The 72,089-nt window shown below is 46.0% G+C and overlaps 1 protein-coding gene across 2 annotated transcripts; it reads left to right on the plus strand.

Moving 5' to 3' along the window:
* Nucleotides 1-13,991: 13,991 nt before the first annotated feature.
* Nucleotides 13,992-57,360, plus strand: LOC120994248 (gastrula zinc finger protein XlCGF17.1-like). Of its 2 annotated transcripts, XM_040422692.1 has the most exons (6): nucleotides 13,992-14,099; nucleotides 43,162-43,253; nucleotides 43,722-43,842; nucleotides 54,726-55,214; nucleotides 55,299-55,636; nucleotides 57,234-57,360. In XM_040422692.1, the coding sequence occupies exons 1-5, from the start codon at nucleotides 14,015-14,017 to the stop codon at nucleotides 55,604-55,606; spliced, it is 1,095 nt and encodes a 364-aa protein (XP_040278626.1). In that variant the 5' UTR covers nucleotides 13,992-14,014; the 3' UTR covers nucleotides 55,607-55,636; nucleotides 57,234-57,360. The 2 variants fall into 2 exon arrangements, with proteins under 2 accessions (XP_040278626.1, XP_040278627.1); XM_040422693.1 differs by lacking the exons at nucleotides 54,726-55,214; nucleotides 55,299-55,636; nucleotides 57,234-57,360 and adding an exon at nucleotides 43,333-43,411 and having other exon boundaries at nucleotides 43,514-43,760.
* Nucleotides 57,361-72,089: the final 14,729 nt, after the last annotated feature.

Consider the following 72,089-nt stretch of genomic DNA (forward strand, 5'->3'; position numbering starts at 1 on the left):
AGTGCTGGTGGGTGCCTTTCAGACTGCTGACTGGAGAGGTGAGTGCTGGTGGGTGCGTGTCAGGCTGCTGACTGGAGAGGTGAGTGCTGGTGGGTGCGTGTCAGGCTGCTGACTGGAGAGGTGAGTGCTGGTGGGTGCGTGTCAGGCTGCTGACTGGAGAGGTGAGTGCTGGTGGGTGCGTGTCAGGCTGCTGACTGGAGAGGTGAGTGCTGGTGGGTGCGTGTCAGGCTGCTGACTGGAGAGGTGAGTGCTGGTGGGTGCGTGTCAGACTGCTGACTGGAGAGGTGAGTGCTGGTGGGTGCGTGTCAGACTGCTGACTGGAGAGGTGAGTGCTGGTAGGTGCGTGTCAGACTGCTGACTGGAGAGGTGAGTGCTGGAGGGTGCGTGTCAGACTGCTGACTGGAGAGGTGAGTGCTGGTAGGTGCGTGTCAGGCTGCTGGCTGGAGAGGTGAGTGCTGGTAGGTGCGTGTCAGACTGCTGGCTGGAGAGGTGAGTGCATGTCAGACTGCTGGCTGGAAAGGTGAGCGCTGGTGGGTGCGTGTCAGGCTGCTGACTGGAGAGGTGTGTGCTGGTGGGTGCCTTTCAGACTGCTGACTGGAGAGGTGAGTGCTGGTGGGTGCGTGTCAGGCTGCTGACTGGAGAGGTGAGTGCTGGTGGGTGCGTGTCAGGCTGCTGACTGGAGAGGTGAGTGCTGGTAGGTGCGTGTCAGACTGCTGACTGGAGAGGTGAGTGCTGGTGGGTGCATGTCAGGCTGCTGACTGGAGAGGTGAGTGCTGGTGGGTGCGTATCAGGCTGCTGACTGGAGAGGTGAGTGCTGGTAGGTGCGTGTCAGACTGCTGACTGGAGAGGTGTGTGCTGGTGGGTGCATGTCAGACTGCTGACTGGAGAGGTGAGTGCTGGTAGGTGCGTGTCAGACTGCTGATTGGAGAGGTGAGTGCTGGTAGGTGCGTGTCAGACTGCTGACTGGAGAGGTGAGTGCTGGTGGGTGCGTGTCAGGCTGCTGACTGGAGAGGTGAGTGCTGGTGGGTGCGTGTCAGGCTGCTGACTGGAGAGGTGAGTGCTGGTGGGTGCGTGTCAGACTGCTGACTGGAGAGGTGAGTGCTGGTAGGTGCGTGTCAGACTGCTGACTGGAGAGGTGAGTGCTGGAGGGTGCGTGTCAGACTGCTGACTGGAGAGGTGAGTGCTGGTAGGTGCGTGTCAGGCTGCTGGCTGGAGAGGTGAGTGCTGGTAGGTGCGTGTCAGACTGCTGGCTGGAGAGGTGAGTGCTGGTGGGTGCCTTTCAGACTGCTGACTGGAGAGGTGAGTGCTGGTGGGTGCGTGTCAGGCTGCTGACTGGAGAGGTGTGTGCTGGTGGGTGCCTTTCAGACTGCTGACTGGAGAGGTGAGTGCTGGTGGGTGCGTGTCAGGCTGCTGACTGGAGAGGTGAGTGCTGGTGGGTGCGTGTCAGGCTGCTGACTGGAGAGGTGAGTGCTGGTGGGTGCCTTTCAGACTGCTGACTGGAGAGGTGAGTGCTGGTGGGTGCGTGTCAGGCTGCTGACTGGAGAGGTGAGTGCTGGTGGGTGCGTGTCAGGCTGCTGACTGGAGAGGTGAGTGCTGGTGGGTGCGTGTCAGGCTGCTGACTGGAGAGGTGAGTGCTGGTGGGTGCGTGTCAGGCTGCTGACTGGAGAGGTGAGTGCTGGTGGGTGCGTGTCAGGCTGCTGACTGGAGAGGTGAGTGCTGGTGGGTGCGTGTCAGACTGCTGACTGGAGAGGTGAGTGCTGGTAGGTGCGTGTCAGACTGCTGACTGGAGAGGTGAGTGCTGGTAGGTGCGTGTCAGACTGCTGGCTTTATCCACATGTATGAAGGCAGTTTTAGGGCCGTCATGAGAGCACAGGTTTATTGAGAGCCAAAAGGATAATTATGTGCATGGGGGTCGATCCTTAATGGGGGTCTGAAAAATCAGACCCCCATTCAGGGCGTGCTCCAGGTTCATGAGGGCCCTTGGGCGATAAATCTCAGAGGGCCCCCTTGTGGCATTTCTTTTCATTTACATGTCCCCCTGTGGCTCCCACACTGTATAATGCCACCCCAGTGCCCCCTAGAAAATATAGTGGCCCCCATATAGAAACCTAGAATGTGTCGGCAGATAAGAACCATTTGGCCCATCTAGTCTGCCCAATATACTGAATACTATGGATAGCCCCCGGCCCTATCTTATATGAAGGATGGCCTTATGCCTATCCCATGCATGCTTAAAGGGAGTCTGTCATCAGCATTTCACGTTTGTAACCCTTCCCATAGGATTCAAGCATGCTTACAGTTAATAAAAACTTTACCTTTAGCATCAATCCTGGACTTATAAAACCGTCAAAAAACATCTTTGTAGCATATGCAAATGAGGGCTTCCACGTGCCCAGGGGCGGCGTTACCCTAGTAGGTGCCCTGCTAGCTCAGCCTTTTCTTCGCTTCTCCCCGCCCCTTCCTTCCCTCCGCCCGCCCATCCTTTACCTCTGACCGCCTATCTACTAACTTATTGTTTCGCCGAGATCCCCCGCCTGCACACTCAGTCCGTTGGACGGCGCATGCGCACTGCGATGCCCATTCCTTGTACGGCATCACAGTAATTAAGGCGCATGTGCCGTCCGACGGACTGATGCTAAAGGTAAAGTTTTTATTAACTGTAAGGCTGCTAGAATCCTATGGGAAGGGTTACAAACGTGAAATGCTGATGACAGACTCCCTTTAAGCATGCATGGGATAGGCATAAGGCCATCCTTCATATAAGATAGGGCCGGGGGCTATCCATAGTACTCAGTATATTGGGCAGACTGGATGGGCCAGATGGTTCTTATCTGCCGACACATGCCAGTGCTGAGGAGCTGATGTAGGAGGTGTCAGTGCTGTTAGCTGTAGCCTTTGAAATTTACAAATTGCATTAAAAATAAAAGAAAATCTGCACAAATACATAAACGTCGTGTGGCCAAAGAGAGCAAAACAACCCTAATGCTAACCGCTTATGCACACAACCGTATGTATTTTGCAGTCCGCAAAAAATACAGATAATGTCCATGAGTATTCTGTATTTTGCGGAAAGGAAATACGGACATATGGAGTATCTTCAGTTTTTTTGCAGACCCATTGAAATGAACGGTTCCACATCTGCAAAAAAAACAGAACGGACACGGAAAGAAAATACGTTCGTGTGCATGAGGCCTAACCAAAAATTCTTTAAATAGATTGTTTTACAGTGAGTTCTGGGGATAACGAGAAACAAGGAATGCAACGCCTAATAGTTACCTAGGAGTTGTGTCTTACGTATGTTCAAAAAGGTAGCGAACCCTAACCCAGTATGTCAGGAAAAGGCAGAGCTACTAAATGTTTTTTTAACTGTGTATGTAGAAGAGAAAGGAGCTGATATGGTGCCAATGCTGAGGAGCTGATAATGGTGGTGCCAGTGCTGAGGTTCTGATGTCTCTGGTGCCAGTGCTGAGGAGCTGATGTAGGAGGTGTCAGTGCTGAGGAGATGATAATGGTGGTGCCAGTGCTGAGGAGATGATGATGATCAGTGGTCGGTGTAGAACACTGTGCCTGTATAGTGGTGTAGAACACTGTGCCTGTATAGTGGTGTAGAACACTGTGCCTGTATAGTGGTGTAGAGCACTGTGCCTGTATAGGGGTGTAGAACACTGTGCCTGTATAGTGGTGTAGAACACTGTGCCTGTATAGTGGTGTAGAACACTGTGCCTGTATAGTGGTGTAGAACACTGTGCCTGTATAGCGGTGTAGAACACTGTGCCTGTATAGCGGTGTAGAGCACTGTGCCTGTATAGCGGTGTAGAACACTGTGCCTGTATAGCGGTGTAGAACACTGTGCCTTGCAGTAACACACATAGGGAGTCTGCTGTGGTAGTGAGATAATACTGTGAGTCCGTATGACAGGCAGATGACAGGCGTCGTTCTTACAATCACTGCACACCTCACTTATTGGGGCAGTCACGGGGCCAAAACTGACCAAATAACTCCAGTGTGAACTCAGCCTTACAGGTCGATGTTAGCGCCAAGAAGAAGCGCGCTCCTTTTATACCGTCGTCAGCTGATTCCACATAGATGTCTACAGAACCTGTTCTATTAACCCCTTATACAAGTAGAGCCCCCGACAGAGTGGAGAGGGGGTCAGCAGTAAGGTTGTGGTGATGTCACTGATTATTTTGCCCTTCCTCTGATCCGTCAGAACAATAACCCCCAAAAAACGGATCCTGTCTGTTCCGCCTCCGCCTTCACTCGGTCAGCATTTGGTCAGTAATCCATCAGTATTGCTAATGCCAGAAAAACAGGAGTGGATCCAAAACAGAGATGACACGTGAATGGAATATGTCCATGTCTTCTGTGTTTTGTACCCACTCCTGCTTTTGTCTAGCAAATCACAAGCCAATTCTGATGGAACCACACAGGCCTTACAGCTGCTACACCAGATTGAACACATGTGCCATGCAGGGCGCATGACTCGGCCCTCCTTGACGCAGCGCCGACATAATGTTCTTCCCGTTGTTAGTCACCATGGTTCCGATTTTCAGTTGTCGCAGAGAAAGCCAGGATCCGATTTCTTGTTGAAGGACACGGAGCAGTTCCTCCCCCGTGTGACTCAGTTCGCCCAGGCAAACGAGGTGCAGAACAGCGTGACACCACCATGCCCTGCACATGTGGTATGCTGGAGGGGCACTGTGAATTGTCCCTGCAGTGGAGGCTGAGGACATGGTGGAGGATGAGGAGGCAGAGGTGGACATTGTCGTTGGACCAACGGCGTGGCAACATGGAGGCAAAAGCGGCATCACCTGGCCAAGTTGCTGGTGTAGCTGTGCAGGAACCACATTCACCCAGTGAGCCGTAAAGGACATGTATTGTCCCTGACCGTAGTTACAGCTCCACGCGTCGGTGCTGCCGTGCCGACAGGCTCAAGGACTGGCCCACCATCTGTTCTACATACGTGTGCAGGGCTGGTACTTCCTTTTGGCAAAGAAATGACAGCTTGGGACTCTCCACCTTGACTCTGCACAAGCCATCAGTTCTCTGAAAGGTGCAGGGTCCACCACTTGGAAAGGGAGAGACTGCAGCACCAGCAACCTGGACAGAAGCACGTTCAGCTTCTGCGCCGTTGGATGAGTGCACGCTTACTGCTGTCTCTTGGCAGTCGCTTCGGTGATCGATTGCTGATGGAATGACTGACGAGTAGGAGGAGCATCTGGACCAGCAGAAGATGGGAAGGACAGACAGGTCCCTTCGGCTGAGGTGGTGGAGCCCTGACTGCCTGAAACCGGGTGCGTGCCACTGGGTGATTCAGCGGTTGCTGCAGCAGGCTGGACCACCACATCAGAGCCATGGTTCTCCCAGGCCACTTTATGGCGATGCTGCATATGTGGCACGCTTTACCTTCTGCCCACAGATTCTACATATGGCCATGTTCACCTCCTCCGGCGGCTTTAAAAAAAACTGCCACACTGCCGAGTAGTTGATTTTACCCCCAATAATACGAACTGACTGCTACTGCTGCTGCCTCCTTGAACCCCTGCACCGCTACTTCCCAGGAAGTTAGGCTCCCGTGAAGTGGGTGGTCCATTCCGGGCACGTTTGGCTACCGGCCTCCCACCGTTGCCACCCTGCTGACTTCCGCCCATGCTAGCGACTTGCTGACTCAGCCGCTGCCTCACAGGCAAGCTGCCACCCTCTTCTCCCGATGATGATGAAGCCCTTTAGTCACCCGGCTCCCAAGTGTGATCAGCTGCATCATCATCATCATCATCATCATCATCGAGTAGTGTCTGCATGTCACTGATGTCCTCCTCAACCGTCTCTGGGTCAGGAGCCTGAGCGCTCACAACACCAGCTCCCAGGCCACTCTCCTCATCACTACTTGCCTGCCTAGCCGAGAAAGCGGCGGATGTCTCCTCCACATCTTGGCTGGGCAGGAGCTGCTGACTGCCCTCTAGTAGCTCTTCCTCGCTGAAAAGTGGAGCAGAGCCTACGGCATAGAATACTTCTCGCGGTGAGGGAACTGAAAATGACAGAGGAAGGTTCAAGACAGGTGGGGGCACAGGGCCTGCTCCCGGGCCATGCCAACTAAGCGTTGTGTCAGAGGAACCCACCGACTCTTGGCTGGGGGTGTCTGATGTCACTTGGGATTAAGTGGATGACCGAGTTAACCATTCAAGAACCGCTGGGTTGCTGCTCAAGACACAACCGCAAGATGACACTGGGAGCTCAGGCCTCTCGCTGCGAGCCCTGCTTCCACGCCCCTTACTCTGCTACGACCTCTGCCTGCGCCAGAAATATTTAGGCCTCTGCCCCTCCCCTGTGCAGGGCCGGGCACTTCTCTGTCTGACATACTGTTAGATCAAATAACCAAATGTTAGATCAAATATTTTTTATTTTGCCACTAGTACAGGGCTGTAGAATATATCACTGCACCACTGAACGGCAATTAGGCCCTAATTTTTTTCTACTTATACGTTGAAAAGCCTTTTGTGTTGTGTAAAAGTGCAACGCTGGACGACGAATATATTTATATTTCGCCACTAATACACTGCAAACAGGGCTGTAGAATATATCACTGCACAGCTGAACTGCAATTAGGCCCTAATTTTTTTCTACTTTTACACAACACAAAAGGCTTTTCAACATATAAGTGTAACGCTGGACGACGAATATATTTATATTTCGCCACTTATACATGGCAAAAAGGGCTTAACATATAACTGCACCGCACAAGGGTAAATAAGACATACTGTAGAAATATTTCATTGTAATAAACCCTGTTAATGCCAGTATCACACAGAACTTGCACCCTAATAAGACGGTTTGCTGGAATTACAGAGCTGTATAATGGCGGGTTCCCAGTCAGTGCAGCAAGGTGTAATAGGATTGTTCCTATTACCCAGGCTGTAACCTCCTGTTCTGTCTTCATACACGCTCACACAGTGTGCAGTCTGAAATTCAGCATAAACCATTCCTGTCTTCCAAATAAGAGGACTGTTTTCTGTAGTCTAACTTGTTTATTGGTCAACAGGATTGTGAATTGGTAAAACTACAAGAATACAAATGGCTTGTATAAGTATAACATATAGAATAGCATGTACAGTAATACATTGACAGAGAAAGCAGATGTCCAAAATGACTGCCTATACATAGATTGCGTGTCTAGCTAACAGAAATAGCTCGCTGAGTGACACTTATACCTAGCTAAACAGCTCTGCAAAACATAATGTCCCTGAAACAAGGTAGATCTCACTCACCAGATATCACAAAGATGGTGGAGTTTAAGAAGGAGAACTGCATGGAACAGCTTTGCTGATATCCAGTAGTCTGTACATAGACTGAAGACTGGGGCTTCTCCTTCCCAGAATGCCTTGCACTACCCACAATGCGTAGCACCTCCCACAAGCAATAATCTTTATTAACAAGAAAACAAGGTGCAATACATTTTTACTACCGCTAGATGGTGCGGTTACCTAACTAATAAATACAGGAATACAGAAATTGCAGCAGAATGAATTAGAGATGAAATAGACGTGAACTGAAATGAATCTCTCTCTGCTGGAGGCAGAACATCTCCCCTACTGAACCCTGTTTTACACAAATGCTGTGGAACAATTCCTCTCTATCCTTTTCCTGCACTTATAAACCGTTTTTTCACCACAATCAAGTCTTTCCTCGCACTGTCCCTAGCGCTTGCAGATGTCTCTCCCTGCACTAAGTACACTGGTAAATGGCAGAATCCAAGATGGCTGAGGCTATTTATAGGGCTGTGACATCACAGGGCTGGCTGGCTCCTGATTGGCTGCATGCATGGCATTATGGGTGATCCCACCTTCCCAGAGTTCCTTTCTCCATGTCCTCACATGTGCAGCAGCCATTTTAGGAAAAAATGTGATTCGTTACCACGAAGCGCGAGGAAATTTAGCTTCGGTGCGTATAACATTTTTCATCCACACCCCCATCCTCTCCTCTGCAGCGGTCTCACCATGAGCACCATTCCTACAGAGATTCAGCTGAAGATCTTAGCAGCTATATTGAGGATCACAATCCCTGACAAGCAGAGCAGAGAGGGGAATGAGGCAGCTCTTCAGCTTAGTGTTATGAAGTATTTTGTCCTGTCATGTGATTAGGACAGGTTCTGTGTGTACTAATAGGACGGCGGCCATTTTATTTCCTTTTATGATTGCTCCCCAGAGAAAATGAGCCATTATAACTAATGAAAGATATTAAGGAAAATACGTATAATAAAGTAATATTTTCAGCAATTTTATTTCATTAATTCCCGAAGAACCCCTTTAAGGGACAGAGCTGCACACAAGACATAGAACCGGACTAGTAGATGTCTGTTCTCCATGTGGAATTAGTCCATGGGTGAACAGACAGAGCTGCACACAAGACATAGAACCGGACTAGTAGATGTCTGTTCTCCATGTGGAATTAGTCCATGGGTGAACAGACAGAGCTGCACACAAGACCTAGAACCAGACTAGCAGATACCTGTTCTCCATGTGGAATTAGTCCATGGGTGAACAGACAGAGCTGCACACAAGACCTAGAACCAGACTAGCAGATGTCTGTTCTCCATGTGGAGTTAGTCCATGGGTGAACAGACAGAGCTGCACACAAGACCTAGAACCAGACTAGCAGATGTCTGTTCTCCATGTGGAGTTAGTCCATGGGTGAACAGACAGAGCTGCACACAAGACCTAGAACCAGACTAGTAGATGCCTGTTCTCCATGTGGAGTAAGTCCATGGGTGAACAGACAGAGCTGCACACAAGACATAGAACCGGACTAGCAGATGCCTGTTCTCCATGTGGAGTTAATCCATGGGTGAACAGACAGAGCTGCACACAAGACCTAGAACCAGACTAGTAGATGCCTGTTCTCCATGTGGAGTTAATCCATGGGTGAACAGACAGAGCTGCACACAAGACCTAGAACCAGACTAGCAGATGCCTGTTCTCCATGTGGAGTTAGTCCATGGGTGAACAGACAGATCTGCACACAAGACCTAGAACCAGACTAGCAGATGCCTGTTCTCCATGTGGAGTTAGTCCATGGGTGAACAGACAGAGCTGCACACAAGACCTAGAACCAGACTAGCAGATGCCTGTTCTCCATGTGGAGTTAGTCCATGGCTGAACAGACATATCTGCACCACAAGACACAGAACCGGACAAAGTGACCTTGATGTCTCACTAGGTGACCTCACAGACGGGGCAAATGAAATAATCCCAGCAAAGACCCTGCACCCAGCAAAGCTGGAGACAGACTGACCCCAAACCCACACCTCACAGGTATATAAAGAGCAGGATAACGAGGTCATCTGACACCTAGCAGACACACCCAAACCAGACTATTAACCCCATCAGAACTGAGACAAAAGGGAATGGGGCATGCATACACAGGTTGCAGCAACTACATATAGGGCATAGCAACCAGCCTACACGGAATCCACGGCAGCCAGCACGCCAGAGAGCCACTAAAGCGAGTATGTTCGCCAACCTGTAACACAGTGACCTACACTGTGACAGTTAGAGTCTTGGTAATTCTGTAGCTTTGTATTCTGCATGTGCCAGTTTTTTACTTGGAAAATGCTTGATTGGCAACAAATCTGGTGACTGGGCAGGAAGTGTTGCAGTCTGGTATAGACATTCCTAGGAGATCCTTGTGTGAGAACAATAGCAGTTGTCAGCCCTGCCCTGAGAGACAACACATGTCCACAAATGCACCCGTTCCAGAATAGTGATGAGCGGCATAGGCAATATTCGTTTTCGCGATATTTCTCAAATTTATGGCCTAATATTCGCAATAAATTAGCGAATTGTAGAATTCACGATCTCTAGTCATTATTTTCTTGATAGCAAAAATCGGCAATGTAATTTGGGGGCGTATTGCGCAGGCAATGCAGGCATGGCTCACTTTTGCTACATTTGTGAAGCTGCTAGAAGTTTCCTGAGACTGGAGAAAATGGTTTCATGACTGTGAGGAAGAACTCCTGATAGAGTGTTCCAATATATTCGTGATTGCACAAATCGGCACTAATGATGTGCATATCTGAGTAGATATTACTGATTGGTGCACTAAGTATTGTTGTGACATCACAGCACTATGTCTGTATGGACAGGAGAGAAACAGTAATCCCTATCACACTACCTAACACCCTGCACTGCAACCTATCAGCTCCACTATATCACTATCTAACCTACACTGACTATCTCCCACTAACTATCTATATATTATATATATCAGCTAACTAACTAACTGTCTAATGTAATTGGATAAGGAATAGGATCCAGATGAAAGCACAGAGCGCAGCAATGTCACCGCTCTCTCTCAGAACTGCAAAAAAACTGCAGAAAATGGCTGCTGGGGAGGTTCTTATATAGTAAAGGGGTAGGCAACTGTGGCAGACCTCTCTGCCTTTGGATTACTATATAAAACCTGATTCGTCTGTTTGTTCAGCGGTTGCTGGTTGTTCGCCCCGATCAGAGCTGTCCAGGGATGTGTAGTTTATGGGGATATGGGGGGGGGGGGGGGGGGGGGTTTCTGTGTTTTGGGAAAGGTGATTAAATTAGCCCATTGTGTTTGTTAATTGTATCACAGACAGAGCCCATTGTGTTTGTTAATTGTATCACAGACAGAGCCCATTGTGTTTGTTAATTGTGTCACAGGCAGAGCCCATTGTGTTTGTTAATTGTGTCACAGGCAGAGCCCATTGTGTTTGTTAATTGTGTCACAGACAGAGCCCATTGTGTTTGTTAATTGTGTCACAGGCAGAGGAGGGGTTTGTGTACATTTGTTGGAAGACCTGCATAAAAGGCTGACATGTAGCTCCATTAAACAGTTCCTGCTTTACCCTCAATACAGAGCCTCGTCTCGTACTTGGGGGGGGGGGGGGGGGGATAATTCGTATGATTCCTGTTCGGCGCCTAGGAGTGTTCGGTAGCTGAGTTCATATTCGGGAAAAATAACAGCTTTGGCGGCGTTAACCCCTTTACCTACTCGAGGTGCTGTAACAGCAACTTTCCTATTGGTTGCTAGGGATGTTGCTAAGCTCTGACAAAGATATTGCAGCCTTCTCATTGGCTCACAAGCAAGAAGGGAGGTTACTGATGAAAAGAAAACTAGAATATTCGCAATTACGAATATATAGAACTATATTCTAGATTTTCGCGGATTCTTGAAGTGCCGATATTCACAATAAAAATTTGCGATTAGAATATTCGCGCTCAACACTATACCAGAAGTGAATCTCGGGACGCCCCTGACGAAGCGGAGCGAAACCCGGGTCAGGCAGTGATAAAGTGCGACTATTTTTATCTGTACGCGGAGCGCACTATGTATGCATCTTTTGTTAAGGCTGCAGTGCTGGAATAATGGGCAGAAACGATCCTTGCGGTACCTGCATTCAGCACTGAAGTATATCATCATAACAAGAGATGTGTGAACACCCGTGGACTAAGACAGCACGCAGACTTTGTTAGTTGTGTTGAGCATATACTTTTCATTGTTTCACCTTAATTTGTGCAGATCCGCTAACTTTTTTCTTTTACATGTCCGCAGGATGTCCTGCACATACCACTGAGCTGTTAGTGTCCCTTGTATCACTACTAGGGGTGACCAACTGTTGTATGCAATGGCTTCCCCGATCATCACACCAGCAGTTGTCAGCCCTGCCATGAGAAGAACATAGGTGGCCACAGGATGTCCTGCCCATATATCACTGAGCTGTCAGTGTCCCTTGTATCACTACTAGGGGTGACCAACTGTTGTATGCAATGGCTTCCCCGATCATCACACCAGCAGTTGTCAGCCCTGCCATGAGAAGAACATAGGTGGCCACAGGATGTCCTGCCCATATATCACTGAGCTGTCAGTGTCCATTGTATCACTACTAGGGGTGACCAACTGTTGTATGCGATGGCTTCCCCGATCATCACACCAGCAGTTGTCAGCCCTGCCATGAGAAGAACACAGATGTGGTGGCAGGATGTCCTTCACATATAGCTCCCCAGATCATAACACCAGCAGTTGTCAGCCCTGCCATGAGAAGAACATAGGTGGCCACAGGATGTCCTGCCCATATATCACTGAGCTGTTAGTGTCCCTTGTATCACTACTAGGGGTGACCAACTGTCACATGTGATGGCTCCCCAGATCATAACACCAGCAGTTGTCAGCCCTGCCACGACAGGAACACATGTGGTGGCCACAGGATGTACTTCACATATAGCTCCCCAGATCATCACACCAGCAGTTGTCAGCCCTGCCATGACAGGAACACATGTGGTGGCAGGATGTCCTGTACATATAGCTCCCCAGATCATCACACCAGAAGTTGTCTGCCCTGCCATGACAGGAACACATGTGGTGGCAGGATGTCCTTCACATATAGCTCCCCCGATCAGCACACCAGCAGTTGTCAGCCCTGCCACGACAGGAACACATGTGGTGGCCACAGGATGTACTTCACATATAGCTCCCCAGATCATCACACCAGCAGTTGTCAGCCCTGCCATGACAGGAACACATGTGGTGTCAGGATGTCCTGTACATATAGCTCCCCAGATCATCACACCAGAAGTTGTCTGCCCTGCCATGACAGGAACACATGTGGTGGCAGGATGTCCTTCACATATAGCTCCCCCGATCAGCACACCAGCAGTTGTCAGCCCTGCCACGACAGGAACACATGTGGTGGCCACAGGATGTACTTCACATATAGCTCCCCAGATCATCACACCAGCAGTTGTCAGCCCTGCCATGACAGGAACACATGTGGTGTCAGGATGTCCTGTACATATAGCTCCCCAGATCATCACACCAGCAGTTGTCAGCCCTGCCATGACAGGAACACATGTGGTGGCAGGATGTCCTTCGCATATAGCTCCCCAGATCATCACACCAGCAGTTGTCTGCCCTGCCATGACAGGAACACATGTGGTGGCAGGATGTCCTTCACATATAGCTCCCCAGATCATCACACCAGCAGTTGTCAGCCCTGCCATGACAGGAACACATGTGGTGGCAGGATGTCCTTCACATATAGCTCCCCAGATCATCACACCAGCAGTTGTCAGCCCTGCCATGACAGGAACACATGTGGTGGCAGGATGTCCTTCACATATAGCTCCCCCGATCATCACACCAGCAGTTGTCTGCCCTGCCATGACAGGAACACATGTGGTGTCAGGATGTCCTTCACATATAGCTCCCCAGATCATCACACCAGCATTTGAGGCAGTAAATTGTGCCACAGCAAAGACAGGATTGAAGTGCTCATTTTGAAGCCTCCATCCAAACCTTACAGTCACTGAATCCCAAACAAAAGCTGGATCATTAAACACAACGCGCTTCCAGTCCATAGCAGTTCAGCTTTCTCATTCACAACACCACTGCAGATGAAGGTGACAGTGGTTGGCTGTCAATGGTAGGACATATACCATAACTCCAAATTTTCTACTGATAAGTCAGGGCAAAGACGGTGTGTAATGAAGGTGCCGCCTGGGTCTGGATGATGGACCACAAAACTGTGTTAGCTGCTCATGCTTGCTGGCTGAACAAACAATCCTCTCTATGAGTGGTCTCTCTCGGCCGTCTGGAGCCTGTTCCCCATATGTGCATGTTCTTATGGGACACTTCTCCTAACACTTCCTAACAGCTAGGTCAGAATTACCTAGATGGTGGGAAATTAATTGAAATGACCATCCTGATTCTCTCAGTTCAATGACGCGTCTCTCTCAAAATCTGTCCATTGGGCAAAATGTCTTCAAGAGTGTTATAGAGGCGTGTTGAGCAGTCAATGATCCGTCACCCAAAAGTGGTGTCTGATAGCCTTTTTGTAGGGCAGTGGGGGAAGCTGTTTTTTGCCATCTCATCCATGAACCTGCTAGATTATGGCTGAACGGAGGCCAGGATAGTTCAGGAAGTCCATAATCGACTCTTTTATTTTATTTATCAGGTTTCTATAAGGTGTCAGGATGTCGCTGTCTATTTCTCCATGGATGAGTGGGAGTATTTAGAAGGACATGAGGATCTGTACAAGGATGCCATGATGGAGGACCACTGGCCTCTCACATTGCAAGGTAAGAAGAGACATATACAGTATATTGGATGTGCGGACAGGTTGGTACTGGCAGACATGGGAACAGTATTCAGATGTATAGTGACATGAAATGTAGGAGCTCCACAATTTTCACTTCAAATGGCATTAGGACCCTGGTATCTGTCAGGATGATTTAGTATTCCGAAAAAGTGGGATACATTGGCGTGTTCTATCAGAAGTCTTTGTTGGGAAAGCCACCTGATAGATATGTCCAATGGAAGGGTGCATGGTATGCCAGGGAAGGGAGATAGACATAACTCCCCACAGAAACCACATAACCGCACCATGTTTGGACTCTATGTATATATACTGTATATATATATAGGGGCACACTGCAAGTGGGAGTACTAAATCCACCAAGTGGATGTAATTTATTAAAACGTACAAATTTAAAATACTAACACATATAAAATGCTATACATGGCAACATAGTCTGCACCATAAACCCCCAGCACACAGCACACAGCAATGCTATACTGGCTGTATCATCCTCTCCTTTATCCAATACACAAATGCTCCTAGGATCGTCCAGCTTAGGCAAATGTCAATCAACTCGTGAATTCAACCTGCCGATGTACTAAGTGCAGGTGGCTATAACACTGTGGAGGACTGTATCATCATAGCATGCAAAATCCAGGCATAGTCCAGGACGTACTTCTATTAAATCAATAGGCAGTCACTGATAACTTCGGAGCAGCCAACAAACCACAGGCACCCTCCTAACAGGAGCTGGGTCTTACCTTCTTCACTGCGTTGTGGCAGCGCTGGTTCCAGGCGGCCGCACACCAGCGGCGTCCCACGTGGTGTGCTGAACCCCTACATGGCGTCCCACGTGACCTGGTAGCTCCGGAAATCGAATGGAACTGAAGTGACGTCACTGGTAAGCGACGATTTTTCCAGGATTCAAATGTCTCCGAATTTTTTGATATTCTCGATTTTTTCAGTTTTTTTAGATTTTTTTCTTTAGATGGTGATATTGTCTCTCCTTGATCAATAAGGCATACGCCCACTCCTTATGCCAGACGCGTTTCGAGGTGCTGTACCTCTTCCTCAGTGGCCAACTGAGTGAGCACTTCCACATTCTTTTAAAGGGGCTGGTGTTCCCATAATGCTCTACTTTACTAAGCAATGTTAAAACTCTGGGATGGAGTGTGCCTATATATATATATATATATATATATATATATACACACACACACACATACACTGTTCACGTTCCTTTGGGCCTATGGGTGGGCCTTTTTAGGTGAGCACCTCATCCATTTAAGGTGAGAGGTTGAGCCGCTGGTGTTTGTTCATTCATGTTTGGACTCTAGTTGTAGCCGGAACCCAGGTGGATCAATTAGGCCCGGAAGCACCTTCCTACGACATTCTGGTCTAGAGCTATGAACCCTAAAGGGTTTTGTGGGTCACTTAATGTCAGCCCAGAAGAGGTGGGAGTGGACCCTTCCCAGAGGAGGGACCGGCTACAGTTTAAAAGGCTTGTGCCAGCAAGCGGGCGTTTCTTTTACTGAAAGGGTGTCACATCGTGCCATGTGTTTGGAGAGACCTGGAAACCAGCTGACATCACTGCCCTCCATGTGAATACAGCAAAGGAACATTCATCTACCCGGTAACTGACTTGTACTCTGTGTAATCCTGTTTGTACCATACCACCTGTATCTGTAACCTCAGACCACTGTATATATTCTGTGTGTATAGTGTTATATCTAGTGAGCCCTTAAGGTGATCAAATATATCATTTAATCTTGTGCTGTCTTGTATCTCTATCATGAATCCCCACGTCCGTGTTTCGGCCTAGTTATAAGCTACTGCGGGTTGGTTTCTCACCCTATATAATCCCGTTAGTGGACCAGGCTTATATTAAACGAGAAGCTGGTGGCAGATACCCGGGCTGAGAACACGCTGTTTCACTGCGGCAGTGACCAGGCTCCCTCAGCTTGTTGCCTCTCTGTGCCCGCGTGGACAGGAGGTGTCTGTGTAAACTGTACCAAGCTGACCTCATCTGCTCCTCTGGAGGGCGTAACGTCACGCCTTAGTAACGAGGGACTATACTGCGTCTCGTGAGCTCGATGTAAGTGACTAAGCGGGCACGAGACGTGGTATTCGTCACATTCTCCATCTTCAAACATGCCTTAAAAACACACCTTTTCAGGCAGGCTTATCAAGCTACCTAAAATGACTTTTCCCAGACTAAACCTCCCCCACCAACTCCTCCGGCCTAAACTCGATCCTCTAGTAGTCCCAAACCTGAAGCAGATCGGCCGGCACCCCTCCTGTCAGTTCAATAATGGCTCAAATCCTGCTTATCACAGTCAACTATTGATGTCACCCCCAATTCCTCATAGATTGTAAGCTCTTGTGAGCAGGGCCCTGACTCCTAGGGTTTCAGTTGCATATTAGCTGGTTAGTTTTGTTTTGTACATGAACCCTATGAATTTGTAAAGCTCTGCGGAGTATGGTGGCGCTATATAAATACATATTATTATATTATATATATATATATATATATACACACACACACACACACACACACACTATATAGTATATACTATATACTTTAGATATATATACTACACTATATACTTTAGATATATATATATACTACCGAGAACAGTGTACTGTGTATATATGATACAGAGGACAGTATACTGTATATACAGAGGACAATATACCTTATATACACACTCACCTAAAGAATTATTAGGAACACCTGTTCTATTTCTCATTATTGCGATTATCTAGCCAACCAATCACATGGCAGTTGCTTCGATGCATTTAGGGGGGAGCTCCTGGTCAAAACAATCTCCTGAACTCCAAACTGAATGTCAGAATGGGAAAGAAAGGTGATTTAAGCAATTTTGAGCGTGGCATGGTTGTTGGTGCCAGACAGGCCGGTCTGAGTATTTCACAATCTGCTCAGTTACTGGGATTTTCACGCACAACCATTTGTAGGGTTTACAAAGAATGGTGTGAAAAGGGAAAAACATCCAGTATGCGGCCATCCTGTGGGCGAAAATGCCTTGTGGATGCTGGAGGTCAGAGGAGAATGGGCCGACTGATTCAAGCTGATAGAAGAGCAACGTTGACTGAAATAACCACTCGTTACAACCGAGGTCTGCAGCAAAGCATTTGTGAAGCCACAACACGCACAACCTTGAGGTGGATGGGCTACAACAGCAGAAGACCCCACCGGGTACCACTCATCTCCACTACAAATAGGAAAAAGAGGCTACAATTTGCACGAGCTCACCAAAATTGGACTGTTGAAGACTGGAAAAATGTTGCCTGGTCTGATGAGTCTCGATTTCTGTTGAGACAATCAAATGGTAGAGTCCGAATTTGGGGTAAACAGAATGAGAACATGTATCCATCCTCTGATGGCTACTTCCAGCAGGATAATGCACCATGTCACAAAGCTCCAATCATTTCACATTGGTTTCTTGAACATGACAATGAGTTCACTGGACTAACATGGCCCCACAGTCACCAGATCTCAACCCAATAGAGCATCTTTGGGATGTGGTGGAACGGGAGCTTCGTGCCCTGGATGTGCATCCCTCAAATCTCCATCAACTGCAAGATGCTATCCTATCAATATGGGCCAACATTTCTAAAGAATGCTATCAGAACCTTGTGGAATCAATGCCACGTAGAATTAAGGCAGTTCTGAAGGCAAAAGGGGGTCCAACACCGTATTAGTATGGGGGCACTAATAATTCTTTAGGTGAGTGTATATACTACAGAGGACAGTATACTGTATATATACTACAGAGGACAGTATAGTGTATATATACTACAGAGGACAGTATAGTGTATATATACTACAGAGGACAGTATACTGTATATATACTACAGAGGACAGTATACATACTACAGAGGACAGTATACTGTATATATACTACAGAGGACAGTATACCGTATATATACTACAGAGGACAGTATACCGTATATATACACTACAGAGGACAGTATACCGTATATATACTACAGAGGACAGTATACCGTATATATACTACAGAGGACAGTATTGTTGCAATCCTACAGGCTCACCTGAGTCAGAGGACAGCTGGCTGGAGGTGGGAGCCCAGTGGCAAGGACCGCAGGCAGGTTGTAGTTGCAGGAAGTCAGGCAGAGGCGTAATCGGTTGGCAGGCGGTGGGTCAGGGCAGGCGGCAGTGAGCGTGGTCAGACAATCCTGATCGGGAACGGTGGTAGCAGTTCAGTTGGTAGGGACAAGCAAAAGAGTAGTCAGGGACAATTCCAAGGTCGGCAGCAGTCAAGTTGGTAGCAGTAGCAACAGAGGAACAGCGGTAGATGCAGCAGGATCAAGTCCAGAAGAACAATAACCAGCAGGGATCTGGTGCAAGAGGCTGGGCTTATAAAGAGGAAGTAGCAGGTGCAAGGAATCACAGAGATTAACAAGGCAAGGCTGGAACAAAGGTAGATCAAAGAGTTCAGTAGAAGGAAATGTCCAGAAGGGTTGGTAGTCTAGTGGCTAGAGCTACTGCCTGGGACATGGCTGGTCACTGGTTCGAATCCTGACAGTACTCCCCCCCCCCCTCCAAGGTAACCTCCAGGCACCGCAGATGATGGTTTATCGGGTTGTCTTTTGTGGAATGCTTTTACCAGTCTGGGGGCATGGACATTTTCCTCCGGCTCCCAGGAGTTATCCTCAGGGGAATAGCCCTTCCACCCAACTAGATACTGCAGCCTTCCACTGTGGAGTCTGGAGTCAAGGATCTTGGCCACAGTGTATTCCTCCTGGTCTTGTACTCTTACCGGAGGAGGAGGAGGAGGGGGGTGGCGGCCTGGGAAAGTGTTCTCAACATGAGGTTTCAGGAGAGAGCAGTGGAAAACCGGGTGCACTCGGATGGAGTCGGGAAGGTCGAGTCGGAAGGTGACTTCGTTGATTCGAGCCGTGATCCGGAAAGGACCCATGTATTTTTGGCCCAACTTCCGGGAGGGAACCTTTGGGCTTAGGTTTCTGGTGGAGAGCCACACCTTGTCTCCTACCTGGAATTCCGGAGCGGGTTTGCGGTGTTTATCCGCTGCCTGCTTGAAGCGGCTCTGGGCTCGATGTAGATTGTCCCGAATATTTTCCTGTGCCTGTTGTAGACTTGCTAGACGTTCGGCCACAGCTGGGACTGTGGTGGAAATGGGCAAGTGAGGGATGAAGGTTGGGTGTAGGCCGGTGTTAGCGTAGAACGGGCTGTATTGGGTAGAACTGTGCTCCGCATTGTTATAGGCAAACTCGGCCGTAGAGAGGTGGTCCAGCCAGTCGTCCTGCAGATGGGTGACGAAACAGCGCAAATACTGCTCGAGGATTTGATTCGTTCTCTCGGTCTGCCCATTGGATTGGGGGTGGAACGCAGAAGACAGGTTCACCTTGATCCCAAGGGCTTGACAGAAGTTTCTCCAGAACCTGAAAGTGAACTGTACTTCCCGATCCGAAACAACATCGTCCGGGGCCCCATGTAGCCTAAAAACCTCTCGGAGTACGAGATCGGTCGTCTGTTTGGCGGTAGGTAGGCCCTTGCAGGGGATGAAGTGGGCCATTTTGGTGAGACGGTCGACGACGACCAGAACGGTGTTCATGCCCTTGGAGGGAGGAAGGTCCACAATAAAGTCCATGGAGATTGAACCCCAGGGGCGGGAGGGAACCGGGAGTGGACATAGCAAGCCCACGGGGGAGGAGCGGGGGGTCATGTTGCGGGCGCACGTCGTGCATGAGGAGACAAACCTCTCGGTATCTTTTCTGTAAGTTGGCCACCAGGAGAAACGGGAGAGGAGCTCCTGGGTCCTTCTCCAGCAGTTCCTTATTCCCGATGTCGTAATTCCGTTCAGCGGGGGACATCTGGCGGGAGAAGAAAGCGCAAGGGTGTAGGAGCATCTTTTCCCCTGAACGTTGAGACAGAATTGCGCCCACCGCAGCGTCGGAGGCGTCCACCTCGACCGTAAATGGTAATTCAGGGTTTGGGTGGGCCAGGATCGGGGCAGAGGTGAAGAGGGACTTCAGTTTAGCAAAGGCCTCCTGTGCCTCCGGAGTCCACACGAAGGGGACAGTCTTTTTTGTTAGTTGAGTGATTGGGGCGATGATTTTCGAAAAGTTCCTGATGAACTTCCGATAAAAGTTTGCAAAACCTACAAACCTCTGGACCTCCTTTTCGTTCTTCGGGGCGGGCCACTCAGTCACGGCCTGGATCTTACGGGGATCCATACTTAAGCCCTCCGGGGAAATAATATAGCCGAGGAATTGGGTGGAAGTCTGTTCAAATTCGCACTTCTCCAGTTTAATATAGAGAGACTGTTCACTGAGTTTCTGTAGCACCCTGCGGACATGCCCACGATGTTGTTCAGGGTCTTCTGAGAAAATCAAAATATCGTCCAGATATGCTACCACAAATTGGTCAAGCATGGGTCTGAGGACGTCGTTGATAAAATGTTGGAAGGTAGCAGGGGCATTGCAGAGGCCGAAAGGCATGACCAGATACTCAAAGTGACCGTAGCGGGTTCGGAAGGCGGTTTTCCACTCGTCCCCCGGGCGAATTCGGACCAGGTTGTAGGCTCCTCGGAGATCGAGCTTAGTGAAGACTTTTGCCGCCCGAAGTCTCTCAAGGAGTTCAGAAATCAGGGGGAGAGGGTACCGGTTCTTCACAGTAACGTTGTTGAGCTTTCGATAATCTATGCAAGGGCGTAGAGAAGTCTTTTTTCTCCACAAAGAAGAAAGGGGCCCCTGCAGGAGATGTGGAAGGTTGGATAAAACCTTTTTTTAGATTTTTGTCTAAGTACTCCTTCAGGGCCTTTAGTTCCGGCTCGGAGAGGGAGTATATATTGCCGAAGGGTATTTCGGCTCCAGGTAGCAGCTCAATCGGGCAGTCATAAGGCCGATGCGGGGGCAGTTTGTCTGCATTTCTTTTGTCAGACATCCTGGAACTCCCGATATTGAGGGGGTAAAAGCTCCTTGGTGGATAGACCGAATATGGTAGGTTCTTTGGGCGAAGGAGGGACGGATTCACGTAAACAGTTCTGAGAACAAAAGTCTGAGCGGAACCGTATGCAGCGGGTGTCCCAGTCCACCGAGGGGTTGTGGGTTTCCAACCAAGGGATGCCTAGGATCACCGGAAACTTAGGGGAGGTGATCAGGGAGAAGTGAATGGTTTCCTGATGATCGGGTTTGACGAGGAGTTGAAGATCAGCGGTCTGGTGCGTAACCGGCCCAGAAGAGAGCAGGGTCCCATGGACGGTTTTCAGATCGATGGGGGCTGCCCTGGTTACCAGTGGTATGTTGTTCTCATGGGCGAAGGTCAAGTGCATGAAATTTCCGCCGGCCCCCGAGTCAAGCATTGCGGAGCAGGGAAGCGGTCGTTCCCCAATGGTGATAAGGATGGGAACAATGAAGTGGGACCCGGTACCTGTAGTGTCCATGGTTTCAGAGGCCAAGGGTGAAATTGTGGCTTGTTGTAATTCCTGTAATTCAGTGACAGCAATGGTTCAGCGAGTCTTATTGGGGCACCTAATAGCGAAGTGCCCTGGCTCGCCACAGTAAAGGCAGAGGCCTGCGGCCAGTCGTCTCTCCTTTTCATCAGCCGATAGAGTCTTGCGCAGTGTGTCGACCTGCATCGGTTCGGTGGAGGGTTGGTGATCCGGCTGAGTCATTGGAGTGAAAGGGTACGCGGGCCTGTTATCTAAGGACCAGAGTCTTTCTCTCCTTCTTTCCGCGAGTCTCCGGTCAATTCGGATGCACAGTTCGATGAAGTCCAGATCGTCTGGGGCGTCTACCCTGGCGAGCTCATCCTTTATAAGTTCGGAGAGTCCGCGGCGAAATTGACTTTTCTGAGCAGCGGGGTTCCAGGTGGTGTCCGTGACCCAGCGGCGGAACTCGGAGGTATACTCGGCTACAGAGCGTCTTCCCTGCCGTAGACTGTGCAGCCTAGCCTCGGCAGTCGCGCAGCGGTTAGGGTCGTCGAAGACTTGGTTCATGGCTGCGGTGAAGTTGTCGAGATTATTTAATAAGGGACTGTGGGATTCCACATATGGGGATGCCCATGCCAGGGCCTCGTCAGTTAGAAGGTTAATGATGAACAGGATCTTCTTTCTGTCCGAGGAAAAGGAGCCCGGCTGCATCTGAAAGTAGATACGGCACTGGTTGAGGAACCCCCGAAACTGGCTCCGATCGCCGTTAAACTTTGACGGGAGAGGCATGCGGGTGTCTGTGACCGCGCCGCGTACGTCCAGTAGTTGACGCTGCAAGTCAATAATTTCCCTCTGTTGGCTCTGGATTGCGTCCTTGAAGTTGGGCCATTTCCTTTTGGGCAGAGGCGCCAAACTCCTGAAGTTCGGAGACTTGTTTGCTCAGGGTGGCCATCGCGGACTCCATTTTTTGGCTGGTTATTCTGTTGCAATCCTACAGGCTCACCTGAGTCAGAGGACAGCTGGCTGGAGGTGGGAGCCCAGTGGCAAGGACCGCAGGCAGGTTGTAGTTGCAGGAAGTCAGGCAGAGGCGTAATCGGTTGGCAGGCGGTGGGTCAGGGCAGGCGGCAGTGAGCGTGGTCAGACAATCCGGATCGGGAACGGTGGTAGCAGTTCAGTTGGTAGGGACAAGCAGAAGAGTAGTCGGGGACAATTCCGAGGTCGGCAGCAGTCAAGTTGGTAGCAGTAGCAACAGAGGAACAGCGGTAGATGCAGCAGGATCAAGTCCAGAAGAACAATAACCAGCAGGGATCTGGTGCAAGAGGCTGGGCTTATAAAGAGGAAGTAGCAGGTGCAAGGAATCACAGAGATTAACAAGGCAAGGCTGGAACAAGGTAGATCAAAGAGTTCAGTAGAAGGAAATGTCCAGAAGGGTTGGTAGTCTAGTGGCTAGAGCTACTGCCTGGGACATGGCTGGTCACTGGTTCGAATCCTGACAAGTATACTGTATATGTAACGGAACGCCTAGCACCCCGACCGGGTACCTCCGTTGATAGATGCTCCTAGTGCTTCCTGAGGGCTCCAAGCACTCCACTTGACACCGTAAGTGCTGCAGACCCCACAAACTGCCGAAGCTTGGTTGAGGTCTCGCCGTCTCCTACCCACCCTGGACCTACGACAAGGCTCCAGGCTCCAGTGGGTGAGCCTCTCCTAAATGCAGAGACAGGAACCAGGAACAAGCTCTTACAAGAGCTTATACTCAGGGGAGTATTATGATATAGCAATCCCCAAGAGTGTAGTTATCCCATCCCCCAAACATGAGCCAAGACTTCATAAAGGGGCAAAACAGGAACTCTCTTTATTTGAACACACAAGCATTGATTTATACACATCTTCCAACAAGGTTACCACCCACAGGGTTTTGTAAAAAATGCCAATCACATGCATTTACAGTATTCAAACCTTCCCAGCAATTGTACACAAAATCCCTTTCCCTCTGTCTGTAACGCAATCAACAAAATACAATGAGCATTGTCTGTGACGCAATTAACTAACACACTGGCATTGTCTGAGACGCAATCCACAAAATACAATTACCAAACGTAATGGGCTAACTTAATCACTCACAGACAGAAAACACACATTTTTCCCAACACACAGAAAACACCTCAAAACCCCACACATCCCCATAATGTATACATCCATGGATAGCTCTAATCTGGGTGAACAACATATCCAAAAATCACCCAGATCCGAGCAGGGGTTCCCGAATTCCATGGAAGTCTTCTCCTTCAAAGTTAGTATGGGCCATAATCCTGGGGCAGGAGGCTGGCAAACAGCCCCCTCCAAAACACTGTGGTGAGGTTGTTTTCGCCACACATCTCCCCCTCCCAGGGAAGACTAACCAGATACCTGACCTCACGCCGGTCAGTACCTGAGTTAGTCTGGCAGTCCACCCACAACCCAATACTGGACCTGTTGAATTTTGGGGCCTGACTCTGTTCTGTATGTCCCCAGCTGTTGAGTGGGCATCTGCTACTCCTTGCTTCCTTGTGGTTCTCTAGCTTGGAGCTGTAGATACTTGGTGGGCAGAGGCCGACTGCGCTCTGACCAGATGCTAGCTCTTCCGCTGGGGTAGCCAGTGGGAAGTCAGCCTCTGGACAAGAGGATAGAGGAGGGCAGAGGCCGACTGCGCTCTGCCCAGATGCCAGCTCTTCCGCTGGGGTAGCCTGTGGGAAGTCCGGCTCTGGAGAAGAGGATAGGGGAGGGCAGAGGCCGACTGCGCTCTGCCCAGATGCCAGCTCTTCCGCTGGGATGGGGTCAGGGAATCCTGCCTCAGGACCTTGTTGCAGATCAGCTGTGGAGAGGAGGGATCATTTACCTCCTCCTCCTGGCATTTCTGCAGGGTTGGTGGGGGATCCGTACTGGCCGTCCAGCATCCCGGTAGGCCTGGTGCAGAGACTGTGGTCCCATCTGCACCATCGGAGTTAGGGGTGCTGTCCCCCTGTGGTTGGGGAGAGAGACCGGTTGTCTCCTCTCCCTTCAAAGTACACTGCCGCTGGGGAGTGAGACCGACTGTCTCCACTACCCGTGATGCTGGTTGTTGCAGGGGTGAGGGACCGACCATCTCCTCCCCCTGGACTCCCAGTGGCAGTTGGGGATCTGGGCCGTCTCCCCAGCCACCCTGTTGGGCCGGTGGCCACAATGTTTTGGAGGGGGCTGTTTGCCAGCCTCCTGCCCCAGGATTATGGCCCATACTAACTGTAAAGGAGAAGACAGACCGGCCACACAGCTTAAATCTGTGGAACTGTTTTGGGCAGGAAAGCCATGCTTGCGGTCGGCCAAATGTGACTTCCATGGAATTCGGGAACCCCTGCTCGGATCTGGGTGATTTTTGGATATGTTGTTCACCCAGATCAGAGCTATCCATGGATGTATATATTATGGGGATATGTGGGGTTTTGAGTTGTGTGACAGACATACAGTCATGTGAAAAAATTAGGACACCCTTTGAAAGCATGTGGTTTTTTGTAACATTTTTAATAAATGGTTATTTCATCTCCGTTTCAACAATACAGAGAGATTAAAGTAATCCAACTAAACAAAGAAAACTGAAGAAAAGTCTTTTCAAGATCTTCTGTAAATGTCATTCTACAAAAATGCCTATTCTAACTGAGGAAAAAGATAGGACACCCTTGCCCCTAATAGCGAGTGTTACCTCCTTTGGCTGAAATAACTGCAGTGAGACGGTTCTTGTAGCCATCTACCAGTCTTCGACATCGGTCTGAGGAAATTTTACCCCACTCCTCAATGCAGAACTTTTTCAGCTGCGAGATGTTTGAGGGGTTTCTTGCACGTACAGCCCTTTTCAAGTCACCCCACAGCATCTCAATGGGATTCAAATCTGGACTTTGACTTGGCCATTCCAGGACTCTCCATTTCTTCTTTTTCAGCCAATCTTTGGTTGATTTACTAGTATGTTTTGGGTCATTGTCATGTTGCATGGTCCAGTTCCGCTTCAGCTTTAATATTCTAACTGATGGTCTCACATGTTCTTCAAGCACCTTCTGATACACAGTAGAATTCATCGTGGATTCTATGATGGTGAGCTGACCAGGTCCCGCTGCAGCAAAGCAGCCCCAAACCATGACACTTCCACCTCCATGCTTCACAGTTGGTATGAGGTTCTTTTCTTGGAATGCTGTGTTTGGTTTACGCCAAACATGTCCTCTGCTGTTGTGTCCAAATAATTCAATTTTGGACTCATCTGTCCAAAGAACATTATTCCAGAAGTCCTGGTCTTTGTCAACTTTATCTCTGGCAAATGTCAGTCTGGCCTCGATGTTTCTCTTGGAAAGCAAAGGTTTCCTCCTTGCACACCTCCCATGCAAGTTAAACTTGTACAGTCTCTTTCTGATTGTTGAGGCATGTACTTCTACATCAACAGTAGCCAGAGCCTGCTGTAGTTCTCGAGATGACACTTTAGGGTTTTTGGAGACCTCTTTTAGCATCTTGCGGTCTGCTCTTGGGGTGAACTTGCTGGGGCGACCAGTCCTGGGCATGTTGGCAGTTGTTTTGAAAGCCCTCCACTTGTAGACTATCTTCCGGACAGTGGAATGGCTGATTTCAAAATCTTTTGAGATCTTTTTAAATCCCTTCCCAGACTCATAGGCTGCTACAATCTTTTTTCTGAAGTCCTCTGACAGCTCTTTTGCTCTCACCATGGTGCTCACTCTCACTTCAACAGTCAGGAGCACACCAAACTAAATGTCTGAGGTTTAAATAGGGCAAGCCTCATTCAACATGCAGAGTAACGATCTACTAATTATGTGCACCTGGTGTGAGATCTGAGCCAATTTAAGAGGGAATACATGTGAGGGTGTCCTATCTTTTTCCTCAGTTAGAATAGGCATTTTTGTAGAATGACATTTACAGAAGATCTTGAAAAGACTTTTCTTCAGTTTTCTTTGTTTAGTTGGATTACTTTAATCTCTCTGTATTGTTGAAACGGAGATGAAATAACCATTTATTAAAAATGTTACAAAAAACCACATGCTTTCAAAGGGTGTCCTAATTTTTTCACATGACTGTATCTGTCTTTGGAATTGTATTGTATGTTATGTGAGGGTACCCAGATAGCTAATTTTATTGTATTCGTGTAGTCTGAGTGCCATTCACCTAATAATATGCACTCAGACTTGAGCTATCTGGGGATATGTTAAATGTCTGTGTTTACTGTAAGGGTTGTGACATTGTACGTTTAAATGGTGATTTCTGTCCTGTTGTCCCCACATGTGTATTGGCGATTTCCCTTTGCCCTGAGAGATGATTGAATTACTCCTCGGGTGTCTCCATGGCAGAGAGGAGGAAACCATGATGCATTGTGGGGATGTATTTTGTCTATGTATCCTGAATTGCTGCATATCTGTCCTGTGTCACAGTCTTCCATCTGGTCCTCTAGTGGAGTGTCCACCAGATGGGGACCTGCATAAATACGGGTGGGTAACCCTCAATAAAGAGTTCCTGTTTTGCCCCTTTATGAAGTCTTGGCTCATGTTTGAGGGATGGGATAACTACACTCTTGGGGATCGCTATATCATAATACTCCCCTGAGTATAAGCTCTTGTAAGAGCTTGTTCCTGGTTCCTGTCTCTGCATTTAGGAGAGGTTCACCCACTGGAGCCTGGAGCCTTGTCGTAGGTCCAGGGTGGGTAGGAGACAGCGAGACTTCCACCAAGCTTCGGCGGTTCGTGGGGTCTGCAGCGCTTACGGTGTCAAGTGGAGTGCTTGGAGCCCTCTGGAAGCACTAGGAGCACCTATCGACGGTGGTACCCGGTCAGGGTGCTAGGCGTTCCGTTACATTGGTGGCAGGGCTGACGGTGTCAAGTGGAGGGCTTGGAGTCCTCTGGAAGCACTAGGAGCATCTATCAACAGAGGTACCCGGTCGGGGTGCTCGGCGTTCTGTTACATAGGTGGCAAGCAGTGGGATGGCGTCCTAGTGTGAGGAGAAGCAGCTCAGAGACACCGTTCATGGATTTACAAAATTGAGGGCAACGCTAGTATCCGTACAGCTCCCCTGGCTACAGCAATATGGATGCCGTTGGTTCCTGCACAGAATTCCATGAGGAAGATCACCCAGATTACAGGGATGCTGAGCGGAAAGGCGTATGGCACCAGGCCCTGGAGGACGTGCAGCGTCGGAGGGGTGAGAGTCTTCCCAGTGAGGAGCAGAGATTACGAATGCGATTGGCGCTGCGACTACCTCTACTGGGAGAGCAACCATTGACGGAGTGGGTGTCAGAGCTTGAGACACTGGTATGGCAGGAAACCTGGCTGGATGACGCTTACCAAGCACTATGGTGGGACACAGTACGACAGTCTCCATGGATGGAGGAGTACGCCAAGCCCGAAGGTGAGGAATATAATTGCCCTGGGTTATTGTGGGAGTCTTTTGAAGACATTGACTTTGGGAGCACAGAAGAATCTAGATTTTGGGACATTACTGACAACAGGGGGGACTTGCACAATTGGCCTACAACTAGTGGGGTGAGGGCATATCTGACCTTTCTGGTCCAAAGGGAGTGGGAGCTGGAGCAAGATTATCAAGTTATTTCGCTCCATTCAAGCCCAGCGCAAGATACAAGACAGTTGGATACCAGGCCCAGACCTGCAGCCCTACCCCTGGCAAGTCACAGCTGAGGTATCCCCTACTTCCTCATTATCTGTGGAGGTAGGGGACTTCATAGACTGGTACTGGGAGGAACCCCAGTCGGCAGGTGGAGATGGGACCGTAGTCACTCCACCGGCCCAACAGGGTGGCTGGGGAGGCGGCCCAGATCCCCAACTGCCACTGGGAGTACAGGGAGAGGAGATTGTCGGTCCCTCATCTCTGCAACAACCAGAATCACTGGTAGTGGAGACAGTCGGTCTCACTACCCAGCGGCAGTATACTCTACAGGGAGAGGAGACAGTCGGTCTCTCTTCCCAGCGGCAGGTAGCATCCCAGGGGGAGGAGATGGTCGGTCCCTCAGCCCTGCAACAACCAGCATCACGGGTAGTGGAGACAGTTGGTCTCACTCCCCAGCGGCAGTGTACTTTGAAGGAAGAGGAGACAACCGGTCTCTCTCCCCAATCACAGGGGGACAGCACCCCTAACTCCGATGGTGCAGATGGGACCGCAGTCTCTGCACCAGGCCTACCGGGATGCTGGACGGCCGGTATGGATCCCCCACCAACCCTGCAGAAATGCCAGGAAGAGGAGGTAAACGATCCCTCCTCTCCACAGCTGCTGATCCGCAACAAAGTCCTGGGGGCAGGATTCCCTGATCCCATCCCAGCGGAAGAGCTGGCATCTGGGCAGAGTGCAGTTGGCCTCTGCCCTCCCCTATCCTCTTCTCCAGAGCCTGACTTCCCACAGGCTACCCCAGCGGAAGAGCTGCCATCTGGGCAGAGCGCAGTCAGCCTCTGCCCTCCCCTATCCTCTTCTCCAGAGCCGGACTTCCCACAGGCTACCCCAGCGGAAGAGCTGTCATCTTGGCAGAGCGCAGTCAGCCTCTGCCCTCCCCTATCCTCTTGTCCAGAGGCTTACTCCCCACTGGCTACCCCAGCGGAAGAGCTGGCATCTGGGCAGAGCGCAGTCGGCCTCTGCCCACCAAGTACCTACAGCTCCAAGCTAGAGAACCACAAGGAAGCAAGGAGTAGCAGATGCCCACTCAACAGCTGGGGACATACAGAACAGAGTCAGGCCCCAAAATTCAACAGGTCCAGTATTGGGTTGTGGGTGGACTGCCAGACTAACTCAGGTACTGACCGGCGTGAGGTCAGGTATCTGGTTAGTCTTCCCTGGGAGGGGGAGATGTGTGGTGAAACCAACCTCGCCACAGTGTTTTGGAGCGGGCTGTTTGCCAGCCTCCTGCCTCAGGATTATGGCCCATACTAACTGTAAAGGAGAAGACAGACCGGCCGCACAGCTTAAATCTGTGGAACTGTTTTGGGCAGGAAAGCTATGCTTGCGGCCGGCCAAATGTGACTTCCATGGAATTCGGGAACCCCTGCTCGGATCTGGGTGATTTTTGGATATGTTGTTCACCCAGATCAGAGCTATCCATGGATGTATATATTATGGGGATATGTGGGGTTTTGAGTTGTGTGACAGACATATCTGTCTTTGGAATTGTATTGTATGTTATGTGAGGGTACCCAGATAGCAAATTTTATTGTATTCGTGTTGTTTGAGTGCCATTCACCTAATGATATGCCCTCAGACTTGAGCTATCTGGGGATATGTTAAATGTCTGTGTTTACTGTAAGGGTTGTGACATTGTACGTTTAAATGGTGATTTCTGTCCTGTTGTCCCCACATGTGTATTGGCGATTTCCCTTTGTCCTGAGAGATAATTGAATTACTCCTCGGGTGCCTCCAGGGCAGAGAGGAGGAAACCATGATGCATTGTGGGGATGTGTTGTGTCTGTGTATCCTGAATTGCTGCATATCTGTCCTGTGTCACAGTCTTCCATCTGGTCCTCTAGGGGAGTGTCCACCAGATGGGGACCTGCATAAATACGGGCGGGTAGCCCTCAATAAAGAGTTCCTGTTTTGCCCCTTTATGAAGTCTTGGCTCATGTTTGGGGGATGGGATAACTACACTCTTGGGGATTGCTATATCATAATACTCCCCTGAGTATAAGCTCTTGTAAGAGCTTGTTCCTGGTTCCTGTCTCTGCATTTAGGAGAGGTTCACCCACTGGAGCCTGGAGCCTTGTCATAGGTCCAGGTTGGGTAGGAGACGGCGAGACCTCCACCAAGCTTCGGCGGTTCGTGGGGTCTGCAGCGCTTACGGTGTCAAGTGGAGTGCTTGGAGTCCTCTGGAAGCACTAGGAGCATCTATTAACGGAGGTACCCGGTCGGGGCGCTAGGCGTTCCGTTACAGTATATATATACTACAGAGGACAGTATACTGTATATATACTACAAAGGGCAGTATACTGGTTATATGCTACAGAGGACAGTATACTGGTTATATGCTACAGAGGACAGTATACTGGTTATATACTACAGAGGACAGTATACTGTATATATACACACACAGTGTACTGTCCTCTGTAAATATATATATATTGTGACAGAGTGTCTGGAGAAGTAGTGGACGGGGTCTATGTGTGCCCAAGATTCCTCACTTCTGTCATTTAAAAGCAACCAGGGAAATGTTCAGGAGAGGTCTCTTTAATTCGGGTCTGCATAAAACCTGTTTTTAGGGCCTGTGTTGCTGGAGTGGGGAGAGAAGGGTGGGCCCCACTCCATCCGGCCAGTCCAGGTTTTGGGCTGTCAGGTAATTACTCCTCAGGTGTGCTAGCCTGATATAAGGCTGAGAATGCAGACACAGCTCTCTCAGCCTGGGAACAGGTTACCTGCATGGAGCCTGTGAGAGCACTTCAAGAGGTACGGACTTTGCTGTTTTGTTTGGGTGCTTGGTATTAGGCCGGCACTTGGTCAGGGAGGTTTCATGCTGTATAGTTAGAGCCGGACCGGCTTAGGATTTTTGTTTGTAATGTTTTATGTTCTGTACCTCAACCTGACAATAAAACTGGCTGAGGTCAGTTAGACGAAGTTCCTGCCGTGTGGACTGTAACTGCTTCGGTGTGCCTGCTAAACTGTGCCTGACTACCCAGGAGACGACCTAATCCCTTACAAAATATATATATATATATATATATATATATATATATACACACAGACCAAAAGTTTGGACACACCTTCTCATTCAAAGAGTTTTCTTTATTTTCATGACTATGAAGGCATCAAAACTATGAATTAGCACATGTGGAATTATATACATAACAAACAAGTGTGAAACAACTGAAAATATGTCATATTCTAGGTTCTTCAAAGTAGCCACCTTTTGCTTTGATTACTGCTTTGCACACTCTTGGCATTCTCTTGATGAGCTTCAAGAGGTAGTCCCCTGAAATGGTCTTCCAACAGTCTTGAAAGAGTTCCCAGAGATGCTTAGCACTTGTTGGCCCTTTTGCCTTAACTCTGCGGTCCAGCTCATCCCAAATCATCTCGATTGGGTTCAGGTCCGGTGACTGGAGGCCAGGTCATCTGGCGCAGCACCCCATCACTCTCCTTCATGGTCAAATAGCCCTTACTTTCAAAGTTTTCCCAATATTTCGGCTGACTGACTGACCTTCATTTCTTAAAGTAATGATGGCCACTCGTTTTTCTTTACTTAGCTGCTTTTTTCTTGCCATAATACAAATTCTAACAGTCTATTCAGTAGGACTATCAGCTGTGTATCCACCTGACTTCTCCTCAACGCCACTGATGGTCCCAACCCCATTTATAAGGCAAGAAATCCCACTTATTAAACCTGACAGGGCACACCTGTGAAGTGAAAACCATTTCAGGGGACGACCTCTTGAAGCTCATCAAGAGAATGCCAAGAGTGTGCAAAGCAGTAATCAAAGCAAAAGGTGGCTACTTTGAAGAACCTAGAATATGACATATTTTCAGTTGTTTCACACTTGTTTGTTATGTATATAATTCCACATGTGTTAATTCATAGTTTTGATGCCTTCATAGTCATGAAAATAAAGAAAACTCTTTGAATGAGAAGGTGTGTCCAAACTTTTGGTCTGTACTGTAATATATATATATATATATATATATATATATATATTACAGAGGACAGTACACTGTATATATACACTGCCTGTCCCAATAAAAGTCCAACCCCCAAAAAAAAGGTCACACACTGTAATATTTCATTGGACTGCCTTTAGCTTTGATTCCGGCACGCATTCGGTGTGGCGTTGTTTCGATAAGCTTCTGCAATGTCACAAGATTTATTTCCATCCAGTGTTGCAGTAATTTCTCACCAAGATCTTGCATTGATGATGGTAGAGTCTGACCGCTGCGCAAAGCCTTCTCCAGCACATCCCAAAGATTCTCCATGGGGTTAAGGTCTGGACTCTGTGGTGGCCAATCCATGTGTGACAATGACGTCTCCTGTTCCCTGAACCACTCTTTCACAATTTGAGCCCGATGAATCCTGGCATTGTCATCTTGGAATATGCCCGTGCCATCAGGGAAGAACAGATCCATTGCTGGAATAACCTGGTCCTTCAGTATGTTCAGGTGGTCGCTGACCTCATTCTTGGAGCACATACTGTTGCTGAACCTAGACCTGACCAACTGCAGGACCCCAGATCATAGCACTGCCCCCACAGGCTTGTACAGGAGGCACTAGGCATGATGGGGGCATCACTTCATCTGCCTCTCTTCTTACCCTGATGCGCCCATCACTCTGGAACAGGGTAAATCTGGACTCATCAGACCACATCACCTTCTTCCATTGCTCCAGAGTCCAATCTTTATGCAAATTGAAGCCTTTTTTTCTAGTTTCCTCACTGATTAGTGGTTTTCTTACGGTTACACTGCTGTTCAGTTCAGTCCCTTGAGTTCCCTTCGCATTGTGCGTGTGGAAATGCTCTTACTTTCACTATTAAACATAGCCCTGAGTTCTACTGCTGTTTTTCTTCAATTTGATTTCAAACGTTTAAGTGATCGCCGATCACCATCATTCAGGATTTTTTTCCCGACACATTTCTTCCTCCAATACGATGATTTCTGCAATCTCCTTAGATGTTTCTATGCTTGATGCATGCCAATGATTTGACCCTTCTCAAACAGACGGAAATCTTTTCCACGACCACGAGATGTGTCTTTCCACATGGTTGTTTAAGAAATGAGAAACAACTCATTGCACCATTCGAGGTTAAATAACTTGTTGCTGAAAGATAATCGCCCCCATGCAGTAATTATCCAATAGGAGGCTCAGAACTATTTTCTTAGTTACATCCAGGTGGAGACTTTGTTTTTGGACAGGCAGTTTATACTACAGAGGACAGTATACTGTGTATATACTACAGAGGACAGTATACTGTATATATATATATACACTACAGAGGACAGTATACTGTATATATATACATACACTACAGAGGACAGTATACTGTATATATATACTACAGAGGACAGTATACTGTATATATACTACAGAGGACAGTATATATATACACACTACAGAGGACAGTATACTGTATGTATACTACAGAGGACAGTATACTGTATATATACTACAGAGGACAGTATACATACTACAGAGGACAGTATACATACTACAGAGGACAGTATACATACTACAGAGGACAGTATACATACTACAGAGGACAGTATACATACTACAGAGGACAGTATACTGTATATATATATATATATATATATATATATACACACATATACACACACATACACACACTACAGAGGACAGTATACTATATATATATTACAGCAGATAGTATACTGTATATATATATGTTACAGAGGATAGTATACTGTGTATTTATGCTACATAGGACAGTATACTGTATATATACTACAGAGAACAGTATACTGTATATATATACTACAGAGGACATTATACTGTATATATACTACAGAGGACAGTATACTGTATATATACTACAAAGGACAGTATACTATATATATATATATTACAGCAGATAGTATACTGTATATATATGTTACAGAGGACAGTATACTGTATATACACTACAGAGGACAGTATACTGTATATACACTACAGAGGACAGTATACTGTATATACACTACAGAGGACAGTATACTGTATATACACTACAGAGGACAGTATACTGTATATATACTACAGAGGACAGTATACTGTATATATACTACAGAGGACAGTATACTGTATATACACTACAGAGGACAGTATACTGTATATACACTACAGAGGACAGAATACTGTATATACACTACAGAGGACAGTATACTATATATATATATTACAGCAGATAGTATACTGTATATATATATATGTTACAGAGGATAGTATACTGTGTATATATACTACAGAGGACAGTATACTGTATATACACTACAGAGGACAGTATACTGTATATATACTACAGAGGACAGTATACTGTATATACACTACAGAGGACAGTATACTGTATATATACTACAGAGGACAGTATACTGTATATATACTACAGAGGACAGTATACTGTATATACACTACAGAGGACAGTATACTGTATATACACTACAGAGGACAGAATACTGTATATACACTACAGAGGACTGTATATACACTACAGAGGACAGTATACTGTATATACACTACAGAGGACAGAATACTGTATATACACTACAGAGGACTGTATATACACTACAGAGGACAGTATACTGTATATATGCTACAGAGAACAGTGTACTGTATATATAATACAGAGGACAGTGTACTGTATATCTATATACTACAGAGGACAGTATACTGTATATATACTACAGAGGACAGTATACTGTATATATACTACAGAGGACAGTATACTGTATATACTACAGAGGACAGTATACTGTATATACTACAGAGGACAGTATACTGTATATACTACAGAGGACAGTATACTGTATATACTACAGAGGACAGTATACTGTATATATACTACAGAGGACAGTATACTGTGTGTATACTACAGAGGACAGTATACTGTGTGTATACTACAGAGGACAGTATACTGTATGTATACTACAGAGGACAGTATACTGTATATATACTACAGAGGACAGTATACATACTACAGAGGACAGTATACATACTACAGAGGACAGTATACATACTACAGAGGACAGTATACTGTATATATATATATATATACACATATACACACACACATACACACACTACAGAGGACAGTATACTATATATATATTACAGCAGATAGTATACTGTATATATATGTTACAGAGGACAGTATACTGTATATACACTACAGAGGACAGTATACTGTATATACACTACAGAGGACAGTATACTGTATATACACTACAGAGGACAGTATACTGTATATACACTACAGAGGACAGTATACTGTATATATACTACAGAGGACAGTATACTGTATACATACTACAGAGGACAGTATACATACTACAGAGGACAGTATACATACTACAGAGGACAGTATACATACTACAGAGGACAGTATACTGTATATATATATATATATATATATACACATATACACACACACATACACACACTACAGAGGACAGTATACTATATATATATATATTACAGCAGATAGTATACTGTATATATATGTTACAGAGGATAGTATACTGTGTATTTATGCTACATAGGACAGTATACTGTATATATACTACAGAGAACAGTATACTGTATATATATACTACAGAGGACATTATACTGTATATATACTACAGAGGACAGTATACTGTATATATACTACAGAGGACAGTATACTATATATATATATATTACAGCAGATAGTATACTGTATATATATGTTACAGAGGACAGTATACTGTATATACACTACAGAGGACAGTATACTGTATATACACTACAGAGGACAGTATACTGTATATATACTACAGAGGACAGTATACTGTATATATACTACAGAGGACAGTATACTGTATATACACTACAGAGGACAGAATACTGTATATACACTACAGAGGACAGTATACTATATATATATTACAGCAGATAGTATACTGTATATATATGTTACAGAGGATAGTATACTGTGTATATATACTACAGAGGACAGTATACTGTATATACACTACAGAGGACAGTATACTGTATATATACTACAGAGGACAGTATACTGTATATACACTACAGAGGACAGTATACTGTATATATACTACAGAGGACAGTATACTGTATATACACTACAGAGGACAGTATACTGTATATACACTACAGAGGACAGAATACTGTATATACACTACAGAGGACTGTATATACACTACAGAGGACAGTATACTGTATATATGCTACAGAGAACAGTGTACTGTATATATAATACAGAGGACAGTGTACTGTATATCTATATACTACAGAGGACAGTATACTGTATATATACTACAGAGGACAGTATACTGTATATACTACAGAGGACAGTATACTGTATATACTACAGAGGCCAGTGTACTGTATATATACTACTTAGGACAGTTTACTGTGTGTGTATATATATATATATATATATATACACACACACACACTACAGAGGACAGTATACTGTGTGTATACTACAGAGGACAGTATACTGTGTGTATACTACAGAGGACAGTGTACTGTATATATAATACAGAGGACAGTTTACTGTGTATATACAGGGAGTGCAGAATTATTAGGCAAGTTGTATTTTTGAGGATTCATTTTATTATTGAACAACAACCATGTTCTCAATGAACCCAAAAAACTCATTAATATCAAAGCTGAATATTTTTGGAAGTAGTTTTTAGTTTGTTTTTAGTTTTAGCTATTTTAGGGGGATATCTGTGTGTGCAGGTGACTATTACTGTGCATAATTATTAGGCAACTTAACAAAAAACAAATATATATACCCATTTCAATTATTTATTTTTACCAGTGAAACCAATATAACATCTCAACATTCACAAATATACATTTCTGACATTCAAAAACAAAACCAAAATCAGTGACCAATATAGCCACCTTTCTTTGCAAGGACACTCAAAAGCCTGCCATCCATGGATTCTGTCAGTGTTTTGATCTGTTCACCATCAACATTGCATGCAGCAGCAACCACAGCCTCCCAGACACTGTTCAGAGAGGTGTACTGTTTTCCCTCCTTGTAAATCTCACATTTGATGATGGACCACAGGTTCTCAATGGGGTTCAGATCAGGTGAACAAGGAGGCCATGTCATTAGATTTTCTTCTTTTATACCCTTTCTTGCCAGCCACGCTGTGGAGTACTTGGACGCATGTGATGGAGCATTGTCCTGCATGAAAATCATGTTTTTCTTGAAGGATGCAGACTTCTTCCTGTACCACTGCTTGAAGAAGGTGTCTTCCAGAAACTGGCAGTAGGACTGGGAGTTGAGCTTGACTCCATCCTCAACCCGAAAAGGTCCCACAAGCTCATCTTTGATGATACCAGCCCAAACCAGTACTCCACCTCCACCTTGCTGGCGTCTGAGTCGGACTGGAGCTCTCTGCCCTTTACCAATCCAGCCACGGGCCCATCCATCTGGCCCATCAAGACTCAATATATACAAACTAAGAAGACAGGTTGGCATTAGCAGGAGGTGCTCAAACCCACATGCAGTTGTGCATATATATAGGGGAGCAAATACTGCACTTGTGGCCCGTTGCTAATGGCAATCCCCAGCAAAATGCATACAATGGAGGATGCCCGCGGCGAACCACAAGTACCCCAATAGACATCCTACACAAGATAACAAGTGCGGATGTCATAATTAATATAACAATATAACAAAACAATAACAAACACAGGTGCACTCTGCAGTCTCACTAAATCTTCAAACTGATTTTAAAATTGAGAGATTAGTCAACATGTCCTACGGTGTAGAACATGTCTAAGCCCGGACACCACGACAAGGTTTCTCAAGTAGCCCGGGACCCTACACTCTCCTACCTGAGCCGTATGGGCGATACCAGGAGCCAGTGGGCAAATTACAGGAGCATAAGGCCGACTCACAAACAACTCACCAGTATACCGTATATATGCTACAGAGGACAGTATACTGTATATACATCTACTACAGAGGACAATGTGCCTGTTTTCCATCTACAGGTCACATTTAGGTGCACCTGTGAGGCCTGGGACATATCAGCAAGTTTTGAGTGGGACTCACAGACTCCTCCCTCCTCCCATTGCAAGCATGGCCACATGCTGGAGGTAACTGGTGAGTTGTTTGTGAGTCGGCCTTATGCTCCTGTAATTTGCCCACTGGCTCCTGGTATCGCCCATACGGCTCAGGTAGGAGAGTGTAGGGTCCCGGGCTACTTGAGAAACCTTGTCGTGGTGTCCGGGCTTAGACATGTTCTACACCGTAGGACATGTTGACTAATCTCTCAATTTTAAAATCAGTTTGAGGATTTAGTGAGACTGCAGAGTGCACCTGTGTTTGTTATTGTTTTGTCCCATCAAGACTCACTCTCATTTCATCAGTCCATAAAACCTTAGAAAAATCAGTCTTGAGATATTTCTTGGCCCAGTCTTGACGTTTCAGCTTGTGTGTCTTGTTCAGTGGTGGTCGTCTTTCAGCCTTTCTTACCTTGGCCATGTCTCTGAGTATTGCACACCTTGTGCTTTTGGGCACTCCAGTGATGTTGCAGCTCTGAAATATGGCCAAACTGGTGGCAAGTGGCATCTTGGCAGCTGCACGCTTGACTTTTCTCAGTTCATGGGCAGTTATTTTGCGCCTTGGTTTTTCCACACGCTTCTTGCGACCCTGTTGACTATTTTGAATGAAACGCTTGATTGTTCGATGATCACGCTTCAGAAGCTTTGCAATTTTAAGAGTGCTGCATCCCTCTGCAAGATATCTCACTATTTTTGACTTTTCTGAGCCTGTCAAGTCCTTCTTTTGACCCATTTTGCCAAAGGAAAGGAAGTTGCCTAATAATTATGCACACCTAATATAGGGTGTTGATGTCATTAGACCACACCCCTTCTCATTACAGAGATGCACATCACCTAATATGCTTAATTGGTAGTAGGCTTTCGAGCCTATACAGCTTGGAGTAAGACAACATGCATAAAGAGGATGATGTGGTCAAAATACTCATTTGCCTAATAATTCTGCACGCAGTGTATATACTACAGAGGACAGTATACTATATATATATATATATATATATATATATATATATATTTTACAGAGGATAGTATACTGTGTATTTATGCTACATAGGACAGTATACTGTATATATACTACAGAGGACTGTATATACTACAGAGGACTGTATACTGTATATACTACAGAGGACAGTATACTGTATATATACTACCAAGGACAGAATACTGTATATATACTACAGAGGAAAGTATACTGTATATATTTACTACAGAGGACAGTATATTGTGTATATACTACAGAGGACAGTATATATATACTACAGAGGACAGTATACCGTATATATATATATACACTAGAGGACAGTATACTGTATATATATACACACACTACAGAGGACAGTATACTGTATATATACTACAGAGGACAGTATACTGTATATATACTACAGAGGACAGAATACTGTATATATACTACAGAGGACAGTATACTGTATATATACTACAGAGGACAGTATACTGTATATATACTACAGAGGACAGTATACTGTATATATACTACAGAGGATAGTAAACTGTATATATACTACAGAGGACAGTATATTGTATATATACTACAGAGGACAGTATACTGTATATATATATAATATAGAGGACAGTATACTGTATATATACTACAGAGGACAGTATACTGTATATATACTACAGAGGACAGAATACTGTATATACTACAGAGGACAGTATAATATATATATATATATATATATATATATACACACACACACACACACTACAGAGGACAGTATACTGTATATATACTACAGAGGACAGTATACTGTATATATACTACAGAGGACAGTATACTGTATTATACTACAGAGGACAGTATACTGTATATATACTACAGAGGACAGTATACTGTATATATACTACAGAGGACAGTATACTGTATATATACTACAGAGGACAGTATACTGTATATATACTACAGAGGACAGTATACTGTATATATACTACAGAGGACAGTATACTGTATTATACTACAGAGGACAGTATACTGTATTATACTACAGAGGACAGTATACTGTATATATACTACAGAGGAAAGTATACTGTATATATGCTACAGAGGAAAGTATACTGTATATATATGCTACAGAGTACAGTATACTGTATATATGATTTTAACCTAATCAGCATGACAATGATCTCCAGCCTTGTGCTCGTCAACATTCTCACCTGAGTTAACAAGACGATTACTGAAATCATCTCAGCAGGTCCTTTAATGACAGCAATGAAATGCAGTGGAAAGTTTTTTTGGGGATTAAGTTAATTTTCATGGCAAAGAAGGACTATGCAATTCATCTGATCACTCTGCATAACATTCTGGAGTAGATGCAAATTGCTATTATAAAAACTTAAGCAGCAACTTTTCCAATTTCCAATATTTATGTAATTCTCAAAACTTTTGCCCATGACTGTATATATACTACAGAGGACAGTATACTGTGTATATAGACTACAGAGGACAGTATACTGTGTATATAGACTACAGAGGACAGTATACTGTATATATAGACTACAGAGGACAGTATACTGTATATATACTACAGAGGACAGTATACTGTATATACACTACAGAGGACAGTATACTGTATATATACTACAGAGGACAGTATACTGTATATATACTACAGAGGACAGTATACTGTATATATACTACAGAGGACAGTATACTGTATATATACTACAGAGGACAGTATACTGTATATATACTACAGAGGACAGTATACTGTATATATACTACAGAGGACAGTATACTGTATATATATACATACACTACAGAGGACAGTATACTGTATATATACTACAGAGGACAGTATACTGTATATATACTACAGAGGACAGTATACTGTATATATACTACAGAGGACAGTATACTGTATATATATACATACACTACAGAGGACAGTATACTGTATATATACTACAGAGGACAGTATACTGTATATATACTACAGAGGACCGTATACTGTATATATACACTACAGAGGACAGTATACTGTATATATACTACAGAGGACAGTATACTGTGTATATAGACTACAGAGGACAGTATACTGTGTATATAGACTACAGAGGACAGTATACTGTATATATAGACTACAGAGGACAGTATACTGTATATACACTACAGAGGACAGTATACTGTATATACACTACAGAGGACAGTATACTGTATATATACTACAGAGGACAGTATACTGTATATACACTACAGAGGACAGTATACTGTGTATATAGACTACAGAGGACAGTATACTGTGTATATAGACTACAGAGGACAGTATATATAGACTACAGAGGACAGTATACTGTATATACACTACAGAGGACAGTATACTGTATATACACTACAGAGGACAGTATACTGTATATACACTACAGAGGACAGTATACTGTATATACACTACAGAGGACAGTATACTGTATATACACTACAGAGGACAGTATACTGTATATACACTACAGAGGACAGTATACTGTATATACACTACAGAGGACAGTATACTGTATATACACTACAGAGGACAGTATACTGTATATATATACTACAGAGGCCTGTATCCTGTATATATACTACAGAGGACAGTATACTGTATATATACTACAGAGGCCTGTATCCTGTATATACACTACAGAGGCCAGTATCCTGTATATACACTAGAGGACAGTATACTGTATATACACTACAGAGGACAGTATACTGTGTATATATACACTACAGAGGACAGTATACTGTGTATATATACACTACAGAGGACAGTATACTGTATATATACTACAGAGGACCGTATACTATATATACACACACTACAGAGGACAGTATACTGTATATATACTACAGAGGACAGTATACTGTATATATACTACAGAGGACAGTATACTGTATATATACTACAGAGGACAGTATACTGTATATATACTACAGAGGACAGTATACTGTATATACACTACAGAGGACAGTATACTGTATATATACTACAGAGGACAGTATACTGTATATATACTACAGAGGACAGTATACTGTATATATATACTACAGAGGACTGTGTACTGTATATATATACACTACAGAGGACAGTATACTGTGTATATATATCTATCTATCTATCTATTCTTGCAAATACCGCAGCAGCACAGTCAGATAGTGTGTAATGGGTACAATTCCTCCAGGGAGGCCGGCTTCTCCTCCAAAGTATACAATTCCTTTTTTATACCATGTGATTTCACTAATTATATCATGTGATTTGATTGCACTGGCTTTTGGGTATATATACCCTGTTATTGCACTGTTGTATAGCTTGACAAAGGCCTCATTGAGTATTCCGAAACGTTGCTGGGAAATTAAAGTTTGGGGTCTTCACCCTTTCACGCCAATCTGGAAGTGCTGCCTCGTTCTTTGGGAATTATATTTTAGCAGGCTGAAAAGTTCAGCTTGCAGTTGTGGGAGGGGCAAAGGGGCTTCAAAAACGCTGCCTCTCCGTCATCAGGGCGCGCGTTTATTTCGATGCCGGCCTCTTCCGGTTCTGGGTCAGCGGCACTTCAGGTTTAGGGATTTGCGACGGCTTCCCCTCTCCTTCCTCCTGCGCGCCTCCGGTAAGTACTCAAGCGACCGGGGTCCTGCTCTTGGCCACCCGTCTCCCTCCAGCATCTTCCGACCGCAGCAGTCAGCAACCTGGCGCTCACGGTCCCGTCAGGGGGCGGGCTCGCTCGCATGCACGGGGGTAGGTTGGTCGGCTTTCGCTCACATCCAGGCCTATCGGGCACAGCCTTGTTTTTTAGGCTTTAGCTCAGATCCTTCAGTTCTAGGTTTAGTGACCATAGATCTACAGGAGGCTATGTATTCAGTCACCGTGTGCTTGTGTCTTCACAGGAGGGTCCTTGAGGAGAAATCCCCCCGGGAAATGTCCCCGTCCTCTGTATTCCCAGGACTGTGCAGAGGAGAAGGCCCCAGAGAACCCTCAGGTAAATGAATCTGAAGTGTCACCAGAATCTGATCAGAAAGGGATTGAACCAAAGATAATTTTGCATTTTTCTTGTTTAGGATGAAAATCTGATCGATGTTAAGCTTGAGTTTAAAGATGAAGCAGAAGAGGAGACTAATTTATGGGCTGATCAGCAGTGTAAGGAGGGGAGACTTTCATTTCAGTGTCTCCTGGATACTACACCCATCATCTGATCATCACATGTATTTAGTCTATTCTGTCCCTGTGTGTTTTCTACAGTTGGACTCATAGAAAGAAATCCCCCCGAGAGATGTCCCCGTCCTCTGTGTTCCCAGGACTGTCCAGAGGAGAAGCCAACAGAGAACCATCAGGTAGAAGGAGCTGAGCCCTGTAGACATCTATATAGGGGGTCATAGATGGTGGGGGTCTCTTATGTGGACCTGTTAGATTTCCCACCTGTCTGCTGTATTGTCCTGAATTGTTACAGATGACAAATCAGGAGGAAGATGTGACTGATATTAAAGTGGAGGATGAAGAAGAGCGGATGATGGGCGATCCCCCGTGTAAGAGTGAGGTGGAGGAGGACCTTCCAGTCCATGTCACCACAGGTATGGGATAATGGATGGAGGAAGGGAATTCTGTGTTTTCTTAAGGTTAGTTCCTACCTGGGGGCTCCAGTAAAGTAGCATAGGGTTAGGGTTACATAATTAGCAGATAAGGTTAAAAAAGTCCTGTCAAGTCCTATTACTGTGTTGCTACTGAGTTGATCTGGAGGAAGGCATAAACTCCATTTATCTCGTATTAACCCCTTCCTGACACATGGCGGTGACTTTCCGCATTTTGACTTACTATTATGTCATGGTGATCGGGCGGGCACCACAGCGGTGCGCGCCCGATCACTGCAGAGGCCTGGCAGTCACTGATAGCCGGGCCCCTAACCCTGTAAAAGCTGATACTGGCAGATTAACCCTTCCTATGCTATGGTCAGCGCTAAATAGCCTTCCTGCAGAAGTGGTAGCTGCAAATACAGTGAAGGAGGTTAAGCATGTATGGGATAGGCATAAGGCTATCCTTCATATAAAATAGGGCCGGGGACTATCCATAGTATTCAGTATATTGGGCAGACTAGATGGGCCAAGCGGTTCTTATCTGCCGACACATTCTAGGCTTCTATGTTTGCGGCAGGTGAGAGATCCCGTTGGGTCTCCGCACTGTGGAGATGGGGACCCGATGGGTGAGAAGGCTGCCCGATGCCTTGCAGATGCATCAAGACCTGTCTTCTACGGAAGCTAAGGAGATCCAGCCCCTGTATCACACCGACAGGCCATGCAGTACAAAACAGATGCATCCTAATACACTACAGAGGGGATCAGACGGCAAAAAGTTAAAGTCCCATAGTGGGACAGAAATACAGTAAAAAAAAAAAAGTGTTTTTAATAATAAATAAAGTTTAATAATAAATAAAGAAAAAAAAAAAAACGCTCCTTTCCCCTGATTTCATAATAAAAAAATATAAATAAAAAACACATATTAGGTATCTCCACGTCCGTAACGACCGGCTCTATAAATATATCACATGATCCACCGCATCCGATAAACACCGTAAAAGGAAATAAATAAAAACTGTGTAAAAAAAAGAAGCAATTTTTGTCACCTTACATCACAAAAAGTGCAACACCAAGAGATCAAAAAGGCCTATGCCCCCAAAATGGGACCAATAAAACCGTCACCTCATCCTGCAAAAAATTATATGTACCCCAAAATAGTACCAATAAAACTGTCACCTTATCCCATAGTTTCCAAAATGGGGTCCCTTTTTGGGAGTTTCTACTGTAGGGGGCATCAGGGGGTCTTCAAATGGGACATGGTGTCTAAAAACCAGTCCAGCAAAATCTGGCCTGTAAAACCATGCGGCGCTCCTTCCCTTCTGCACCCGTCTGTGTGCCCGTACAGCGGTATACCACATGTGGGGGGTTTCTGTAAACTGCAGAAGTAGGGTAATAGATATTGAGTTTTGTTTGGATGTTAACCCTTGATGTGTTACAGGAAAAAATGGATTAAAATGGAAAATCTGCCAAAAAAGCGAAATTTTGAAATTTCATCTCCATTTTCCTTTAATTCTTGTGGAACACCTAAAGGGTTAACAACGTTTGTAAAATCAGTTTTGGGTAACTTGAGGGATGTCGTTTCTAAAATGCGGCCATTTATGGGGTGGTTTCTATAATGTAAGTCCCACAAAGTGATTTCAGACCTGAACTGGTCCTAAAAAAGTGGTTTGGGGAATTTTCTTCTAAAATTTGGAATTGCTTCTAAAATGCTAAGCCCTCTAAAGTCCTAAAGAATGCAATGACATTTACAAAATGATGCAACATAAAATAGACATATGGGGAATGTAAAGTAATAACTATTTTATGAGGTATCACTTTCTGTTTTAAAAGCAGAGAAATAGAAATTTAGAAAATTGCAAATTTAAAAAAAATCTTTAGTAATTTGGGGATTTTTTTCATAAATAAAGGTGAAATATATTGACTAAAATTTACCACTATCATGAAGCACAATGTGTCACGAGAAAGCAATCTCAGAATGGCTTGGATAAGTAAAAGTCTTCCAGAGTTATTACCACATAAAGCGATACAGGTCAGATTTGCAAAAAATAGGGTGGGCAGGAGGGCGAAAACTGGCCCGGGGTAGAAGGGGTTAAGGGAAAATTCCTTCCTGACTCCAAACATGGCAGCCAGAGTAAATCCCTGGATCAATGTGCCTGGAACTAGTCACTAAAGTAAATGGTGTCCTCCAGATAGACAGACACAGTAATAGTAAGTGTTCGGCTGCTTCACATCTGGTCAGAACTTCTCTCTAGGGTCTTTCATGCTCTTCTGCTGTGATAGGGGAGCAGAATTTCCTCTGCTTTCTGTGTGGAGTGTATAGGTGACATTACAGCAGCTAGAGAAAGACACAGAGGGAGGGAGATTTGTCAGGAAATAATAACATTAATCTTTATTTCTATAGAACCAACTTATTCCGCAGTCCAGTACAATCAGGGGCTTCATGGACAAACAGAGTCATAAATGGCAAAGCGGAATGAGGGCCATGCTCGCAAGAGCTTACAATCTATGAGGAGATAAGGGTGACTTCACTAACTCTCCTTTCTTTCTTGTAGACCACAACCTTCTCTCCATCCAAGTCCTCATCCATCTCAGCATGCTCCTACTTATCTCACATTCTCAAATCTACATGCCATTGACCCTCATAGACTAATAGCCACTCTACAGTCATCATTAAGTAGGAGCGTGCTGAGATGGATGAGGACTTGTGACGGTGAAGGAGAGAAGGTTGTGGTCAGAGTTGAAGAGGAGAGGTAGTAAAGTCCGAAGCAGAGCAGGAAGAAGACCAGGTCAAGTGTGTTACCGTCTTTATGTGTCTGAGAGTTTGAAACTTGTGAAAGTCCAAGAGTGGAGGGTAGAGATAGAAGCTGCGAGGCAGCCGGGGAGATAGGGCTGTCTGTGGGGATGATACAGTTGCACAAAAAGACAGTTGATAATTCTGAGGACAGTGATCCAGGAATTTGATGGGTGAGCCAAGAAGTTGCTATACAACCAGCACTCTGAGTGAGAGAGGAGGGGAGAGTCCGAGGGCGTGGACCTCAAAAGATGAGAATCAGAGTGACGGTACTGGGGGAATGACCATGTAAGGTGCATTGTGTAGAAAGAAGTATGCTGACTCCACCACCATGTCTATTGTCAGGTCTGGGGGTACGCAAAGAATGTAAGCCACCATAAGAGGAAGTGGCAGGAGAAGCCGAGTCAGAAAGCTGAATCCAGGGGTTGGTGAGAGAATTAGTAAGAAACAAGTTGGAAATGTAAGGAAGGGGGGGGGGGGGGGTGGGTTGTTACTGTCAAATCTGCCGAGCTTTGGGGACCCCGTTAATTATAAGTTAACAAAATAGCTACTAAATCTCTAAAAGGGGATTTCTTAATAGTACAGGAAATTATACATAACGGTTAACCAACTAACTAAAGGGCAAGAGCAAAGGGAACATGCAGGTCAGGGGTAGGGAAGGAAGTGCCTCACTAGCTATGTACAGTCTTACATACAAGCCATACATACACACGCACACACATAGCCCCTATAGTGTCCATCCCTGGAACACCTCCCAGATACTAACCAATCACCCCCCACCCCTTTTATAGTCTGTAGATATATTTGTAGAGGTTAAGACCTTCCTGTAGGTGGCATCCTTGAGTCCAGAGCTGTCAGACAGAAAAGGTCACTGCAGGCCATGGCTACCCTCAGGTCTGGCAGCATCATCAATGACATGGTCACAGGTGTGCTCCTCAAGGGGCAAGGCGCTGTATTGTCTCCCAGGCACGGTGACTCTTGATTTCCCAGATAGAACAGCAGAGTCTATTGTCTTTTAAGGAAATAGGACTTGTCCTCCACGATTGCTTTATGGGAGAGTTGCTTAGGGTTGTGGGGCCCATTTCCACTCTGCTGTAAAGGCCTCAAGTCAGGAGTCAATAAAATGTTGGTCTTGCAACAGTTACACATATATTGAAAGGAGGTTAGAGAAGACACAGAACAAATGTTTATGAGATTAGCAGGGTTTCTACATAAAATTAGAAAAGGGTGGGCCGTGGTTTGGAGAGAGAGCTCCTGAAGTTAAAAGCCAAAGTATAAAGAGAAAGAGCTAAGGTTCTTGTGCAGCTCATGTGCAAAGCTTTGTGTTTTCTGGAAACGTGCAATTTAGCTTCTCTGACAAAAAGGCTAAGAAAGGTAATTCTTTCTGATGCCAACTGATGCTGGACATGTTAATTTGCATATATTTTTTCCAGAAACCAAGAGAAGCGTTGCCCAGCCTACAATAGTCGTCACATATATTAACTGGTCTCCATAATAGAAATTGTACAGATGTCCCCCAAGCCCTCTCAACTCCAAAAGCTGATTCTGTCAGCTCTGTTCAAGGGCTTTTGTCCTTAAAGAAATTTACTTACTCAACGTATACAATGTCCCACCCTTTACAATACACATAGACGTTTAACATCCCAACATGGCACGAATTAGTAAAAGTAAGCAGAAACCTCCCTTTCTCCACAGACTACATCTATATCACCATGTTATAAACCACACCTGTCTACAGTCCTCATCCACATCTCACCTATCTGTATGGACTACATCTACAGTACAGACCAAAAGTTTGGACACACCTTCTCATTCAAAGAGTTTTCTTTATTTTCATGACTATGAAGGCATCAAAACTATGAATTAACACATGTGGAATTATATACATAACAAACAAGTGTGAAACAACTGAAAATATGTCATATTCTAGGTTCTTCAAAGTAGCCACCTTTTGCTTTGATTACTGCTTTGCACACTCTTGGCATTCTCTTGATGAGCTTCAAGAGGTAGTCCCCTGAAATGGTCTTCACTTCACAGGTGTGCCCTGTCAGGTTTAATAAGTGGGATTTCTTGCCTTATAAGTGGGGTTGGGACCATCAGTGGCGTTGAGGAGAAGTCAGGTGGATACACAGCTGATAGTCCTACTGAATAGACTGTTAGAATTTGTATTATGGCAAGAAAAAAAGCAGCTAAGTAAAGAAAAACGAGTGGCCATCATTACTTTAAGAAATGAAGGTCAGTCAGACGAAAAATTGGGAAAACTTTGAAAGTAAGGGCTATTTGACCATGAAGGAGAGTGATGGGGTGCTGCGCCAGATGACCTGGCCTCCACAGTCACCGGACCTGAACCCAATCGAGATGGTTTGGGGTGAGCTGGACCGCAGAGTGAAGGCAAAAGGGCCAACAAATGCTAAGCATCTCTGGGAACTCCTTCAAGACTGTTGGAAGACCATTTCAGGGGACTACCTCTTGAAGCTCATCAAGAGAATGCCAAGCAGTAATCAAAGCAAAAGGTGGCTACTTTGAAGAACCTAGAATATGACATATTTTCAGTTGTTTCACACTTGTTTGTTATGTATATAATTCCACATGTGTTAATTCATAGTTTTGATGCCTTCATAGTCATGAAAATAAAGAAAACTCTTTGAATGAGAAGGTGTGTCCAAACTTTTGGTCTGTACTGTATGTGTATATATCAAAAGTATTTTCCTTAGGTGAGATATTCAAAGGCAGAATTAATCTATATATGTATAGAGAGAGATCAGTCACTAATATGGTCACAGAGAGTAAATTATGAGGAAACCTGTGAGGTAAAAATCTTTCTACCCAGCAGATTAACAATGTCCGTCCAGTCTGACTGGAACAGGCGGGAGACGAAGGCTGACGATCAACCAACGTCGGAAAGGAAAATTAGGACACATATGTTAAAGGGAACCTGTCATGTGGATATTTGATTATAATCTAACTAATTATATACAATCATTAACTACTAAAAAGTGCCTTAGATGTATTCACTTACTGGTGTGACAGACAGTTACCTCATAATATACACACAAAGATGCCGCATGCTAATGAGCTGATTGGAGTCCAGCGTGATGTCATTGAGTCCAGCGTATATTTAATTCAGAGCTATAGCCACTCCCCTGCCCACCTGCTGCTGATTCCTATGGAAAATAACTGTCAATCAGCAGCAGGTGGGCGTGGAGAGTCAGGAGCTCATGAATATTCAGGACTCATCATTATCAGCTGGAGCTTTTCAATACAAGATGTTGGCAGATTGACCGGGTCAATTACAGACAGTGACCCAGCATTGTGCTAAGAGAATCAGTCACTTATCTATGTCGCCCTTAGTTAGGACACCATAAAACTGGTGACAGGTTCCCTTTAAAGAGGACCTTTCACAACTGTACAAAATAAAAGCTAACTAGATCAGTGGGCAGAGCGGCGCCCAGGGGTCCCCCTGCACTTACTAGTATGTCTGGGCGCCGCTCCGTTCGCCCGGTATAGGCTCCGGTGTCTGCGCTCCCTCTGACTGATTTCTTGTATGAGGCGTGTCTTGCTGCAGCGCTGGCCAATCGCAGCGCACAGCTCATAGCCAGGCTATGAGCGCAGACACCGGAGCCTATACCGGGCGAACGGAGCGGCGCCCAGACATACTAGTAAGTGCAGGGGGACCCCTGGGCGCCGCTCTGCCCACTGATATAGTTAGTTTTTATTTTGTACAGTTGTGAAAGGTCCTCTAAGTAAGAAAGATGAAAAAAGATGAATAAAACCACAAGTTAACTCAGGAGGGGGTAAGAAACAAGGAGTGAATATAGAAAATAAGGACGATAATGAGGAAATATGATAGAATGAGATCATTAATATAAGAAGAAGATGGTCACTGCGGAGTTTATCCTCATTGTTACCAGATGTTACCCAGCATGCTAGGTTGTACCTAAACAAGATTTTTCTTTATGTATTGATATTTAACTCTTTAGCTGCAGATTCAGTAAAAGAAAGTTACGCATAATGGGAGCCTCGTGTACTGTAATCAAATTGTTGATTTATTAGCTAGGTTGCAAATAACCGTTCCTTCCCTTTAGGATTAGCTAGACGGGGGCTCTTCACCCCGATTCAATACGAAGAGGGGTGGCAGCAAATTAAGTTGGTTTCCCGCGCAAAATCGATAATTTTATTTTACCGATTGTACATACAATCACGATTGTACCATGTATGTGCACAGCAACCAATCTGAAACGTCTGCTGTGCTCACCGTGGATTCACCTCCAGAAGTCTCTAGTCGACAAGACCTGTATGACAACTGTGGCCTAGTACGACGGGAATGGCGGGGGGTTGTCACACATACCACCAATCACCTACAGTACAGACCAAAAGTTTGGACACACCTTCTCATTCAAAGAGTTTTCTTTATTTTCATGACTATGAAAATTGTAGATTCACACTGAAGGCATCAAAACTATGAATTAACACATGTGGAATTATATACATAACAAACAAGTGTGAAACAACTGAAAATATGTCATATTCTAGGTTCTTCAAAGTAGCCACCTTTTGCTTTGATTACTGCTTTGCACACTCTTGGCATTCTCTTGATGAGCTTCAAGAGGTAGTCCCCTGAAATGGTCTTCACTTCACAGGTGTGCCCTGTCAGGTTTAATAAGTGGGATTTCTTGCCTTATAAATGGGGTTGGGACCATCAGTGGCGTTGAGGAGAAGTCAGGTGGATACACAGCTGATAGTCCTACTGAATAGACTGTTAGCTGCTTTTTTCTTGCCATAATACAAATTCTAAGTAAAGAAAAATGAGTGGCCATCATTACTTTAAGAAAGGAAGGTCAGTCAGTCAGCCGAAAACTTGGGAAAACTTTGAAAGTAAGGGCTATTTGACCATGATGGAGAGTGATAGGGTGCTGCGCCAGATAACCTGGCCTCCACAGTCACCGGACCTGAACCCAATCGAGATGGTTTGGGGTGAGCTGGACCGCAGAGTGAAGGCAAAAGGGCCAACAAGTGCTAAGCATCTCTGGGAACTCCTTCAAGACTGTTGGAAGACCATTTCAGGGGACTACCTCTTGAAGCTCATCAAGAGAATGCCAAGAGTGTGCAAAGCAGTAATCAAAGCAAAAGGTGGCTACTTTGAAGAGCCTAGAATATGACATATTTTCAGTTCTTTCACACTTGTTTGTTATGTATATAATTCCACATATGTTAATTCATAGTTTTGATGCCTTCATAGTCATGAAAATAAAGAAAACTCTTTGAATGAGAAGGTGTGTCCAAACTTTTGGTCTGTACTGTACATGTACAGCATTGTCCAGGAGCTACATACCGCCAATCACCTACATGTACTGCATTGTGCAGGGACTACATATCACCTACATGTACTGCATTGTGCAGGGACTACATATCACCTACATGTACAGCATAGTGCAGGAACTACATACCGCCAATCACCTACATGTACTGCATTGTGCAGGGACTACATATCACCTACATGTACTGCATTGTGCAGGGACTACATATCACCTACATGTACAGCATTGTGCAGGGACTACATACCGCCAATCACCTACATGTACTGCATTGTGCAGGGACTACATATCACCTACATGTACAGCATAGTGCAGGAACTACATACCGCCAATCACCTACATGTACGGCTGTAACAGTCCTACAGGCTCACCTGAGTCAGAGGACCGCTGTCTGGAGGTAGGAGTGGAGCCCAGTGGCAAGGACCGCAGGCAGGTAGTAGGTGCAGGAAGTCTGGCAGAGGCGTAGTCGGTAGGCAGGCGGTGGATCAGGGCAGGCGGCAGTAAGCGTGGTCAGACAATCCGGATGGCAACGGTGGTAGCAGTTCAGTAGGTAGGGACAAGCAGAAGAGTAGTCGGTAGGCAATTCCTGGTCAGCAGTGGACTTCCAGTTGTAGCAAGAGCAGCAGATGAGGAGAAGCTGGATCAAGGCTCAGGAGCTCAATAATCAGCAAGTTAGAGTGCAAGGGGCTGGACTTATATAGGGAAGTACCAGGTGTGGGGAATCAAGGGTGATGATCAAGGCTTGGCAAGACTGAGGTTAACTAATAGGTTTCAGGGAGTAATGTCCAGAGAGGACGGTAGCCTAGTAAGCAGGGCTACCGCCTGGGATGTGGCTGGTCACGGGTTCGAATCCCGACAACGGCATAGTGCAGGAACTACATACCGCCAATCACCTACATGTACTGCATAGTGCAGGAACTACATACCGCCAATCACCTACATATACCGCATTGTGCAGGAACTACATACCACCAATCACCTACATGTACTGCATTGTGCAGGAACTACATACCGCCAATCACCTACATGTACTGCATTGTGCAGGAACTACATACCGCCAATCACCTACATGTACAGCATTGTGCAGGAACTACATACCGCCAATCACCTACATGTACTGCATTGTGCAGGAACTACATACCCCCAATCACCTACTTGTGCAGGAACTACATACCGCCAATCACCTACATGTACTGCATTGTGCAGGAACTACATACCACCAATCACCTACATGTACAGCATTGTGTAGGAACTACATACCGCCAATCACCTACATGTACTGTATAGTGCAGGAACTGCATACCGCCAATCACCTACATGTACTGCATAGTGCAGGAACTACATACCGCCAATCACCTACATGTACTGCATTGTGCAGGAACTACATACCGCCAATCACCTACATGAACTGCATTGTGTAGGAACTACATACCACCAATCACCTACATGTACAGCATTGTGTAGGAACTACATACCGCCAATCACCTACATGTACTGCATTGTGCAGGAACTACATACCACCAATCACCTACATGTACAGCATTGTACATACCGCCAATCACCTACATGTACTGCATTGTGCAGGAACTACATACCACCAATCACCTACATGTACTGCATAGTGCAGGAACTACATACCGCCAATCACCTACATGTACGGCATTGTGTAGGGACTACATACCGCCAATCACCTACATGTACGGCATTGTGAAGGATTTCCTTTGTTCCCATTTTTAATAGTTTCAACCATTATACATCTCCTAAAAAAAACTGCCAAGAAGAAATCTCAGAATTTTACTTCTATATTTTATGGGAACAATAAGTGAGGAACCATCTGACAACACATAAGGGAACCATTTCTTGTACCTTTCTGTGCCCGATTTTTGCCCCTTCTCCACCATGAGGGACACATTTACCATTACTTCTGCCAGTCTGATGTCGTATATAATGCCTGAAACCTATGCCAGGTCCTTTGTGGTGCAGATTTAAGATTCTGGCACACAGGCTAGCCAAATTATGCCAGAATTTGTATGTTCCTCCAAATAATTTTGGCACATCTTACAGAACCACACTCTAGACTTGTGTTAGAAAAGCTAGTCTTCATACATCTCTCCTACAGTTTTCTGACAATTCTGCACACAAGTCACAAAAGAACGTTGTTTTCCGGATATTTCTTTAAGAAAACCTTGGCTACAACATTAAGCAACCAGATCTCCACTGTAATCTATTGTACTAGATAGATCTTCAGGAACATGTCTTCTGGGAGGTCTCCTTTATGGGTCTGTAAAAAATTTTTTTAGGTGGCTATAAGGTTTTTTTTTTTTTTTGTTTTTTTACTTTTGGGCGACTCCAACCTTCTAGAGCCATGATTATTATATGTCCTATACCATATATAATACTGAAGTCTCAGGGATGATGTCTGCACTCAAAAGACACCTCATTAGGACCACCTTTTCAGTACTTGATAGGACCCTCATTCACCTTAGAACATCCTGAATTCTTATTGGAATGGATCCAACAAGGCCCTGCAAACCTTTATTACAGGTTCTGATTGATATCCTAATCCTGACAGAGTTGTATAAAGTGTTATACAAAGCTTTATAAGGCTGGAATTACACGTGCAATTTCTGATCTAGTGTTTTGAAGGATTTGTACTATTTGTTGGATCTACTGGTTACGGGTCAATACGGCATGCGTGTTACTGTCTAATATGAATGTTATAAATCTTCTTTGTGGTTTTAAAAATAAATCTGAAAATCTATTTTTAACCCTAACAGAAAATCTCAGTAAGAACTCTGAGGGAACACTAAAGGATGAAGATACCATGCAGCGCTCTTTAGGAGAAAACTTTATTACTCATAATGTACTTCTAGGACCTCACCATACAGATCTATCATATGATCCACCTTATCACAAGGAATCTTGTCCTGATCGATCACAGGTTCTTACTACAAGTACCGGTCAAAAGAAGGGTAGAAGGTTTCAATGTGATGAATGTGGAAAACAGTTTATAAAAAGTTCAAGTCTTCTTGCACACACAAGAATTCACACAGGGGAGAAGCCATATTCATGTTCAGAATGTGGTAAATGCTTTACAAATAAATCAGATGTTGTTGCACATGAGAGAATTCACAGAGGAGAGAAGCCATTTACATGTTCAGAATGTGGAAAATGTTTTACATCAAAATCAAATCTAGTTATACATGAGAGAAATCACACAGGAGAGAAACCATATTCATGTTCCCTATGTGGGAAATGTTTTACCCGTAAATCAGCCCTTGATCAACATGAAAGACGACACACCGGGGAAAAGCAGCATTCATGTTCCATATGTGGGAAATGTTTTATAGATAAATCAAATCTTATTAAACATGAAAGAATCCACACAGGAGAAAAGCCATTTTCATGTTCAGAATGTGGGAAATGTTTTACAAATAAATCACATCTTGTTATACATGAGAGAAGTCACACAGGAGAGAAGCCATTTTCATGTTCACAATGTGGGAAATGTTTTAAAGATAAATCAAATCTTGTTATACATCAGAGAATTCACACAGGGGAGAAACCATTTTCATGTTCAGAATGTGGAAAATGTTTTGTTGCTAAGGCCAAACTCAGGAATCATCTGAGAAGCCACGCAGGAGAAAAGTTGTTTTGATGTTCACAATATGGTAAATGTTATGTTTTAGGCCTCATGCACACGACCGTTGTGTGCACCCGTGGCCGTGGCCGTGACTTTCAATGGGTCCGTTGAAAACTCGGAAAATGCACCGTTTGTCATCCGCCTCCGTGATCCGCGTTTCCTGTCCGTCAAAAAAATATGACCTGTCCTATTTTTTTGACGGACAACGGTTCACGGACCCATTCAAGTCAATGGGTCCGAGAAAAAACACGGATGCACACAAGATTGGCATCCGTGTCCGTGATCCGTGTCCGTAGGCTACTTTCATACAGACGGATCCGAAGATCCGTCTGCATAAAAGCTTTTTCAGAGCAGAGTTTTCACTTCGTAAAAAACTCAAATCCGACAGTATATTCTAACACAGAGGCGTTCCCATAGTGATGGGGACGCTTCTAGTTAGAATATACTACGAACTGTGTACATGACTGCCCCCTGCTGCCTGGCAGCACCCGATCTCTTGCAGGGGGCTGTGATCCGCACAATTAACCCCTCAGGTGCCGCACCTGAAGGGGTTAATTGTGCGTATCATAGCCCCCTGTAAGAGATCAGGGGCTGCCAGGCAGCAGGGGGCAGACCCCCCTCTCTCCCCAGTTTTAATTTCATTGGTGACCAGTGCGGCCGTCCCCGGCCCCCCCTCCCTCCATTGTATTAATATCATTGGGGGCCAGTGCGGCCCCCCCCGCAGTAGCGTCCTGGTTGCCATGGTTACCGACCAGAGCCCCAGCGATTAAACTGGGACTCCGATCGGAACTCTCCGCTGCCACCAATGATCGGGGAATGGGGGGGGGGAGAGGGGAGGCCGCACACTGGCCACCAATGATATTAATACAATAGAGGGGGGGCCGGGGGGGGGGCGCACACTGGCCACCAATGATAATACAATAGAGGGAGGGAGGGGGGGCCGGGGGGGGGCCGCACACTAACCACCAATGACATTCAAACTGGGGAGGGGGGGGTCTGCCCCCTGCTGCCTGGCAGCCCCTGATCTCTTACAGGGGGCTATGATACGCGCAATTAACCACTCAGGTGCAGCACCTGAGGGGTTAATTGTGCTGATCACAGCCCCCTGTAAGAGATCGGGTGCTGCCAGGCAGCAGGGGGCAGTCATGTACACAGTTCGCAGTATATTCTAACTTGAAGCGTCCCCATCACCATGGGAACGCCTCTGTGTTAGAATATACTGTCGGATATGAGTTTTCACGATGTAACTCAAATCTGATGGTATATTCTAACATAGAGGCGTTCCCATGGTGATGGGGACGCTTCAAGTTAAAATATACCATCGGATTGGAGAAAACTCCGATCTGATGGTATATTAATCGGGACTCCTGACTTTACATTGAAAGTCAATGGAGGACGGATCCGTTTGCAATTGCACCATATTGTGTCAACGTCAAACGGATCCGTCCCCATTGACTTGCATTGTATTTCAGGACGGATCCGTTTGGCTCCGCACGGCCAGGCGGACACCAAAACGACTTTTTTTTCATGTCCGTGGATCCTCCAAAAATCAAGGAAGACCCACGGACGAAAAAACGGTCACGGATCACGGACCCCGTTTTTGCGGACCTTAAAAAAAAACGGTCGTGTGCATGAGGCCTTATATGAGAGAAATCACATTGAACATAAGTTGTTTTGATGATTACTATGTGGCAAATGCTTTACAGATATATTGAATCTTGATGTACTGTACATGAGAGAATTCACACGGAGGAGAAAATGTATTGATGTTCATTATATGTTCATTATATGTTTACAAAAAGAATAAATTTAAATCTTGCTAAACATAAGAGAAATCAGTTTCATGTTCTCTGCTGAGAAATCTAGTCATATATGAGAGAAGCCACACCAGAGAGAATCCATATATATATATATATATATATATATATATATGACATAGCCTAACCCTTACTCAAATAAAAACATACAGTTAGTAGTGTTGGGCGAACAATTTTTTACTTGAGCATCGCGATGCTCGGAACATCGCGGTTGTGACAGGCACAGCACTATGAAGTGCCTTTTGCGCTGTGGCATTAGAAGAATTCTGATATCTCTGACTTTTAGTCTAACCAGACTGTCTGTTACTCTGTAACCCGTTCTATGGAAACAGTAGGTTTAAAGATCACACCAAATGCTTGAAATAACTTCATTATTAACTTCAACTTTTCTTCATATATAACACTGCCGCCTCCGCAGCAGATAGTCCATGTACAAAACGTGTTGAAAAGATATCACAAAATGGCGGTATGCATAAGATGGTGGTTGAACTGTTCAATTTTGTCATTCAACATAAAATGGTAGATATATTTCTCTCTTCAGTATCTGTACTCTCACTTTAAAGAGGACCTTTCGCCAGAATAAAGTGTAACGTATCACCTGGCACCCCGACTGAGTACCTCCGTTGATGGATGCTCCTAGCATTTTCCTGAGGTTTCCAAGCACTCTGGCAGACACCACCATCACCGAACCGAAGAAGCCTATAAATCCTCTTCAAGCATATGAATGCTGTAGACAGTTGAATAGGAAACCATACGAATAGGTTTACACTCCTAGCAGTCAAACTGGGACAGCATGCAATCAATCCTCCCCCAAGAATGAGACGACACTTCACCTTGAGGGTTAAAACAGGAACTGACTTTATTTAGACATAGCACACCCCTTTAAACCCCCCGACAGCCTCATTTACATACAATAGGGCACCTAGAGGACTCTGGTACAAGGAAGGGTGGGGGCAGACAATAGCAGGGCTGATGGGAGATGGAGGAGGGACAGAGCAGCTGGTTTAAACTGGTGTCCCTGCGACAACACCCTGCCGGGGGAACAATGGGACAGGAAAAAGGGGGAGGGGAAGAGGCACAGAAAAGCAATGCCTTTAACATAGTAAACATTACAGTAAGAGCAAGATATATACAGTTAACAATACACAGCAATACAATTTAACCGAACCCACAATAACATACATAATATTTAAGACGGCCTGAATGCAATCTGCTACACAGTCTTAAAGGGGCATTGTTCCTAAAAGTCATAACATGTCCACGGATGGCCATTAAAGGGCCAGTAGCAGCAATATAAAATACCACATGCCCAAATTGCATTCAAACGTACCAATTTACCAGGGGCCATAGTCAGCAGGTAGGAGGCGGGCAGCCAGGCCTCTCCAATGCCCAGTGGCGAGGCGGGTTCCGCCACATAAAGCATCTAAACTAACTATACAGACGTGTAGAGCGGCGTCCAGGGATCCCCCTGCACTTACTGTTATCCCCGGGCGCCGCTCCGTTCTCCCATTATAGCCTCCGGTATCTTCATACGGGCTATGAGCTGAGCGCTGCGATTGGCCAGCGCTACAGCATAGGAGAAGGAGACCGCTGCAGGTTCCCCTGGGTGGAGCCTAACTATGAAGATACCGGAGGCTATAACCGGAGAACGGAGCGGCGCCCGGGGATAACAGTAAAGGAGAAAAAGAAGTCCAGCTCGATTAAAATGTCACCTTTATTTTTCAGTGCAGATTAAAAGCCAGTTACACTCCAGTTACATGTTTCGGATCAAGGACAATAGCGATCCTTCCTCATGACATACACATACTGAGGAGGAGGTTGGATATATAGCGCCTCCACCTGGAAGCCGGTGGACGCACTAACTACAAGCTCCTCCTAAAATGAAATTGACAACACATGCTGAAAGGCATGGTGAATAAAAACAAAAGAACACACATGGCTTATGGATCAAAAAATCAATAATGTAGCATCAAATCGTGTTTCCGATTAAGTCCACTCGGTATGGTGGACCCCATTTTAAAGATCCAGAACGACTCACGGTTCAAAAGCTTTTTTTTTGTAATTCCCACCCCTTGATGGTGGAGTAACCCTCTCCAGGCCTTGCACAGTTAAACCCTCTGTGTCACCGCCATGCACCGCTGAGAAATGCAGGCTGACCGCAGACACATTCCTGGCATGTGGATGAGGGATGTCAGAGATGTGCTGCGTAGTCCGACCTGGAGGCCATTGGTGGTGCAGCCAATGTACTGGAGGGAACAGAGGGGGCATGAGATACAATACACCACGTGAGTGCGGTTACAGGTAATGTATTGTCTGATGGAAAAACATTGCTTCATGGCCTAGGAAAAGACCTCCTTGCCAGGTCGCATATAGGAGCAACACGTGCAGATCTTATGTCCACAGTTATAACTGCAGAGAAACCGCAACCAAACCGGAGAGGCTCGTGCCCCCTCAGTGAATAGAGAGGGGCAGAGTCTGTTACCCAGCGTGGGCGCTCAGCGGGCTGTTACCCAGCGTGGGCGCTCTGCGGGCTGTTACCCAGCGTGGGCGCTCTGCGGGCTGTTACCCAGCGTGGGCGCTCAGCGGGCTGTTACCCAGCGTGGGCGCTCTGCGGGCTGTTACCCAGCGTGGGCGCTCTGCGGGCTGTTACCCAGCGTGGGCGCTCTGCGGGCTGTTACCCAGCGTGGGCGCTCTGCGGGCTGTTACCCAGCGTGGGCGCTCTGCGGGCTGTTACCCAGTGTGGGCGCTCTGCGGCTGAGCACAAGATGCCACCTCTCAGGACACTGCTCCATTGGTCATCCGTTGACAATATGGGTTTTATCCCATCCATTCACGCACTCCTGCCATGGACCATTATCAGGAATCAGTTATACGGGATCTAGTTGCTCTACAAGCGGACACGCAATCTCCTAGGGCAACAGTTTTCAACAATTTGTCACATACTGAGCGACAGGCCTTGTCCAAACTCGAGTCAATGCCCGACATCTCTATTAAATCGGCTGACAAGGGGGGAGCGGTGGTCATCCTGGATAAAGCTATCTATAAATTACAAAATACACTAATGTTACAGGATAACTCGGTATATGAGGAGCTTCCAGGTGACCCGACTCCCCTCTTCCAGCAACGAATACAATGCCTCTTGGAGAAGGGTTTGGAGAGTGGTTATTTGAATCAACGTCAAAGGGACTTTATTTTTGTCCAATTTCCCGTGATCCCCATTTTCCACTCCCTTCCCAAGATACACGAGGGAGGTTTTCCTCCTTCAATGCGTCCTATTGTGTCGGGCATTGGCTCGTTTTCGGAACACCTCTCAGCCTGGGTTGACTCTCTGCTCCAGCCTCTGGTGCAGGATAGACCCGGTTTCCTGCAGGACACAAGGAGTGTTTTACAGGCCTTTCACAGCCTGAAGTGGGAGTCACGTTTTGCATGGATCTCTGCAGACGTGACCTCCCTCTACACCGTTATTCCACATGATTTGGCCATCAAGGCATTAAGTTGGTTTCTTGCTGTGTATTCAGATTTTTCTATTCCCTTTCAGGGCTACGTGGGCGATGTGTTTTTTTTTCTTTTAAAACACAATTTTTTTATGTTTAATGACAGGTTTTTCCTGAAATTATCGGGAGTTTCTATGGGAGCTAAATTCTCCCCTTCCCTGGCCAACGTGTATATGGCCTGGTGGGAGCAGACTAGTCCCTGGGCATCCTCTCTGGAGTGGTATGGCCGTTACATCGACAACCTGCTATTCATATGGTCGGGCGATGTGGCGGCCATACCACTCTTTGGGGAGTTTTTGAATAGCAACACATGCAACTTGAGATTCACTCTGCATTCTCATGCCACTTGTATTTCTTTTCTGGATTTGTCTCTTGAGGGTGATGCGCGCACCAATTTAATTTACACCCGCACCTTTCACAAGGAAACCGCGGGCAATACAATTCTCCACGCGGCATCTTGCCATCCTCCTCATGTTGCCAAAAATATTCCCAAGGGTGAGTTTATTCGCATTAGACGAAACTGCACTCAGGACGCATCATGCCGCATGGAGATGCGCTCTGCGGCCGCTCGCCTCTCCACCAGACAATATTCCCAGCACGGTCTGGAACACGCCCAGTAGCCGGCCCTGTCCAGACCTAGACAGACATTACTATTCACTCACCACAATCGCACACGTCGCTCTGAGAACACTCACCAGTCACGGCATTCTCGTCCGCCTGTTCTTGTCACTGCCTATAGTACACAATACTCGCAGATTTGTAACATAGTAAGAAAGCACTTACCTATATTGTCAACGGATGACCAATGGAGTAGTGTCCTGAGAGGTGGCATCTTGTGCTCAGCCCGCTGAGCGCCCACGCTGGGTAACAGACTCTGCCCCTCTCTATTCACTGAGGGGGCACGAGCCTCTCCAGTTTGGCTGCGGTTTCTCGGCAGTTATAACTGTGGACATAAGATCTGCACGTGTTGCTCCTATATGCGACCTGGCAAGGAGGTCTTTTCCTCTGCCATGAAGCAATGTTTTTCCATCAGACAATACATTACCTGTAACCGCACTCACGTGGTGCATTGTATCTCATGCCCCCTCTGTTCCCTCCAGTACATTGGCTGCACCACCAATGGCCTCCAGGTCGGACTACGCAGCACATCTCTGACATCCCTCATCCACATGCCAGGAATGTGTCTGCGGTCAGCCTGCATTTCTCAGCGGTGCATGGCGGTGACACAGAGGGTTTAACGGTGCAAGGCCTGGAGAGGGTTACTCCACCATCAAGGGGTGGGAATTACAAAAAGAAGCTTTTGAACCGTGAGTCGTTCTGGATCTTTAAAATGGGGTCCACCATACCGAGTGGACTTAATCGGAAACACGATTTGATGCTACATTATTGATTTTTTGATCCATAAGCCATGTGTGTTCTTTTGTTTTTATTCACCATGCCTTTCAGCATGTGCTGTCAATTTCATTTTAGGAGGAGCTTGTAGTTAGTGCGTCCACCTGCTTCCAGGTGGAGGCGCTATATATCCAACCTCCTCCTCAGTATGTGTATGTCATGAGGAAGGATCGCTATTGTCCTTGATCCGAAACATGTAACTGGAGTGTAACTGGCTTTTAATCTGCACTGAAAAATAAAGGTGACATTTTAATCGAGCTGGACTTCTTTTTCTCCTTTACTTAAGTTACGCTGTGGTTCCCGGCATGGTCCGTGCTCGGTGCAACAGGGTTTGAGCACGCCTGCCTTTTTCTTTTTGCCTACCGGGGATAACAGTAAGTGCAGGGGGATCCCTGGGCGCCGCTCTACACGTCTGTATAGTTAGTTTAGATGCTTTATTCTGGTGAAAGGTCCTCTTTAAGTTATTTAAGCACTTTATGATCTCTAACTAATAGTTCACTTGCTGAATTTGGTCTCAATTTGCAATATGCAGTTAGCAGTAACTATTGGCAGATTGGTTGAATATAATCTGATATGGTTGTATGCAATTTGGATTGCAATATGAAATTTGAATTTGGATTGTGAACTTTGTGGTTTGCATTTGAATTTGTGGTTTGCAATTGAATTTGTGGTTTGCAATTGGTGGAACTGTAAGTAAACACACATATAGCTGGTTCAGTATACAGTTCTAATTTCTATATTAACAATACGAACATTATATAACTGTTTTAAATACCTATTTTTGCCTCTCTGCTTCCATAAAACACAGCTCTTAGTGGAGTGAATGTCTGTTCAGCTTCTATCTCTGGTGTAATGATTCTAGCAGCTCGTGCTAGGGGAATTTCCCACACAAGCTGTGTGTAAGGTTGGCTGTAATTTGTCAAAACTCCTGTGGGGGGGGCGGAGCCTGCACACCCGACTTAAAATAGTGAAAATAGGAAACTCCAAACCAGGGGACAACACCCGCCATCAAAAGAACCCGACTGGTGAAGATGATATGGATAAATTCATCAGGAAAGCCGCTGCTATATGTGCTGCTAAAGAATCCAAGATGGCGCCCGCACCACAAACCGAAGCCTCCATGAGTGAACACGAGGCCGCAGACGGCGAGAGCGATACGGAGGAAATAAGGGGCTCACAGAGTCTTCCGATCTCAAGGAAATTCCTTAAAAAGACCTTATCTAAATCTCTGGAACCAGTGGCTCATGAGCTGGCCTCCCTCCGCCAAGATGTGAGACACATTGGGGGCAGAGTGGATATGCTGGAAACCTCACAAGCCGCCATGCAAGATTGGCAAACAGCAGTGTAACGGGGTGCCGAAGGTGCACTCTGTCTCCCATCAGCCGCAGACCTGCTGCTTAGCTTCAGGAGCGAGGATCTGTGTTTGACCTCGTTCCCAGGGCGGCTTTGCTAGCTGGGAGGCTCACTGCTCCTAGGTCTGCCTTGAGCGCCGAGTTGATCACTCGGTGCTCGACTGGTCGGTCTGTCGGTCATGTGACGCTGGCCACGTCACATGACCCTCACTCCCCACTATAAATACATGCAGCCTGCTGGCCACAGGTTGCCTGTTAATTTAGGTTCCTGGCATTTGTTGGATACCTGTATACTTACCTGATCCTGTTCCCTGACGATCCTTTGCCTGCTCCTCCTGTACTGCGCATCCCTCCTGGTATTTTGACCTCGGCTTCCACCTGACTATTCTTTGCGGACTCCTTTGGTACTTCTCGACTCTCCTGGTATTTATGACCCCGGCTTCTCCTGACCTTTCTTTGCTTATCCCTCTGTACTGCGTTGTCCTCTTGGTTTTGACCCGGTCCGTTCACTATCCGTTATTTGTCTTGTCTGTCCTTCCCGCATGTATCCTAAGTTAGGGACTGCCGTCCAGTTGTCCCCTGTCATCAGGACTCGTGAGGCAAGTAGGCAGGGCCAGGGGTGAGGGTGGAGCGCAGTTGTCACTATCCTCCCCCCTGTGTGTGTGTGTGTACGTGACCGTTACAGTTTAACAGGCCCAATAACCACTGTATAATGAATCCTCTGATGACCCTGACTCACCATGTCTCTAATCTGACGCAGATGGTGCAGGAGCTAGGGGAAAAACTCAGTTCTTTTGAGTTAAGGCAAGGTTCTTCCACTCCTCAGGCCTCCAGTCTGCATTTTGAACCCCAGATTAAGCTCCCAGAACCCTTTTCTGGAGACCGGAAGAAGTTACTCTTTTTTAAGGAGAGTTGCAGACTTTAGTTTCGTTTGCGCCCCTTGTCCTCTGGCCCCGAGAGTCAACGCATGGGCATTATCATTTCCCGATTACAGGGTGATCCCCAGGACTGGGCGTTCTCTTTACCTGCTGGCGTCAGTTGTTTAACTTCTGTGGAGGGGTTCTTTCAGGCCCTGGGTACCCTCTATGATGAACCAGACAGGGCTCTGGTAGCCGAGACGGCTCTAAAGGCACTGGTTCAGGGCAATCTACCTGCAGAGGATTATTGCACCCAATTCAGAAGGTGGTGTGTCCCCTCAGGATGGAACGAACCAGCCCTGAAGAGTCAGTTCAGGTCAGGTCTGTCTGATAATTTAAAGGATCTTCTGGTCAGTTATCAACTTCCAGAGACCTTAGAGGAGATGATGACCCTTGTTGTCCAACTTGACCGATGGGTTAGAGAGAGACGACAGGAACGACAGTTCTCTTCCCAGATGGTGGTCCAGCCAGAGGCCTATCCCAGAGACAACACTGAGGTCTCCACCGAGGAACCCATGCAGGTTGGCATGACCCGAGGGAATGTTCGCCACAGACGTGGAGAATGCTTTTACTGTGGAGATCCTGACCATTGGATCAACCAGTGTCCTAAGAAGGTCCTCTCTGTCAAGTCTCCTAAGGCAAGGCAACCTAAAGACCAGGTACACCCTGAATATTTTTTTTTTCTTTTTATCCTTTTTTATTTCAATTTTGTAAAAACTTATACACAAATCACAACAACTGAACAATACAAAAGTCCATATTACGAATTAATAAATATTATAATGACTTTTTTCTTTTATCCCAAATACCCACCCGCCACCCTTAGGCCTCATGCACATGACCGTTGTGTGCATCCGTGGCCGTTGTGCCGTTTTCCGTATTTTTTTTTTTTGCGGACCCATTGACTTTCAATGGGTCAGTGGAAAAATCGGAAAATGCACCGTTTTGCAGCCGCATCCGTGATCCGTGTTTCCTGTCCGTCAAAAAAATATGACCTGTCCTATTTTTTTGACGGACAACGGTTCACGGACACATTCAAGTTAATGGGTCCGTGAAAAAACACGGATGCACACAAGATTGGCATCCGCGTCAATGGTCCGTGGCCGTAGGCTACTTTCACACAGATGGATCCGAAGATCCGTCTGCATAAAAGCTTTTTCAGAGATGAGTTTTCACTTCGTGAAAACTCAGATCCGACAGTATATTCTAACACAGAGGCGTTCCCATAGTGATGGGGACGCTTCTAGTTAGAATATACTTTGAACTGTATACATGACTGCCCCCTGCTGCCTGGCAGCACCCGATCTCTTACAGGGGGCTGTGATCCCTGTAAGGGTCTGTGCTATAAGCAATGCGCCGCACAGACCTTTCACTTACCAGTAGGAGGAGCGCCCGGCCGGTCACAGACATCACAGCTCGCAGGTAAGTATAATGCTTCTAAAAATTGCTAAGTAACCATGGAAACCAGGACTGCAGTAGCGTCCTGGTTGCCATGGTTACCGATCGGAGCCCCAGCGATTAAACTGGGACTCCGATCGGTACTCTCCGCTGCCACCAATGATAGGGGGGGAGATTTTAATTAGGAAGGGGAGGGAGGGGGGGCCACTGGCCACCAATGAATCTACAGAACTACAGGGGAGGGAGGGGGGGCCACTGGCCACCAATGAATCTACAGAACTACAGGGGAGGGAGGGGGGGCCAGCCGCACTGGCCACCAATGTGTTAACTACAGGGGAGGGAGGGGGGGCCGGCCGCACTGGCCACCAATGTGTTAACTACAGGGGAGGGAGGGGGGGCCGGCCACACTGGCCACCAATGTGTTAAATACAAGGGCGGGAGGGGGGCCGCACTGGCCACCAATGAGTTAAATACAGGGGAGGGAGGGGGGCCGCACTGGCCACCAATGAGTTAAATACAGGGGGGGCAGTCATTTACACAGTTATTTTAGTATATTCTGGGAACGCCTCTGTGTTAGAATATACTGTCGGATCTGAGTTTCACGATCTAACTCAAATCCGATGGTATATTCTAACATAGAGGCGTTCCCATGGTGATGGGGACGCTTCAAGTTAAAATATACCATCGGATTGGCGAAAACTCCGATCCGATGGTATATTAACTCCTGACTTTACATTGAAAGTCAATGGGGGACGGATCCGTTTGCAATTGCACCATATTGTGTCAACGTCAAACGGATCCGTCCCCATTGACTTGCATTGTAAGTCTGGACGGATCCGTTTGGCTCCGCACGGCCAGGCGGACATCAAAATGACTTTTTTTTCATGTCCGTGGATCCTCCAAAAATCAAGGAAGACCCACGGACGAAAAAACGGTCACGGATCACGGACCTACGGACTCCATTTTGCGGATCGTGAAAAAAAACAGTTGTGTGCATGAGGCCTTAGAGAGAGGGAGAGGGACAGGAGAGAGAAAAAAAAAAAAAAGATAAGCATCCGGCCCTAATATAACCATTTTTCCATATTTCATTAATTTTTTCAGATTTTTTTAATATAACTCTGTCACCCGTTCCACTTTAATCAGGTTGACAACTGCTTCTCGCCACTGACCCACTGTGGGGGGATCTCCTTTACCCATTTCCTAAGTATAAGGAGTCTAGCTTGAAATAGTACTTTACCCAAAACCAATCGTGTCTCTTTATTTAACTTCAGATGTTGAGTTGCCCCTAATATACAAATTACTGGATCTTCAAAAACTTGAACCTCAAAAAATACTAATACTGTCTCTGCTATTTCTTTCCAATATCTAAAAAGCCTAGGGCATCTCCAAAAACAGTGTATAAGATATGTAACTTATCTGAAGTTCTCACACCCATTCTCTTTAACATCCAAGGAGATCGATGTAATCTATGCAGTATAAAAAACTGTGATATCTTATGTGAACCCCCATCAAAAGCCCTCTCCTCCGTTGCTAAATTTATGTAGTCTATCTGATTGTTCCTTTCTGTATTTATCTACATGCACCACTGTCATCAAAGCGTTCTTAAGCTGAAAATATTTATAGATATCCTTTTGGGGGATCCCAAACTCCCTAACCAATGTATTGAAGTCCTTCAGTTTATCTTCCTCAAATACTTGACCTAAATATTTCATCCCCTTTTTCCCCAGTCTATATAAGTCCTAATCGTTTGCAATTCCTTTAAATTAAAATTTTTCCAAATAGGTGTATACTGCAAAAAACCATTAAAGGGTTATTCCCACTTCATTAAATCGGTTTACCCACATTTATTTTCCCCCATTGAACATTTCTTCCTATATATGTCTTTTAAAAAAATGATAAAATCTTCAGCAAACAGCTTCTATTAGAAATCATTGTGTACACTGGTGTCCCATGGATACGGCCAGCTTTTCGCCGGCCGCATCGTTTCGCCGCGCCTGCGCACTACAGGCTAAGAAATAATCGGCCGGCCTCTCCATTACATGAATGCGCACGACCGCGCATGCGCAGTATATCCACCGCGTCTTAGATAGAGCTGCGCATGCGCGGCCATCCGAACAGTTCGGGCGAGTCAGCGGAGTGAGCGGACGGACGTCGGAGGAACGGGATACTGTAAGTATAATATCTACTGGCCCACTAATCGACCAACGATTATTGAAAACTCTGCAATAAAGGGGGTTGATAGTGAATTCAATGGGGGCATTTTTATATAGAACGTTGGGCAACTATATTAGATCTATTCACACTGGGGGCAACTATATGAATTTTATGCACAATGGGGGCAACTATATTAATTTTATGGACACTGGGGGCAACTATAATATATATATGGAAACTGGGGGCAACTATATTATAGCTATGGACACTGTGGGCAACTATATTATATGTATGGAAAATGGGGGCAACTATATTATATCTATTCACACTGGGGGCAACTATATGAATTTTATGCACAATGGGGGCAACTATATTATAACTATGGACACTAGGGGCAACTATATGAATTTTATGCCCAATGGTGGCAACTATATTAATTTTATGTACAATGGGGGCAACTATATTATATCTATGGGCACTGGGGGCAACTATATTATAGCTATGGGCACTGGGGCCAACTATATGAGTTTTATGCACAATGGGGGCAACTATATTATATCTATGGACACTGGGGGCAACTATATGAATTTTATGCACAATGGGGGCAACTATATTATATGAATGGACACTGGGGGCAACTATATTATATCTATGGGCACTGGGGCCAACTATATGAGTTTTATGCACAATGGGGGCAACTATATGAATTTTATGCACAATGGGGGCAACTATATTATATCTATGGGAACTGGGGCCAACTATATTAGTTTTATGCACAATGGGGGCAACTATATGAATTATATGCACAATGGGGGCAACTATATTATATCTATGGGCACTGGGGGCAACTATATTTTATGTATGGGCACTGGGGCCAACTATATTATATGTATGGACACTGGGGGCAACTATATGAGTTTTATGCACAATGGGGGCAACTATATGAATTATATGCACAATGCGGGCAACTATATTATATCTATGGGCACTGGGGGAAACTATATTATAGCTATGGACACTAGGGGCAACTATATTATATCTATTTACACTGGGGGCAACTATATGAATTTTATGCACAATGGGGGCAACTATATTATATCTATGGGCACTGGGGGAAACTATATTATAGCTATGGACACTGGGGGCAACTATATTATATGTATGGAAACTGGGGGCAACTATATTATATCTATTCACACTGGGGGTGTAACGGACCGTTTCAGCAGACAAGTGGTTAAAATCCGTTTAGGCGATGTGCCCCTTTCTGAGAGATAGGCCCAGCTACTGCAGAACAACAATGTCCCGAACTGGATACAGAATAGCACTCCAAACTGGAACCTCACGAATAGCTGCTAGCAGACGAACAGGACTCAGCTTACACTCCTGGCAATCAGTCTCTAACAGCATACAGCGGATCCCCCCAATAACGAGACAAGGCTCCATGTTGAGGGTCAAGCAGTGGTCTTGTCTCGTTATTGGGGGGATCCGCTGTATGCTGTTAGAGACTGATTGCCAGGAGTGTAAGCTGATTCCTGTTCGTCTGCTAGCAGCTATTCGTGAGGTTCCAGTTTGGAGTGCTATTTTGTATCCAGTTCGGGAGTTGGTGTTCTGCAGTAGCTGGGCCTGTCTCTCAGAAAGGGGCACATCGCCTAAACGGATTTTAGCCCCTTGTCTGCTGAAACGGTCCGTTACATTGGTGGCAGCAGTGGGATCGTTCCTACAGCCAGAAGGACAGCTACAGGAGACACCATTTCTGTGGATTCTACAATTTAAAGGCAACGCATGTCCCAGTACAGCGACCCTAAAAGCAACAGGATGGAACCAGCAGTGTTATACGAGGAGAAGGACCTGGATGGCCGGGATGCATTAAGGAAAGGCATCTGGTACCAGGCCCTGGATAATGTACAATACCAGCGGGGTGAGAGTCTCCCCAGTGAAGACCAGCGGCTGCAGAAGCAAGTGGCCCTGCGGATGCCCTTCCTGGGAGAGCAGCCCCTGGAGGAATGGGTGAAAGAACTAGAGCACCGGGTATGGCAGGAGCTATGGCTGGAGGATGCCTACCAGGCGCTTTGGTGGTATATGGCACAGTATATACCCTGGACAGCCAAACATGACAAGCCAGAGGGAGAGGAGTTTTATGGTCCTGGCTTGTTATGGGAGTCCTTTGCAGAGCCTGACTTCGGGAGCCCTGCACAGTCCAGACTTCAGGACATTTTCTATGAGAGGGAGGCTAGGCATGAGTGGGATGACCCCCATGAGGTAGAGCAAGACCTGGCTCACCTAGCAACCCTGGAGTGGGAACTGGAGCAGGACTACCGAGATCTCTTCCACTCCATTGAGAAGGCTCAGCAGGACAGTAAGGTGACAGACCCAGATCCAGACCCATTCAGCTGGGCAGATATTGTAGAGTGTTACTGGGAAGGACCCCAGGTGGCAGGTAGAGATGGGACCGAGGTCTCTCCACCGGTCCTGCAGGGAATCGGGAGCCCAGTCTCCATTCCCCAGCGGCAGTGTGAATTGCAGGGAATTGGGAGCCCAGTCTCCATTCCCCAGCGGCAGTGTGAAGTGCAGGGAGAGGAGAGCAGCGTCCTCCATCCCCAGCGGCAGGCTGAGTTACAGGGGGCAGAGGTAGTTGTTCCTGCCCCCCAGCAGCAGAGTGATTTTTTGGGAATTGGGAGCCCAGTCTCCATTCCCCAGCGGCAGAGTGTCCAGCAGGGACTAGAGAGCCCAGTCTGCTTTCCCCAGCAGCAGGACACTGTATTGGGAGCGGAGACGGTCGGTTGCCCTCCCCAGCGGCTGGAAGTATGTATGGGAGAGGAGCTCGTTACCCCCTCTCCCCAGCGGCAGCTTAACGCACCAGGGGGAGACAGTAACCTCCACAACAGTGCAGATGGGACCGTGGTCTCTGCACCTACGGCACAGGGGGTAGAGACAGTCGGTCTCCCCCTCCAACAGCCAGACTCTAAGCCAGGGAGCAACACAGAGACCGGGAGTGCCAGCTTCCAGCATAACCTTGGTGGACTCACTGGACAGAGACAGGCTACCAAATGCAACAGGTCCAGTATTGGGTTGTGGGTGGGCTGCCAGACTAAGTCAGGTACCGACCGGCGTGAGGTCAGGTATCTGGTTAGTCTTCCCTGGGGGGGGGGGGGAGATGTGTGGCGAAACCAACCTCGCCACTGGGTTTTGGAGAGGCCTGTTTATCAGCCTCTTGCCCCAGGATTATGGGCCCTCTCATCAGCCCATGCAAAACTTAAACCCCATGGCGATTTGACTGTGTTTGTGGCATCTGAGCGCTCAGATCCAAGCCATATGGGGACATGTGGGGTTTTGAGATGTGTGACAGAACCATCTGTCTGTGTAATTGTATTGTATGTTATGTGAGGGTACCCAGTTAGCTCATTTTATTGTATTCATGTTGTCTGAGTGCCATTCACCTAATAATATGCACTCAGACTTGAGCTGTCTGGGAATGTGTTAAATGTCTATGTGTATTGTAAAGGGTGGGACATTGTATGTTTGAGTAAGTGATGTCTGTTCCATTGTCCCCACGTGTGTATTGGTGATTTCTCTTTGTCTTGAAAGATAATTGGATTACGCCTCGGGTGTCTCCAGGGCAGAGAGGAGGAAACCATGATGCATTGTGGGGATGTATTGTCTCTGTAAAACCTGCTTGAGCCAGATTGCCATGCTGCCAGCCAGGGCCCAAAAGATACTTTTACTAACTTTTCAACCCTTGGTCTGATTCATGCCATTTTGTAATATGTTGTTCCCCTGAATGGATTGATTGTGAATATGTAATTTTTATGTGAATGTGATGTATGGTTTTAGAGTTATGAAAGTTAGGTAGAAAGTATGTTTTAACTGTATGTGTAATTGAGTTTCCTCTCAGGATAAGGGGAGGGAATATGTGGGATGTAACTGATATGTGATTGGTTGTTTTATACCTCCCTGTGGGCGGTCCTGTATTTGAA

This window comes from Bufo bufo, chromosome 3 (assembly GCF_905171765.1).
Source record: "Bufo bufo chromosome 3, aBufBuf1.1, whole genome shotgun sequence".
Lineage (NCBI taxonomy): Eukaryota > Metazoa > Chordata > Amphibia > Anura > Bufonidae > Bufo > Bufo bufo.

What these genes read in the sequence shown, in the direction of transcription:
- LOC120994248 (XM_040422692.1), top strand. Translation starts at nt 14,015, where the DNA reads ATGGATGAGTGGGAGTATTTAGAAGGACATGAGGATCTGTACAAGGAT. An exon ending in CTGGCCTCTCACATTGCAAG is followed by an intron (nt 14,100 to 43,161) that starts GTAAGAAGAGAC and finishes GTGTCTTCACAG; the next exon opens with GAGGGTCCTTGAGGAGAAAT. An exon ending in ATGTGGGAAATGTTTTACCC is followed by an intron (nt 55,215 to 55,298) that starts GTAAATCAGCCC and finishes AATGTTTTATAG; the next exon opens with ATAAATCAAATCTTATTAAA.